The sequence below is a fragment of the Dreissena polymorpha genome, chromosome 15, assembly GCF_020536995.1.
Source record: "Dreissena polymorpha isolate Duluth1 chromosome 15, UMN_Dpol_1.0, whole genome shotgun sequence".
Classification (NCBI taxonomy): domain Eukaryota; kingdom Metazoa; phylum Mollusca; class Bivalvia; order Myida; family Dreissenidae; genus Dreissena; species Dreissena polymorpha.
Genome location: NC_068369.1, coordinates 30,743,470 through 30,815,558, shown reverse-complemented (window position 1 = coordinate 30,815,558; position 72,089 = coordinate 30,743,470). Strand labels below are relative to the sequence as shown.

Below are 72,089 nucleotides of genomic sequence, written 5' to 3'. Positions count from 1 at the left end.
AAAATGTGCACTTATAAACAATCGATGGAAAGAATTACAATGCCTTATAATTGTACCTGAGAATAACGTAAAGCAATATATTGACCGTTCGAAGGTTGATCATTGTTTTGCTTGATATTTAGCCATGTCTAAGCTGTGCATGTTATCCTTTGTCATACTTTAATAGTTTATCTTCTAAACAATTCAGGAACATATATTCGTATTGCTCGAGAATGTTTCTTACTCTTTTCGGTCAAAATACCGCAGTTTTGTAAACGGATTCTTTCAAATGTAGATACAGGATGCTGCACTGTTAGTACTTTTTGAATAATGGTTGAAATGTAATGTTAAACAATATTAATATTAGTTTAAAAAGACCACTTTGTCTACATTTGAATCACGTAAAAGCTTACATATGTTGTTTTATTAGTTAATACTAATTATCCTTAAAACAAAAGGGAACATTGTTATCACGATCGCGTTACCATTCAAATAAACAACAAAAGAATTTGGAAACCGTACTTTAATGGTGTGTGGTTTATTTACCGCTACCAAAATAACAAACGTATTTCATTCATTGTTTTATTATTATGTATACGAATAGTTAGACAACAAAAACATTTCCATGCGATAGTCTCCATTTTAGGCAAATGACAAAATTGTTTTTATTTTAGGCGCAGTTTATGACACTATTTTGCCATGCTCCTGCAAAATATGGGACATTGTGTATTGTGTTTATCTGACTATCAGTACGCATATGTGTATGCACTTGCTGTGCCGCAGGGAAAGGACCCTGTTCAGACTATGATTAATACAGTCCTGCAAAGAAACTCGACTCAGCTCAGCTATGTAGTTAGCTAAACGATTTTATATAATGACAAGAGAGTGTGCGTGGACTATATCGCCGCACTGTGGAATATCCTAAGCACGGATCGGGCGTTCCGTAAAGAGGGCGTGTAAAAGAGCCTTTAATAATGCTGTGCTTTTTAAAACATCAGGTATTGCTCGTCATTACACGTGGTGTTGAGTTTAACAAGTAATGAGCATAAAAATAAATAGGGTTAAAAAGTAATCCGTCTGGTAAGTACAATGGTTTGACCACTAATGATGGGATTATGCAAATATTTACCATGTGTAACATTGGTATTGTCTGGTTCATTACGTTTATATAATCTAAAAAAAACTCCTGACTTGTTAACATCTGCGGAGAGATTTTAATAGTTCCGAGCCAAGGCCATATTAAATCTCGGTCGCCATTTGAAACCACGCGCTGATGGTACGTAAAATACTTATATTATTTCATATGGTTTAAATTCGCTTTTCTCTTTGTCATTTTTCACTTCTATCCATTTATAAAATAACTATTTTAATAGAAATTTACACTGATTTGCATAAATTTTTAAAACAGTTAAAACCGGATGCTAGTGTAGATTTCAACCGATGCTCAGTTCAACTGCCGCCATAACACACGAAGTAATGCTGGTCGATTCAAATAGTATTGCTAGTATATTTTATTGAAAATAATTTTATTTTATTTAATATAATCAATAATATCAACTCTGTGACAATCTTGATTTAGATTCTACTGAAAGTAACATTGATATAGCCGACTTCTTAATCACGTGGGTTTCAACCATTTAGCGTCAGTATCATACATACTTACCAAAAGATGCAATGACATTTCTTAAAACACCACTCAATCATGACGTCTTAAATATTGTTGTTGGTTGGTATTACCACGTTGGTGTAGAAAGTTAGATTAAGTCTATTTGTGAAAGCTTCCCCTCAAGTTAATATTGATAACTTTTCAGATTTTTAAGAGCACCGGTGTTCAATTATGACAAATTTAAGGTAGATTTATTTCAATTGCTATTACCGAGCCATATGTTTTTGTTTTTTCGCATTCGATTAAGCAACTGCAATTTTCAACTACACGTGTATGCCAAAACGATACATTTTTGCATTGTCGTGTAAACTTCTGTGAAAAAATGCATTCATAAGTTGTAAGAAATAATTTCTTTTATTGTACGATGACAGGACTGATTTTATGTTTACCCGTTTATCCCTTAGGATGATTACATTGAGGATTATTGATGTTTTAAGTACACATACATTTAATGTGTTCATTTCTTAAACATTAATCAATTTTAGATATTCCTTATTGAAAAAGTAAGGTTTATGCAATACATTTATATTCTTAACCATTTTAAGGAGGGATTAGTCTACCCTACGCTCCTTAGAGGACATTGAACGCGAGCTAGAGATTAATGAAGGCCATGTTTGCTACATTGTTGTTTAAGAATGCACGGACATGCTGGAGGCCATGAACTTCTTGACGGAAGAACTGTGGACGATGTGGATGATGTGCAAGAAGTTACGCTCCAGCATCGTGATAAAGCTACATCTTGAAGTTGTTAGTTATTGTAAGACTCTTGGAATTCTTTTAGAATAATGTTGTAATATCTTCTCATTCGACTATCTCTAACTTAACTAAACGTTACCTTTAAACTGGGTGTGTTTAAGAGCGTTTGCATATTTTCCCTCGCAGGTGGACAATTAGCCAATGTGGGGGGTCATCTGTAAAACTCAATACGATGCGTCTTATATGTTGGGGGTCATCTGTAAAACTCAAGACGACGCGTCTTATATGTTGGGGGTCATCTGTAAAACTCAAGACGACGCGTCTTATATGTTGGGGGTCATCTGTAAAACTCAAGACGACGCGTCTTATATGTTTGGGGTCATCTGTAAAACTCAAGACGACTCGTCTACTTACGGGGATCCTTTTAAAAACCAGTTGGCTAGATTTTAAACTTGACATGGCGCGGAAAGATGTCATTTCAATCGCTGAAGCTGTGTTTGGCTATTCTAAGTAAGACACTTTAATACAGCATAACGTACTCGTCAGCCATATTGCAATACTTTATGCAGTCAATAACATTATTATTATTATTACGTGTTATTCTGGTGACTACATGAAACTGCCATGATATTTGAGGTTTTAAAAGCGTACATCAACACTAAATAGCACTGTAAATTTGAAAAGTTCGCAATAATGCATGTCTTTGAAATAGAAAGTAACATCTTATTTTGATATATGACAAATATTAAGATATTTAGGCAAATTAAATTGGTCATAAATAAAAACTTACTATTTTAGAAGCCATCGAGCGAGTCTTTCCGAAAACAACGAACAGTGAAACGGAGTTTTTCATCACATAATGGCTCCGAAATGCCAGTGACCGTGAGGGTGGGAGAACAAAGCGAATCTAGCCATCAATAATGACATTAGTCATGACTGAAATATTCTGATGATTAATTAACTATTTAGCTACAACTTATTAGGTTTACAACTCAAATCTTAACTAATACATTGTATGACTGATTATGTAAGCCTTGATTAGAACAGAACAGAACAGTCTATAGCGTCCGATCGTCACGGATAACAGTTCTGTTCTTGATTAGACTGCCTTTGTTTCATTTTTATATTCTGAAATATTAAGTCGTTAAATTTGCAATAAGCTGCGTTAACCTATTTTCAAAATAACATGGATATCTGTTTGTTTCTGTTGTCGTTGTTTTCTTTTTTATCGACGGCGGTGATTCATTTTTTCGTATTAATAAGTCCCTTAAGTCACTTATTCAAATTTTGGGACGTTTTTAAGTGTGACATAAATTGACTTAAATTATTTGAATCTAAAATCGTAACTCAAGAGATTAATTATAATAATATAAAGATATTTTAAAATGAGAAATAAGAAGAAAATTTGACCTTGTCATGGCTAAAACCAGTGTCATTTCCATGGATTAAAACGCTTAAGCTATGACCACTATGCCTTTCTGACTGTTATAAGAAGTCTGTTTTTCATATTTTATATAAGTGGTCTACGTAGTGTTACACAATTAGAAGGCTTTTAACAGAAACTAGCTATTCTACAAAACTGAAAAGAATTAACAGAAACTATCTATTCTAAAGTATTCAATCGTCTCGGGTGTATAACGCTTTATAATTGAATCTATTACAACGATCACTTTTCATAAACTAGACTGTGTTTTCATAATCAGACATTATTGTCATTTCGCTCTCTGATGTATAGTTTTCTTTAACATATTAAATATGTGACAAAAAGATGTCAAAATGTTATTTCGGCCATATGTAAACAAGTCCTTGCAGGGCTTCTATTTATTTATCGAAATGAGCATCGATGTGTCCAAAATATTATAGTGTTCGATATTTTATGGTGTTTTATACAGACAATTATGTAGCCAAATATAATTTTCGTAAACAAAATGTGTTAACTTGTAATAATTGGCTAATTTGATGTGTGGCAGAGAAAGTCGTTTCCGTCAAGACTGTCTATTGTTCCAGATAGGTAGTCGGCATTAGAGTTTTTATGAAAAGTGCACGTTAATATTAATTATGTATGTGAATTACAATTTATACCCATACATTCCTGTTTCATGAATGCTGTGTGTTATACTAAGACGCATTTGTCCAATTGATCCATTAATATGTTTTATACGTTAAAATAGTTATTTACAACTGATAAACCTTCAGGTTTTATAAGGAAAGCAAATCTGCCTCAATTAGTCTAAGAAGTAGCGTAAGATAGTGCACTCCTCTACACACATTATACCCTTTTTTAATTAAACTTATTTGGGTTTACTTTTCATTTTGTATTTTCGGAGAGTACGTTTTGGGACTATTTTTCGTTATTTAATTTTCGTATAAAAACTTGTTTTATTATTTTTTAGTGTCCGAAAACTTAGAGTTATTATGGTATCATAAATAATAATAAATCATGTTTTCAGCTGCTCATTATAATGAAATCATCAAATGTAACTGTGTGAGAATCTAGATGATATCGATGACAATGATGAGAAGGAAGACTACGAATACAACGATAAAGATGGTGGAGATGATGATGATTATTATGATGATGATGTTGATGATGATGATGATGATGATGATGATGATGATGATGATGATGATGATGATGATGATGATGATGATGATGATGATGATGATGATGATGATGATGATGATGATGATGATGATGATGATGATGATGATGATGATATTGATGATGATGAAAATATTGATGATGATGATGATGATGATGATGATGATGATGATGATGATGATGATGATGATGATGATGATGATGATGATGATGATGATGATGATGATGATGATGATGATGATGATGATGATGATGATGATGATGATGATGATGATGATGATGATGATGCTGATGATGATGATGATGATGATGATGATGATGATGATGATGATGATGATGATGATGATGATGATGATGATGATGATGATGATGATGATGATGATGCTGATGATGATGATGATGATGATGATGATGATGATGATGATGATGATGATGCTGATGCTGATGATGATGATGATGCTGCTGCTGATGATGATGATGATGATGGTGGTGTGATGATGATCTGATGATGATGATGATGATGATGTGATGATGATGATGATGATGCTGATGCTGCTGATGATGCTGATGATATGATGAATGATATGATGATGATGATGATGCTGATGATGATATGTGATGATAATGATGATGATGTTGATGATAATGATGATGATGATGATGATGGCTGATGATGATGATGATGATTGATGATGATGATGATGATGATTGATGATGATGACTGATGATGATTGTGTATTGATGATGATGAATGATGTGATGCATTGCTGATGATGATGATGATGATGATGATGATGATATGATGATGATGATGATGATGATGATCATCATCGATTATTATTATTGTTTTTATTATTATTTTAAGGAGAAGGAGGAGGACGATGAAGACGATTATCTAAGATATGCAATTGCGTGCTTACCTAGTCTTCCTTAAAGGGGGCTTTTCACATTTTAGTAAATTGACAAAACGAAAAAAAATGTTTCAGTTCGCAAATTTTCGTTGTAGTTATGATGTTTGTGAGGAAACAGTAATACTGAACATTTACAATTCTCTATAATATCAATTATATGCATCTTTTGACGATTTAAAAACCTGAGAATTATTAAGGATTGCAACGCGAAACGATTGAATAATTTGGAAAGTTGTTTTGTTGTTGTCGTTATATTATGTGACACTACGAGGATTGCTTATATAAAGCATAAAATACATTCTTTATTGTATAAGCACGGATGGCCGAGTTGTCTAAGTGTAAGACTTTTACTCAAGGGGTCAGTGGTTCGAGCCCAGTTGAGGGTTACTTTTTTTCTTCATTAATGTTATTGTTTGTGTATTACTGGAGCTTTTGGGATCCAATGTTCACATGTATCAATATAAAGTATTTAATTACAAACTTCAATATCTGCCAAAATCTGTGAAAAGTCACCTTCAAAATCGTGAGTGTATGTATTTTCAAGTTTATGAAGTACTTTTCGAGCGAGAGACTACATGTACAGGGCGTATGCCACAGCACTCTTACCTAATACACTTACCAGGCTCAAGAAAGTCGGGACGAATTTTGAATTATAGCTGCAATCTCCATCTATTTCGTTGTTACGGAAAGATTTTTTAATGTTGGTGTGGTCTCGCGTTGTGTGTGTGTGTGGGGGGGGGGGGGGGGGGCGGAGTACCCGGAGGAAACACCGCCTGTCCACTAAACTCACATGTTGAGTCTAAAACGTGAAACAATTTAGTGTTTTGATGTACGCCATAGATAAAGTATGTATGGTGAGCTGCGTTGAAATCAGATGAGGTGTGGTATTGTGTGATGATGAGTTTGTGTGATGGATGAAATGTCGTTGCGTGAGATTGTGTTTGGCAAGATGAGAAGAAGTGTGATTGATTAAGATGAGATGCTGTTGTGTAAGATGATGTAAGATTTTATGAGATCTGATGTGGTTGTGTGAGTTGAGATGTGATTGTGAGAGACGAGGTTTGGTGGTGGAGATGATATGTGGTGGGCAGAAATAAAGCGTTGTGTTGTGAGATTAACTGCGTGTGTTTGAGTGAGATGGTGTTTAGCGGGAAGAGATTTTGTGGGTGAGATACCGTTGTGGGATAAGGTGAGGTAGGATGTACTGAGGTGACGTGTGTTCAGAAGTAGTGTCTTGGTTTGAGATGAAGTGTGGATGGGTGATGTGTGATATGGGGGATGAGATGCGATGAAATATGATGTGCTTAACCCATTTATGCCTAGCGTCTACAAAAAAAGCCTTGGTAAACAGCGTAGACCCATCATGCGGCGTCTCATCGGGGTCTGCGCTGTTTGCTTTAAGGAATTTATGTAAGAAATATTCTAAATCTAGAAATAAGTATATATATATATATACTAGACATCCCTGATTTTGGAAATAAATTGATTCAATTTGGAAGGATGGGAGAGTCCACTAGGCATAAATGGGTTCATGAAATGCGTTGTGTCTGGGTTGGGGTGCAGTGAGTTGTCGTGAGATAAATTATGGTGGAGAAAGATTATTTTTGTGCAAGGATGAAGAGTGCATTTTTTTAATGTTGTAGATTAATCAGCGACTCTACACTTGGGGACTTTTCTAGCGCATCACTTTTCAAACTTTAAATTTTTCAGATATGAGTAAAGATATTAATTTAAAATTTTACATACGATCATTTGGCTACATTCTATGCAAGCTCACGATAAAATCATTCATCCGTGACGATTGGACGCTTTAGCACGTGGGGTAGGTGTGGTTCCATATTTATGCACGTGGAAATGTTGAAACGCGACTTAATTCTAGTTTTATTTCAATTTAATTATTTTAGGTGGGTTCTTACACAAGGAAAATATATAACTAATTTACAAAACAATCTACCTCGTATGAATATTCAGGAGCGCAATCGCGCACTTTGCATTGTACAGGCTACCTTCCCCACTTTCTAAAGCGTCCGATCGTCACGGATAAATGATTTTATCGTTAGCTCGCACATATTGTAGTCAAATGATCACACGTGCAATTTTAAATAAAAATATTTACTTATTACGGAGATATGTAAGTTTCAAAAGTGTTGCGTTACACAAATCACCAAGTGTAGTAAAAGGCGATATACATGTTATTTCAATTTAATTTCAATTTCATAATTCTAGGTAAGTTTTTACACAAGACAAACAAAACATTAATTAAAGAAAAAAAAATGGCTCGTATGAATACTGTATTCAGAAGCGCAACGGCTCAATCAGCATCTTGCAAGCCGGTCGGTTATTGAGACGTTTAAGTTTTTGCGTTTTACTTTTCACATTGTAATTATTTAACGTTGTACGAGTTTGCGAATTGACTTTTGAAGTGACGTTTTTAATTTGTTAAGTTTTATATTTTGTTGTTTTCCAATTTCAATTAAATTTTCAGGAATTATCAGATATGCGTTGAATTATTCTTGGTCCAAATTTCAACACAAGCCTTTCAAAAATAGGGGAGCTATATTGATATGATTAAGTGATGTGTTAGAAAAGTCTTCCTCGGTAAGCAGCTGGAGCGTGCGCGTCGCGCCCGAGGCGAGAGTCACCCGCAAAAGATTTTCTCACCTGTACATATTTCCTTATAGAAGGGAACTTCTGCGGGCGGCTCTGCTAATCCAGTTGAGTCCGACACCCTCGAGCCGGACGTTTTCTTCACTGCTAGGATTCGCTGTCTTCTGGAAGATACAGCGGTATAGTCAACCGCTGTGTAGCGCCGTTAAATGTCGCATCGCCGTTATATGTCGCAGGCTACGAGATTTGTCGCAACGTTGACGATAAATGTCGCAAAAAACGATAAATGTCGCAAATCCTACTGACGACATATGTCGCAACTTTAACGATAAATGTCGCAGAAATTTCAACTGCCGATATATGTCGCAACATTAACGATAAATGTCGCACACCTTTGTAAGTCAAGAAAAAATTAAAAGTTGAAGTAAAATGACTAAAACTTTAAGGTTAGATCTAGATTACTTGACGAGGTTCCACAAAAATTGTCAGTTTTAAGTTAGTATTGTCCGAAATGGTCAGTTGTGGTCAATATTGGCCCAATAAAGTCTTATAATTCTTTGCTCAAGTAGCCAGTTGTTGATTTCATTGTGCTAAATGGACTGCTGTTTTCAAGATTGGCCAAGGTTGTAAGATGTGATACAACATTAACATTATTACAGCAACACAAATTACGATAAAATTATATTGAATATTGTGTGTTAGTTACATGAATGTAGTACGTGTATTATTATCTTAGTAACTGTATTACTATTTTGCAGACGCACTGTCATATGCCGTAGTTTGTACTGGCATACTGATGAACTGACTGAAGACTGATATGTTCTTTTTATTTTTTTCAATATCGTTCTCTTCAATTAATGCTTAACATATAAGCAGCGGTATTCTATTTTGCCGATTCATTGACTCGCTGCAGAGTATCAATCTAGTGAAATATACCTCATCACCGTTTATCAGTGAACTTAGCCTTCTGATAGTTATTTCTTTTACTTTCGTGAATATAAAAGTATTTGGTGAGTAACAGTTCCAAAGATCGTCCTCCGTACACAGTAACTTTGTTTTATTAGATTACCGATCCTTTTGGAATTTGAACTCGTACTCGTCACGGGATTAAATCCTTTGGTAGAATTGCCATTCTTTCGTTTTGATCTTTATGTTTCCTTTTGACCACAGGAGCTTAAGGCACTGGCTTTTTTGTGCGAAAAGTTTTCTCCATATGGTAATCATTTGTGTCAAGTTATTTTAAAATCGCAAATAAATCATTAACAGTCCGGAAAAAATATCGGATGATAAGGTCATACATTAATATGCTGTACATGTACATACAGGAGCAGTGATAAATGCTGTTAAATGTTTTATTAACTTAGTATGATTTTATGAATATTTGCTAAAAGGCAATACAAAAAAATGTTGTTGTTTTTTCCACATATTAAACATGCAAGAAAAAAAAACTTACATTTTGATGACCTAAAGTATTGCTGACTTTAAAACTGATTAATTCAGACACGCATGCATCATTTATATAAGCTTACAAATAAACATGGTAAATTTGTTGTTATTTTGTTACATAATCAGCATTTAAAGATGTTATCGTAATTATATTGGCACAGCGTCTTAATGGTTAAAAAATACCTGAAATCCAAAGATATAAACAGAAAGATACATATTATTACACATTTCCACGTAACAAACCCACCTATCCCGAACCAATTAACATGCCATAAAGTGAAGTTCTTTGCGCAAACCAGATATAATTACTGACTAATGAGGTTACAGAAAATATAGTTTACATTTATTCAACCCAAGGCCGACCTTAACCGTATATATAGGTATCCAAAATCTAGATCACGTTCAAGGTGCCTGGTAAAAATGATACTATTTCATCATATTGATTAAAATAATGTCACTGGTAGATTAATATAACTTGCAAAATAATGAAATATGATATATGTTATGGTGTTTAATTTAATTACTTATTTTACCTGTGTATTTTTACCACGTTAAACTTTAAATCATGTGTATTCGTGTATTATCTTCTTCACGTAATGGTCTCACGCGAAACGTTTATTTTTCGAATATATCAAACCAAAGCTAATTTTATCGAAAGTAAGAACTGCAGATATTAGCCCCGCGGATCCAACCTCCGCGCGGAGATTTGACTGTTTCCGAGCATAGCTGTATATCAAATCTTGCCGTTATAACCGTTATATAGCCACGTGATGATATTCTAGCAACGTGGTACAATAAATGCGTCTTACAGTATCAACGACCAACCAGTTGTTATTTTTACTTTTCTTTTAAAAATTAAAGTATTTCTTTGTAATGAACCTAAACTTATACACTGTTTTCAAAATAAAAAATTAAATAATAATACTTTTCATAATAATACTTAAATACTTAAACAAAAAATCCTGCCAGATCTGGAAAGATTTTCTTGTGATGGCAGTGGCTATCGCAAGTAGCCGTTGGGAGTTTGCCTCGGATCAGTAAAGACTAGCTGGTAAGGAACTTGAGTTGTAACGATAATGTTGTGGTAGTGTGCAAGCAAATAAAGGGCCATAGTCCGTATACTCTCGGTTGCTTCTTTTGGCCTCTTAAAAAAGGGTCACTGCACGTTAAATAAAAACAATGAAAACGCTATATTGGATTAATGATCGTGTAGACGTGACGAATTCCGATGGTGTGTGCCTATATAAGCTTTATAGGTGTTTGTGTTCTATTCAAGTACGTGTTCATCCATAGACCGGGAAATTTCTTAGTTGGGACTAAGGATTATACAATTTGGTCGCTGTACGTTACCATATAAATAATTGCGCTGTAAGCAAATTGGCTTAATGGTCTGTCACGTTCACCAACTTTGCAGGGACTTGAGCTGGTCTTTAGCCCAGGATCTCTCCGACACATGGGCAATATTTACATTAAACACTAGATAAAAAAGTGTTGCCGGATGACTAATCACGTACAGTGACTTTGTTTCAATAACCAAACGAAAAAGTCACGTGGCTGTCATGTGTTCTACTAGCACGTATAAGTTGATGGTTGGAAAACTCTTGTGTGAAAATTTTGGCAACTGAAACATTGGCACTAAACGTTGAAATTAAAAAACGAAGTCTAACGTATATTAATGGCCACGTGCATGTGACGAATTCAGACGGCACGTCACTATCAGCGTGGTGGTTGTTTGTGTTCTCTACAAGAACTTGATAGTCAATTGTTCGAGAAAAGTCTTGATTCGAACTTTTGGCTACTGAAATATGGGCGCAGGACATTAAACAAAATAATAAAAGCGACAAAGTGAATGTGTGACCAAATACATTGGATGTGTGACCTGTATCTAAATATTTAATAGTGGTATTTTAGCCAAATATGGTGACTCGGTTGAATCAGTTGAACATTTTTTCAATTTAAAGGACATGCTTCAATAACGGTATATTACCTCAATCGGATACATTGATAACTTCACTTACATACAAGCGCCACGCTTCTATACCAAGTTTATTTGGTAACGATTTTATAATACGTGTATTATTACCCATGCGTTTTTTCACGCATAAATAATCGAACAAAAAATCATAGACTTTATATCTGTATATATATAGCACAATATTGGGATTAATTGTCTTTTTTTAGCAAAATATATTGTATACAAGCTTTTATAAAATTAAAAAAATATATGATCCTGGTAAGCTAGATAATGCGAATTGCTTTGAAGATTTAATAATTAAAATCTATATTTCCTCAAGATATAAAGATAATTATCCAAAATCACTTTAAATCGTGGTTAAATAACTAAACGCCAACGTTTGAGCAACCCTGAATATTAAAATGACGCTACATAAAATGTAAGAGTTAACTCTATGTATGCAAGGTAAATATGTAAATTCTCTCGCAACCCTGGGCATTAGACTTAATGGAATTTTATTTAAATACTTACTAAAAACTGACCGTTGTAAAGGAAGTCGGCCAAAAGAACCTCGTTGGGTAATCTAGATCAGACATTAAAGTTTTAGTCATATTTACTTCAACTTTTCATTTTTAACATGACTTACAAAGGTGTGCGACATTTATCGTTTATGTTGCGACATATATCGACAGTTGAAATTTTTGCGACAATTATTGTTAAAGTTGCGACATATATCGTCAGTTGGATTTACGACATTAATCGTTCCTTAATTGCGACATTTATCGTCAAGGTTGCGTCAAATCTCGTAGCCTGCGACATATAAGGCCGATGCGACATTTAACGGCGCTACACGCTGTTAATCGACGGGTGTACGCTGTCTACCAGAACTCGAGGGTCGGGGCCCCAAACCAATCTGTATGCAAGGGGATGAAGAGATAGTGTGGCTTTCACACTAGACTCGCCGGGAGTGGGACGGGAGCAGCGTAACAGCGAGCTTACCAGTGCAGGTGACATACGGGGCGGACCAGGGTCTGGGCGGCCCCAGAACATCGAGGGGTGGCCTTATGAGGGACCCTGGGGCGCCGGTACTCAGTACACTCAACGCACTGTGGAAACCGGTCCGGGGCTAGAGGCAGGAGTGGTCATAAAGGCGGCGCAGCGCGCGGAGAGATGAAAGAGCGTCTTTGATTGTCTCAGGTCGGTCCATAATGACTCCATGAAGGAGCGGGAAGGACCTGTAAATAAACTCTGAAAACGCACACTAGAAACGTCTCCAAGTGTAATATGATTTGTGTATTTGAACTGTTTTGATACACTCTGTCTGTTAACTTTGAGTTTGAAAGTGTTGTACTCAAATTTCGAGTCAAATTTTAACATTGAATATTTTATCTTTAAATGTCACGAACATTTAACGTGTATCATTATATGTGCGATCTAATTTCAGATAAGGTTTGTACTCAAAGCATTGCCCCACAGCAACGAAAATATTCACAGACCCAATAAGTCCGCATTTTAGACAAAATCACATTACATGTCACGTGATCATAACAAAATGGCGAATTCGTACAGTTCAGTGCATCCACAACGTCAATTCTTAAACGAAAAAAATCCGGATATTGACACGTATGGTTTAATCGGGGTAATTGATGACAATTTTTACGGTCAACCGGCTGCGGATATTTATTCAGACAAACAATTACGTACGGGTGAATTCGAAATTGGTGGGGTAAAATGTGATGACGAAGATGGTGGGCTTTCAGAATTTGACGCCGTGAGCGTTATAACGAAAAATAAACATGTTGCACCACGACTGGTATTTTTGGGATCGGATGAACATTTAAATTCGAGTAACTATGGTTATGCAGCTGATTCTGACTATAGTGACAGGAATAGAACCTTAAGTGACAACACTCGCGTACCTGATTTATTAAAATCTCAAAATGGTGGTGCACCTGTTAGTCGGACAGTAAGAACTCATTCGAGAAATTCACACACTTCTCACGTGTCGTCGGATTCGGATCTACTTGCAGAACTTGACGAACATTTTGCAGAAAACGAAATGAATCGGATTCAGTTATTGTCTTCCAATTTGGAAGTTGGTGAAGACGCGTCTTCCGACAATGGGTGGCATTGTCACGATGGCACCATAAAAAATCCGCTAGACAAGACAGCAAGGAATCAACTGATCGCTGTGTCAATATTGTGTATTTTGTTTATGATCGGTGAAACTATAGGTAAATGTTTGCTTGCTCATGAAGTCATTAAAATTTATAAATACTATTAATTTTCTTTACAAAGAATTTAAAGTAACTTGTATTAGCTGTGTATGAATCTGTTATAAGGGTTCAAGTGTCAGTGTTTTTTTCCCATCCTGTATTCAGCCCCATTCCCTATGGAAAAAAGTATATATTTTTCCTAAATGGGACCTTAACATTCCCAATTAAAGGCTTCAACAAAAAAGTAATTATTTTAGATCTGAACATTTAGTTCCTATCAGCTCTTTAAATAGAACCGTAGTAAATGTACTTTTTAATTTTGAAAACACTTATTCTCAATTTTGAAGCATTTGTGACCAAAACAACAGAAACAATTATTTCCCAATTAAGTCAAAACACCAGATTTATGATATCTCAATCCAAAGGGACCCATTTCCGAAATGGTGAAAAAAAACACTGAGTACAAATGTATACATGTATTATGGAATAAGCTTCTAGGTATAAACCACAATATTTGTATCCAAATGATTCAAGGCAGATAATTTGCAGTTGTCAAAAGGGAGATAATTGCACAATGCATTCATTAAAAACCAGGATTCTGCCTCATGCGAATTCCATGTTATTGGTAATGTAAACTTGTCTTGTCATTTGAACCTGCTTAATCTGCATAGATCAAATAAATTATTTAATGCAAGGTTTTTTTCCCACTTTTTGGGAAGATAGCCCAAGGCTTTGGAATTGGGAATTTTATCGGCATTTTCATGAAATTGGGAAAATAAATTCATTAGCCTTTTTTATTCCAAACAAAAAGTCCACTGATTAGGGAAATACTAAATTTGATATAACTTTTTATAATCATTCAAATTAAAAGAACAAAATCATATAATACTTTGTAAGATGTAATTGAATTAAAATTGAGATAAAATTTCATAGACACTTCTTTCTAAAAAAAAAATAATTGTTTTTTTTTTTTTTTGGAAATTGAGAATTTTTTGCCACATTTTGGAAAAAAAAGTATACTTTTGGGGATTGGGAACATAGCCGAATTTCGGCTATTAATTGGACCAAAAAACCCCTGAATGCAAACACAATAAATGCAAGTTTTCTTTTCTATTTCAAGGTGGTATTCTTTCCAACAGCCTGGCATTGTTCACCGATGTTCTTCATTTAGGCAGTGACCTGTTCAGCTTCCTGATAAGCCTGTTTGCCATGTACTGGGCAAGAAAACCTGCCACTAAAAACATGTCCTTTGGATATCATAGGGCTGGTAAGTTTAAACTTTATAAAATCTGTGCTGGTAAGCTTAAACTTTAAAAATTCTGTGGGGATTTTTGTGTTCTTGTTATTAATATCTTCTTCAGTGTTCATACCAATCTTAAAAAATAAAAGTTTGAATATGTTTGCTGATAGACCTTAATATGTTTTTTTGTTTTTTTTTATTCCAGTGATTGTGTACAGTTTTATTAATGGCCCATAGTATTAGAACTCTAGCATGTAAAAGTGTTGTTATCCCTATCAGCCATAATACATGATGTAGCAAATTAGCTAATTTATAAGCATTCACTTGATGTAAACTTTGCTTATTTTTAGGCCCTTTGGTACTGTAAATAATACCACTTGAAGTTTAAATAGGCATGTATAATCTGTCGAAACAAAAATGTTGTTTGCCAGTAAACAAATTGAATGCGTTTATTTTTCGCATTAATCTACTTTTCTTTTTGCATGATTTTCATAAAATAGTTCGTATTAATTGGATCAATTATAATTAAGTTGAAATTTGGTCAATAAAGAACAGGGCTTGATGCACATGATACATAGCATTACACTTTTGACATATTTTAAATGGAGTTACTCATGTCTCGATTTGACGTCAAACCCTGAATTCACTTTATGATGTCCCGTGCGTGGTGCATGTATTTGTTTACCTTCACAAAATGGTTAATGATCATCTTCATGAATTTTTTAATATCATTTATTGTTGATATTGGCCAGAAATATAGAACAGAACAGAACAGAAAGTTTATTCATATAACTTGAAGTCTTGAACATTTCCAGTTCTTCGTTATACATGTATATACAAAACTGACAATATAGTGTTTTTGTTAAATCTATACTGACTATTGGTAAATTTATAACGGTGAAATGAAAGATCATTTTAGTATCCTGGCAGCAATGCCAACAGTACCTGAATAGCTTTTAGAAGTATGCAGACCTGACTTAAATTGCTCACATTTTGGGAAATCCATTGCAGTCATACAATCTGAAAGTCCCACTTTATATTCAGTATTTGGGCATGTTAGGTACAATGTATATTAGTTGCTAGTTGTTGTTTTAAATATAAATTGCGAAATACAACAAATTTAATGTATTATATTATACTTCTATTTTACACCAATACAACGAATCACATCATAATGAATATTAAACAAAAAATGTGTGCTCACATATTGGATGCTGTTTTATAGCTGCCAGTTGTTCAGAGAAATAAGTGCTAAATTTTGATTAACATCGCCAGGTTTTGCAGACAGAGTTTTATTCCATTTTCACCGCGACATTGACGGTATAACACCTTATGGAATATACTAGCCTGTCTCCAACACTGTGGGATATACCTGTTGCGTGCACGGACTTCTTTTTAAATTATTCAACCACTGAATGATTTTTTGAAAGAAACCTCTAGAGTCGAAAAAACTTTGGCTTTAAAATTATAAATACAACCTACAACCTTTAGATCTAGTCGCGGGGCATAATTTTTCGCAATCCGTAAAATGAATCAGCTGATTGATTGCGTCATAAAATGACATACTTATTGCGTCATTTGTGTGATGTCATTTTTAGGTGTACACGAAACAAGTATGCGATGTCTGGGAATAAAATATTGAAGACTCGCATTTTTTCGTGTTTATGTATTGATTCGTGGATGTAATTGATGAAAAAGTGCATATTCTATGGACTACTTACCTCGGATGGAACCGGTGAGACGAAGGATTTAGATCTAAATGTAGATCTAGCTTATTCGTGTTATTGATTTTCAGAATAAGCGTGCATATTTTAATGTGAATTTGTGTGTGTAGAGCATACTGATGGGTGTGTATTTTGGTTCAGTAGTCTATTCTAATTGTTTTGCTTTCGGAAGTAAGTAAACTTAAGGGTATTTTCTTTGATGAATAAACTTTGTCTTTGTGATTTTATCAAAGAAAGTCTATTCAGTAAGAATAACCTGTTTGCAACAAGTGTTTCAAAGCTTAATATATTTTTTACGGATAAGCTTGTGTTTGGATTGCAAACTAAAGGATGTGAAGGCTAGATCAAGACGCCATCAAAATCTGCAGCGTGCATGAACAAATAAGGCGAGAAGTTTTTTGATAATTTATGTTTAGAACGACTCTGTGTGTAAATCTACATGTACATGTATGTTGGCATCAACATCATTTTGTCAGGAGCAATCGCCGCCATATTTGATTTTGATCATTTTCTTTAGAAAATAAAATGAATAAAATCCTCCTTTCGCGATCGTAATGTATTAAAATGTGCATGCTGCGTAAAATTGAATCGAGGCATATGGTGATGTTTTTTCTCGTTGTACAGTTGTTGTGTGAATTTTTTAAAGACTATTTTGCGTACCAGAACAAATACATTGTATATCACTACGCATGGTTGCATTCGTTAGATTTTAAGCACTTTTAAGAATGAATTAAAATTATTGTTAAGGTTATTAGATCTATTTATATTAAATGTCACGTTGAAAAAAAAAAGGGATAAATAGAATACTAGGTTAGCGTTGAATACAGAGAGTTTATGTCGCTCGGCGTTAACACCGAAAGCGCTCGCCAAGGCTCGCGCTCCCGGCGTTCTAAGCCTCGCAACATAAACTTTCCTGTATTCAACGCTAACCTAGTATTCTCTATGTGCAAGTTAAGCATGTACTATAAGTAAAAAGTATAATTTATTTTTAATGTGTTTTAAACTGGAACAGTTGTGACAAGTCATGTATGTAATTGTCAGTTAAACTGCTCTTGCACAATAAAAAAAATGTAATTACTAGTATCTCATTTCACTGTACAGCTTAGATATGAAATCCTAATAATTAAAAGAGTTTTCTTATTAAAAACTTCAACATAAATACACTAGTACATGTAGTACGATGATGTACATATAAATTAATACATAAATACAGTACACTCCACGCGTTGTCCCAAAAAAAACGCGCTCCCTCCGCGGGTTTTTTTTGCTAGCGAGTGTTCACGCGGCGTTGGAAGAGCGAGGTGAACTCGACAAAACGCTCGGCGTTACGCCGCGTTCGCTAATTCCCGCGGCGTGTATTACTTTAGGCTAGTCGGTAAATGTAGACACTTTCCGTTCTTATCAGTGATCGCCGCGCAACGCCGCGTTAGCAGTGTGCTACTTGGCATGCCAAAAAATAAAAAAATTGTTATAATAAATTGTTTAAATACTGTAGTACAAGTATAAAAAAGATAATTGTATAGAAAATTAATACGTATACAAATTATGTTTTTTAATTCACAGGTACGTCTACAATATGAATTAGTCTAATATAATACATTTGACAAATTAATATTTAAATCATAACACATATGACACAAGAATTATGTTCCGTAAAATTTCCAAATGAGAATAATAATTAGTAATCCGAAACACACTACGATTTTTAATTGTTAACACGACGTTTACAAATGCTTCCAATATACAGTCATCATGTATATATTTCCCGACAAAAGCGCGCGAAAATTATGCTGCAATGTACAAGGTCAAGGTACAATGTATACTCCTGCAAAGCGTGCGTGTATTGATTTTTTTTATACAAACTTTGTAGCGCAGAGAACATTAAATTTTGTTGATTTCGGTTAAAAGTTTCTTTGGTATTTATTAACGAAATTATATCGCGAATAAGTTGATATTTCCTCTAAAATAATTTCAAATCGAACACGCCCTATGTGTATCGTTACGGTATTTTAGTAGAGTAATTATTTTAACACTAATTGTACTGTAAACTGAATAAAGAAGACATCTGGGCGGAACTGGATTTTAAGTGTTTGACGTTATGAAAACACGCAAAGCTTGTCTACTGACCAATTGTGTAGACTGCTGTCTGCGGTGTTTTGACAAAACGGATTAACATGTGTGAATGTCACTCTGCCGATTTGGTCCATAATTACTGGTAAACATTGTTTAGAATGTCGACGCAACAAGAATACAACTGTGAATATTAAATGCAATTATCAAGTCAATAGTTACCACCTTTTAGCAATCAGTGGAATAACCTACAAACAAAGAGAAAATCAATGCATTAGCGAGCAGAGAATTGACTTTGTTCCGACAATTAAAACCATTCTTTATGCATTCGTTGAACGTGTTCACTAGAGTAAGTTATGCCTTTAGACAGGAAGCGGCTTTTCTTTGATTACGTCAAACTGTCAATTCACACAGATTTGCGAGATTTTTAGGGTCCTTGGTCATTTGTATACATGTTCAGTATAGAAAATCACCTGCTAACATGAAAACTTTGGATTAAATTATCAAAATAAAAACAATGTTGCAAACTGTGTTTATATTAATTGGTAAGTATTAGTTAAAAGACGACGTTTTGTGTGTCGTAAATCAACGAGTTTTCTATACAACAACAACTACTTCTACAACCACGTCGGGATCGATCTATCTTGGTTTTTTTTTTAATTGTAAATATTATACTACATGTACATGTATGTACTTGTAATAAATGTAATTTTATTTGAAAATCAGGAAGTCAAACAAAATTAATTTGATCGTTATCTCGTAAAACGCGGAGTTTCCCCCGCGTTGCCAACGCCGAGGGCCGCCGCGTCGGCTTATCAGTTTTGCCGATCGTTAACCGCCGCGTCCAAAATCATGCAAACGCCGCGTATAGCGGGATTTTCTTAATCTCCCTCCAGGTCGAAACCCGCGGAGTATGGAGGGAAATTGGGGAAAACGCGTGGAGTGTACTGTACATGTATAAAGTAAAATGTACAAGTACCATACGTTTTGATAGCTGGATACACACATGTTCCAACCCTATCCATTAAATTACCCCAAAATCCAGGATAATCTTAATTTTGATTTTCAAAAAAAATATGGCCAATATTCATGATAAATGTCTGCCATTGTACATGCTGAGTCCTGCCTTCAGGAGAGGCAGAGTTTTCTATTCAATCAATTTTCATGCTTTTATAATTATAAATGTTTTTTTTTATTATTCCAAATGTTAAAGTTTTGGAACTAAATATTTGTAATGTTTTTGGAAATTTTACTAAAATCTGTTAATGAGTCCCTTAATTACTAGTCCAAAACTTATTGTTTTGGTAATTAATAAATATAATGACATTTTTACTAAAATCAGGCAACATAGCGCAACTCCCTGTTAATGAAGATCTTCTTTAGAAATTTTGAATATGGGCATAAAAAACAATGATTATATACAAACTTTAGTTTATATAACTTAATTGTGTTCATTAAATGTTGTTCTTATGTGGTACATGTATTCTGCTATCATTTTAATAATTGTCCCCTACTGGTTTCACTGGAGGGGACTTTATAATGGTTTGCGCTTTTTGCGTCTGTGCATGAGTCTGTCTGTGAGTCTGTCTGTCTGTCACACTTTTCAGGATCCTGCGATAACTTTAAAAGTTCTTAATATTTTTTCATGAAACTTGCAACATGGATAAATGGCAATATGGACATTATTATGCACGTCATTTCATTTTGTTCCTACGTCAAAAATTGTGGTGACTATGGCAACCAAAAAATAATAATCTGAAAATGGTGGAATTTCTGACAATGGTGGAGCCGGTAGCCTGGGGACCATATTGCTTGACAATAGCCTTGTTTAGATGTGATTTTTATGCTCCCCGAAATAAAATTTCGGTGGAGCATATAGTTGCCAGTTTGTCCTTCCTTCCTTCCTTCCTTCCTTACTTCTTTCCGTCACACTTTTGTTACCGTTTTTCATAGCGCCTTCAATACTTTACCGATCTCTTTCATATTTGGCATGTAGGTACCTTGCATGGACCTCTACCTTTTGATGAGGTTTGAGGTCACTGGGTTCAAGGTCAAGGTCACCGAGGCTAATAATAGATTTTCCGTCACGCTTTTGTTACAGTTTCTCATAGGGCCTTCACTACTTTACCGATCTCTTTCATATTTGGCATGTAGGTACCTTGCATGGACCTCTACCTTTTGATGAGGTTTGAGGTCACTGGGTTCAAGGTCAAGGTCACCATGGCTAATAATATATTTTTTTAGGTGGTTTTTAACACATAGATTGACAAAGCGCATCATCAGGGAGCATCCATCGTTTCCAACGATACTTGTCTCCTCTAAAAAACATATTTGCATGTATTTACTTTTGCTCAACAGCTATGATAACTATAATGCACTGCCATTTGCCAAATGTGCCACAGGCCTTTTCCTTACTTATCTGCGGGTCAGTTAAAAAGGACTCATTCCCAAACCAAAGTTGTAACATAATCCAAATTTCCAAAACAATAATTATTTTTTTTAGAAAAAAAAGTGTTTAATGATTGTTTCATTTCAATTTTATTTTAATTACATCTAACAAAGTATATAACTATAACTTATATGATTTGGTTCTCCTAATCCTATTATAATAGTGAATGATAATAAAGAGTTATATGAAATTAGTTTTTCCCAAATCCCTGGACTTTTTTTCCCCCTAAAACTTACAAGAAAAGGCCTGGCCAATGACTACAAGAAAGCTAATAACAGCTTAATAAGTTTATTTAAATTAATATTATTTTAAATTATATAAATGGATTTCCATTTGGCTACAACCTATTCTATATTAAACCCCATAACATATCCAAAATTATAGAAAATCTGACATTAAAAGCTTATAATATTTGGCTATATGTATCAAAAATGTTGAGCCAAGGATAGCCCTGGTTATGATAACATCAATTTGTGTGGGTGCATTGGTACATGTATATTACAATATATGCGAATAAAAACACCCATGCCTCAGGCTGTATTATTTTGTTTCTTTATATACATGTATTAGTACAGACAATAACTGAAATTCCTAATCCATAGTTGTTTTGCAGGACTGTTTTTGCTTTAACTGGCCTTACATTTACTATTAATCAAACCATATCAACTGCTTCAGGCAATTTAACAAACTGTTATTGTGTGAAATCATTGAAGGAAGGTTATTTGCAATTTAAATACCAGTAGACACACTGTATACTCTGAATATCAAATGTAAGAGGCGGCTTAATGCATATTGATTTGAGCGTTTGACTGCTTTACAAAGGTGATCAGCTCAGTCGACTGTTTGACTGTTTACAAGAAATGTTTATGGTTTACGTAAATAATAAAATATTTTAGAACGGAAATGTGCACCACTCGTGAAAATATATTTTCTATGATCACTCCTGAAATAACAAACGCTCTTACACTGATGTGAACAAATATCCTCTATATCGTTAGTTATTATGACAAAGTTCTGTTAAGAGAATGAATTGTTTTGGGCATTCAGCAATCATTGGTGATTTTGTTTGTTAAATTTGGGGCCAATTAAATGCCCAATATAACAAAAGTAAAAAGAGTATAAATTGTGACATTATGATTTAGCTCAGTTCCCTATCCAACCTTATAAAGTACATCATTATATTTGTTAGAAAAAACACACTCCAACTTTGCAATTTATTTAGTCAAAACAACACAATTTTTCCCATTCTAAAAATGGACCTGGCAATTCCCAATAAGGATAAAAAAGCCCTCATTCCCAGAATGGTAAAAAACAGTGGCAATTCAAAAAAAAATAAAGAAAAAGGAAGTGAAATTAAAAATGTACAAGATATTTTATGCATTCATATGTAATTTGTAATTATTTTGCATCATAATTTTAGTAGTCCACTTTTGCGTTCAGTTTAATGAATGGGTTTTATTTTGATTTATACCTCAGGCTTTTCCTCTGGTCGTTAAGAACAGGGCTTGTTCCTGTGCCTAAGTTTTCCAATCATGGGATCCATACCAGTGTGCTTGGGTTTCCAAACACTATCATTAACAATGATTATGCGCTTGTTCCATGTCTGAATTTATGTAGAAATTCCAACAAGAACACCGGAAATAAAAAAGGATTTGGATTGCCAACTTTGAGTCTTTGCAAGACTTTTTTTCTTGATTTTGGGAAAGGGTCTGGCCTTCCATTTTGGGGGGAAAGTGATCGACAAATCTGAGAAAAGGGGAAAAATGACCCAAACTTAGCTTGAAATTTGGGGACAATTGTATCATGTTAATGAAATTCTCTTTGGGGAAGGGGCCTTATACTCTTGGGGGAATAGGCCTTTATTAAGGCCCTTGCTAAAGAAGGAAAAAAGCCCTGCTCTGTCTATATGTGTCTTAACAAAAGCCATGTATATGACTACACATGATTAAAATGTCATTTTCCTAATTTTCTTAGCTTTTTCTGTTTTTTTCTGTCCTAGAGTTTTCAGAGATCTTGATAATGCATGATACAATGTGCACGTCTATCTGATCAAATAAAAGAATACAGCAAACACATTTATGCTAAAAAGGGGAGACACCATCTTAAATTGTTGATTTCTTACTTGGCCTCAATAAATTACTCAGCATGTATACTTTTTTTGTGAGTTTTAAGACCTTTCCCTGGTCTTTTTTGCTTTGTCTTTTTCGAAGTCGATTATGTCGAGAACATTTGCATTCCTAATAATTGTTGTAATGATATTGCAGGCAAAAATGCATAAGTGGGAATGTGATAACATTTTACTGCACAGAAGATCACAGACATTTTACTGTCTCGGGGAAAATAAGAAATGTGTAGGCAGTATTGTGAGCAATGCTCGAGACAAGCATTTTTTCTTTAAATGATAAAAAATTCCAGAAAAACAATTTGATTTTCAAGAAACATGGTTAAAAAATCTATTCAATTTCTTTTGGATGCAATCTACGGAAGTGTAGCGACTTAAGTCATTTCCTGCTTTTACCTCTAATTATGTACATGCACATAAGCTTATCTTGAATGCAATACTTTTGTTCCAATTTAAATTATCAATTTATGTCTTAGTCTTTGAGCTGTTAGGCTAAATAAAAAATCTTGTGTTTCTTATGAGACACGGTTTAGTTCCACTGCCAACCATACATAAATTGTACTTTTCAAAACAAATCAACAGTTTTTGTTTGTTTTTGTTTTTAATTTAAAATAACTTCTGAATTAATATTAAAGGTGTTTTGGTTTTTTCATCTGTCTACACACTATTTGTAATGACATTTTCTACCTGAAGACAATGTTCAGCCAAGTGTATATCAAACATACACCTTGCAGTTATTAACATACGAGCCTTGTCCCCCAAAGTGTTGTTCCTGATTAGCCTGTGCAGACTGCATAGGCTTATCTGGGACGACACATTTTTAACTTTCATAAAAGGGGCATTTTCACGTTTTTGTAAATTGACAAAATTAAAAAAATAATGAATCAGATTCGCAAATTATGAATCAGATTCGCAAATTTTCGTTGTAGTTATAATATTTGTGAGGAAACAGTAATACTGAACATTTACCATGTTCTAAAATATACTTTATATGCATGTTTTTACAATATAAAAACTTGAAAATTATAACACATTGCAACCCGAAAGATTTACTATTTTTGTAGAGTTCTGTTGTTGTCGTTATATTTTGAGGTACTTTGAGGATTACTTATTTAAAATATAAAATACATCACTCATTATATGAGCACCGATGGCAGAGTGATCTCAGTGATAGACTTTTACTCCAGGGGTCAGTGGTTTGAGCCCAATTAAAGGTTGCTTTTCTTTCTTTTATTATGCCCCCCTTCGAAGAAGAGGGGGTATATTGCTTTGCACATGTCGGTCCGTCCACCAGGTGGTTTCCGGATGATAACTCAAGAACGCTTGGGCCTAGGATCATGAAACTTCATAGGGACATTGATCATGACTCGCAAATGACCCCTATTGATTTTGAGGTCACTAGGTCAAACGTCAAGGTCACGGTGACCCTAAATAGTAAAATGGTTTCCGGATGATAACTCAAGAACGCTAAGGCCTAGGATCATGAAACTTGATAGGTAGATTGATCATGACTAGCAGATGACCCCTATTGATTTTCAGGTCACTAGGTCAAAGGTCAAGGTCACAGTGACCCGAAATAGTAAAATGGTTTCCGGATGATAACTCAAGAACGCTAAGGCCAAGGATCATGAAACTTGATAGGTAGATTGATCATGACTCGTAGATGACCCCTATAGGTTTTCAGGTCACTAGGTCAAAGGTCAAGGTCACAGTGTCCCGCAATAGTAAAATGGTTTCCTGATGATAACTCAAGAACGCTTATGCCTAGGATCATGAAACTTCGTAGGTAGATTGATAATGGCTGGCAGATGACAGTAATTGATTTTCAGGTCACTAGGTCAAAGGTCAAGGTCACGGTGACCTGAAATAGTAAAATGGTTTCCGGATGATAACTCAAGAACGCTTATGCCTAGGATCATGAAACTTTAAAGGTACATTGATCATGACTCGCAGATGACCCCTATTGATTTTCAGGTCACTAGGTCAAAGGTCAAGGTCACGGTGACCTGAAATAGTTAAATGGTTTCCGGATGATTACTCACGAACGCTTATGTCTAGGATCATGTAACTTGATAGGTAGATTGATTATGACTCGCAGTTGTCCCCTATTGATTTTCAGGTCACTATATCAAAGGTCAATGTCACGGTGACCAGAAATAGTAAAATGGTTTCCGGATGATAACTCAAGAACGCTAATGGCTACGATCATGAAACTTCATAGGTACATTGATCATGACTCGCAGATGACCCCTATCGATTTTGAGGTCACTAGGTCAAAGGTCAAGGTCATGGTGACCCGAAATAGTAAAATGGTGTCCGGATGATAACTGAAGAATGCTTATTTCTAGGATCATGAAACTTGATAGGTAGATTGATCATGACTCGCAGATGACCCCTATTGATTTTCAGGTCACTAGGTCAAAGGTCACGGTGACCAGAAATAGTAAAATGGTTTCCAGATGATAACTCAAGAACGCTTATGGCTAGGATCATGAAACTTCATTGGTACATTTATCATGACTGGCAGATGACCCCTATTGATTTTCAGGTCACTAGGTCAAAGGTCAAGGTCACAGTGACAAAAAACAAATTTACACAATGGCTGTCACTACAACGGAGAGCCCATATGGGGGGCATGCATGTTTAACAAACAGCCCTTGTTTTATTCTTTTTTTTACTGGAGCTTTTTAGATCCAATGTTTAACAATATAAAGCATTTAAAGACAAATTTCAATGCATACCAAAATCTGTGAAAAAGCCACTTGATGGCGGGTTTTATCAGTGCAAGACACATATGTTAACCTTTTACCACTTAGATATGTATATTGACACATTTGTAGTCCATTATAAAGTTATATTTAATTTAAGACCTTCCTTACTTAACTAGATTTAAGTTTTAAAGGCTTCATTATGCCAACATGTACATGTAGATACTGATGAGCAGCAAACAGTTTTCGAGTTGGTTTGTTTTTACTGTCTGTATGGTGAGCTATTATGGTCAGCCTATAATGCTTGGCAAAGTATGTCATTCATGTATGTAGTCAAGTTTTAGCTCGTTATCACCATATAGGCTTCATTTGTAGTCAATTCTTTATGGAACTTGGTGAGGATATCAATGCGGAGTTGGAAACTGGGTCATGTGCATTCAAAAACTAGGTCTTTTGGTCAGATCGTACAAAAACCTTGTCATAACTTAGAGACCCCATTTATACCTCAACCGCAAATGTGCATCTGTACAATTTATATTAAAGAGAAAGGCAAAGTTTGCATCTATGTCCAAAGTGCCAAAAAATTTAGTCACCAGATGAAATGTTAGACATGCATGACTCATTATCTTGATCAGAATATTTATCATGACAAAATCAGTGTTGGAATCTTGGCCAAGTTGGGTCAAAAACTAGGTCATCAGATCAAGTTTTCTATAAATGGTGTACCAACAACTCATGTGACCACTTTAAGGCTGTCGTGTCCCTCTTGGTGATACACTCTAATGACAGAAGTGCACTGTTAGATACACTCTAATGACAGAAGTGAACTGTTAGATACACTCTAATGACAGAAGTGCAGTGTTAGATACACTTTAATGACAGAAGTGCACTGTTAGATACACTCTAATGACAGAAGTGCACTTTTAGATACACTCTAATGACAGAAGTGCACTGTTAGATACACTCTAATGACAGAAGTGCACTGTTAGATACACTCTTAATGACAAAAGTGCACTTTTAGATACACTCTAATGACAGAAGTGCACTGTTAGATACACTCTAATGACAGAAGTGCACAGTGTTAGAATCTGTTATGATCAGCTGTATACATGTGACTGCCATATACGTGTATTCTGTAAAGAATGCCCCTACCATACAAAATTATAACCACACCGCTAAACAAATCCATGCATAATTTCTTCTTGCTTTAATAAGATGACTCTTTTAACTAAAACATTTGCAATATTAGCTTCACAGCTAGTTGCCATTAATATGACCATTAATAAACTATAAGAAGCCGCGCCCCCCCCCCCCTCCCTGAGGGTGTTCATAAGGAAATAATATAAGGTGTCTGGTGTATTATATACATGTAATAAGAGTGTAGAGTGATTTAACTTTGTAAACATGCAATCAGTAAGCTTGTGCATCTGGGTTTAAAATAGTGTGTGCATGGCGGGTTTTGAGAAAAGTGGAATGTAGATGGCTTCTATGTCCTTTGGCTAAATGTCCAATCATTGGAAAGTAAATTACACTTTACAATATTATCAAGGCGGGTGTTAACATTTCTTTTCTTCGTATTGAAAGATGTTATATTCGAGGATTTTTGCGTGCTGTTTCCATTGAAATATCAGTAGCTAACAGAACGGCCAATGTTCTCTCTTTTTCATACTTTATTGCTGTATTTTATGATGGGTTCCAGGTGTATAACTGTTTATAACAATTGACCTACTATATTGATTTAAGTATGGCACAGCCGTTTTTAATTATTTAACAGTTTGTAATATAACATTTGATATGTACAGCTAATACAGAAGTCATTATATTTCAAATGATATACCTGTGTGTAGTAATCAATTGTTATTCAGAATACACAAGAAATGCACACAAAGTCACGTGATCCTGCATACTGGATAATGCAATTTATGTTGACATGTTATGTATACATAATTATGTTCTCATATTTTTTGCCATTACATGTATATGAAACCCTTCCATATTTATTTCTGCGTACATGTATATACCCTTTTCTGTGAATATGTAGATATCAAATAATTCAAGATAATCAGGAAATCAATTTAAAATATTATTCTGACTGATCTTGATGAAAAATGAGTAAAAGAAATTTAGAAGCACAAATGTACATTATTTGTATGTCCCCCTTTGAAGAAGAGGGTCTGGATATATTCTTTTGGTGGATGTCTGTTGGTTGGTCTGCATGTCTGTCTGTTGGTAGACCAGAATTGACCGATTGGCTTGATACATGTACTTCACATGTGCATTGGCCTCTGACAGTAGATGACTCCTATTGAAATTGGGTTCACTAGGTCAAAGGTGGAGGTCGCTGTCACAATAATTGTATAAATAGTTTCCAATCACTAACTGGTCAACAAATTGAACATGTCAGTTAATCATTTTACAGTATGTATGCGCATGGTAACTGTTATAGTAAACCAATCAACAAATTAATTTAAAATTAGAATTAATAAATTTAACATGTACTATTTTTTTAAATGGGGAAAATGTAAAAAAAAATTTGGTGAAGGATAAAATATTCAACATGCGCAACAAACGATTTAACAATAGGAACTAATTTCTAATTTTTTTATAAATTATAATATATGTAAAGTTTACTGCATAATATATCATTTTTAGCTTGGCTGTTTTTGGAGAAAACCCGAGGTATTGTCATAGCCAGCTTGTCGTGTCGCGTCTTTCCACTGTCCTCCGTGCTAAAACCTTAACATTGGCTCTAAAATCAAACGGCTTCCACCTACAACTTTGAAACTTCATAATAATGTAGATGCACCTTGATGAGTTCTACACGCAACACCCAATTTTGGTTCACTAGGTCAAAGGTCAAGGCCACTGTGACCTCTAAAAAAAAATCTGACAAGCTTTCTTTTATTTAAAACTGCATCCGCAGCCGAGCGTTGGCACCCGTTATGCGTTGCTCTTGTTTTAAAGTTATAATATATGTACAATGTACTGCATATAATAAACGATAAAACAGTGACAGTCTACAGTTTTTATACATATTATAGACAATACATGTAAACTGAGGTATGCCAATAAAAATGACATAAAAACCTAAGCTTATGTAACAAAAGGTGTATAACTTATGCCTTTATCATAGGGATGTAAGTACATTGTTTTCTGTTTCCAGAGGTCCTTGGTGCTCTAGTTAGCGTTTTTTTCATCTGGTCAGTCACGGGTGTCCTGGTATACGTGGCAGTGGAGCGTATTCAGCACAAACACTATATGGACGTGAAAGCTAATGAGATGTTGATAACTGCTGTCCTGGGCGTCATCTTCAATGTCGTGTAAGTACATGTATGCAATGGTTGTTTAAGTGTATTGTAAGTGTAGTGGTTGTTTAAGTGACATGTAAGTTCAGTGGTTTTTTAGCTCACCTGATTGCTCAGGTGAGCTTTTGTGACCGGTCTTTGTCCGTCGTCCATCCGTCCACATTTGTTCGTAAACACTCTAGAGGCCACACTTATTGTCTGATCTTCATGAAACTTGGTCAGAAGATTTATCCCAATGATATCTCAATCGAGTTTGAAACTGGGTCATGCTGGGTCAAAAACTAGGTCACTAGGTCAAAAAAAGAAAAACCTTGCAAACACTGTAGAAGTCACATTTCACGCCCAATCTTCATGTAACTTTGTCAAAATGTTTGCCTTAATGATATGTTGGTTGAGTTCAAAAATGGTTCCAGTCCGTTGAAAAACATGGCCACCAGTGGGCGGGGCAGTTTTCCTTATTTGAGAAACCTTGTTAACATTCAAGAAGTCACAATTTTTGCCCAATCATCATGAAAGTTGGTCAAAACATTGGTTTTATTGATATCTCGGATTAGTTCGAAAATGGTCCAGATTGGTGCAAAAACATGGCTGCCAGTGGGCGGTGCATTTTTCTCTATATGTATATAGTGAAAACATGGGAACACTGTAGAAGTCACATTTTTGGCCCTATTTTCATTAAATTTGGTCAAAATGTTTGCCTTAATGATATGTTGGTTGAGTTCAAAAGTGGTTCCTGTCCGTTGAAAAACATGGCCGCCAGTGGGCGGGGCAGTTTTCCTTATTTGGCTATAGAGAAACCTTGTAAACACTCTAGGAGTCACAATTTTTGCCCAATCATCATGAAAGTTGGTCAAACATTGGTTTTATTGATATCTCGGAGATTGAAAATGGTCCAGATCGGTGAAAAAACATGGGCGCCAGTGGGCAGGGCATTTTTCTCTATATGTATACAGTGAAAACATGTGAATACTCTAGAAGTCACATTTTTTGCCCAATTTTCATGAAAGTTGGTCAGAACATTTGTTTCCTTGATACAAGAGTTGAGTTCAAAAATGGTTCCGGTCAGTTGAATAACATGGCTGCTGGGGGGGGGGGCAGTTTTCTTATAAAAGCTTTAAAAAAAAGCTTATGAACACTAGAAGTCACATTATTTGCCAAATCATCATGAAACTTGGTGAAAAGATTGGTTTTATATATATCTCAGATGAGTTTGCAAATGGTCCCGATCGGTCAAAAAACATGGCCAGGGGGGGTGGGACAGTTTTCCTTATGCCATAAATGCCATAATTATTGCCCTTAGATTGTCCAAATTTTCATTATTATATATTATACAAAATCCTTGTAAACACTCTAGTGGTCACAATTTTGTTTCAGATTTAATGAATCGTGGTCATATTTATTTTTGAAAGCAAAGTTTGATGTTTGGTTAGGGGGGTCAACTCAAAATAAAGGTAACCAGGTCAAATCTTACAGAAATAATAACACTTCATGCGCCAGAGTTTTGGTTCAATAATGATGAAACTTGACCAGGATGTTTGTCTGGACAATATCTAGGTAAATTTGACATTTGGTAAAGATTGAATGAACTGACTCCTCTTAGGTGAGCGATCTAGGGCCACCTTGGCCCTCTTGTTATGTGGTTTCATTTGGGGACCCACATATGAACACTTTATTATTTTTCAGATTTATGGTTATCAATAAATAAATATGTATTTTGAGCATTTTCTTATTCAGGATGGATTGTTAGTACTTTGTTTGTTTAAACATAACTCATAATCTTTTTTTAATAAAGATTTTTTTATTAAATTCATTTTTGCCACACTGTTAACAATTTAGTCCTTTTATTGCAGGATGGGCGTGGTTTTACACTCGGAGATTTGCTGCAAAAGCAGGGGTGGTCACTCCGGTTTCGGTCATGGTCATTCACACGGCGGATCTCACAGCCACCACTCTCATGGTCACGCACATTCTGAGTAAGGCAATAATATAGCTGTGTGTCATGATGTAATATATCTGGGCGAAGTTGCTCAAAACTTGAACTGAGAGGAAGGTGCCAAAGTCATCAAGCTTTTATTGTAAATGAGAGAAAGAGCGACACAATTTGAAATAGTAAATAAGAGCAACAAAATTTGAATTGTAAATGAAAGCAACACAATTTAAATTCTAAATAAGAGTAAAGAAATCAAGTGTTAATTTTTTTTGCAGAAATTCATTATTTCAGAAAAAATTGGGATCACACATTATATAAGCCCTTAAATTATGAGCAAAAATTATGGCCCCATTCCCAATCTGCAAATGTTTTGTTTTTTTCCAAAAGACAGCCTCAAATTTGTAATAAATTTTAAAAATATATTTGTTTCATTCAGTTCATATCCATATTAAATGAACCATATACAATATAATTTTAAAGACACTTGTATTCTCACTTTTAAAGTGTTTTTAAGCCAACAAAATAACAACAAAATTTTCCAATTTTATTAAAAACAGCTCAATGTTTCCCAATCCAAATGCCCAAGCCCCATGATTAAATTTAAAAATGACAACATCGGCTTGTGTCGTTTAAATAAAGAAAAAAGAATCCGATTTTACTTCAAGGTTTCTATTTTTAGAAACTCTAGTACAGGCTTTCTCTAATTGGTATTTCTATTTTTAGAAACTCGAGTACGGGTTATCTCCCATTGGCAGAAGAAAGTGACCCATGTCTTGGTTCCCAGGATGAGGAAATCGCCATAGAAACAGAACCAGAACCAAAGAAGTCTCATCCCAAGAATATTAACGTTAGAGCAGCGTTTATTCACGTGATAGGGGACATAATCCAGAGTCTGGGAGTGTTGCTGGCGGCCATTATAATAAAACTGAAGGTATGAGAGTTGCGTAAATCAAATCAGGCTGTCTACAAGTCTGCAATGCATGTATGGTACTTATTAGTCCCCTAAAGGTGAAACCGGAGAGGGACTTATGGTTTGCTCTCTGTGTGTCTTGTCAGTCTTGCACGCTTTTCTGGATCCTGCGATAACTTAAAAATTTCTTAATATTTTTTAATGAAACTTGAAACATGGACAGATGGCAATATGGAGATTATGCACGTCATTTCATTTTGTTCCTCAGTCAAGAATTCTATTTGCCATGGTAACAAATAGACTAGAAATATTGTTGAAAATGGTGGATCCTGCGATAACTTTAGAAGTTCTTTCTAACAAAATGCTTCTTTAATTTCAGCCTGAAGACCAATACAAGTTGGCTGACCCAATATGTACGTTCTTGTTTTCAATACTGGTGCTACTTACAACCGTAAATGTTCTTCGAGATACAGTCAGGATCATCATGGAAGGTACATATTGCCATTTATAAGTGAAAGATCTAGGCTGAACTATCAAGCTTTACCATGTATTACACTGAGTGGTTTATCCTGGACGGTACCAGACTTCAACCCAGTTAGCCATCTGGACTGAGTGGTTTATCCTGGACGGTACCAGGCTTCAACCCAGTTAGCCATCTGGACTGAGTGGTTTATCCGGGATGGTACCAGGCTTCCACCCAGTTGGCCATTTGGACTGAGTGGTTAATCCTGGACGGTACCAGGCTTCCACACAGTTAGCCATCTGGAATGAGTGGTTTATCTGGGCAAATCAGCATTTTTTGTCTGCTACCATGTATTTCCACAGCATTTAGCCCCTTTTTCATTTTAATCAATTTCTATTGTTGTTCTTAATTGGGGCCTTTTGTTGACCTTAGCTTTGATACCAATTATGTACAAATTGAAAAGTTAAGCTGCCTGTGCAATAAGCACCTCTTCTCCTTGTATCTATTAATTGTATTGCCCTTACATTTTTTCTGCAGATTTAATTTATCCCACCAACTTTTCTTTTCATGTATATCATATTAATGGATCATATTCACATTAAATAACAGACTCCTGGTAGTTGTGTATAAATGTAGTTTGTATGATAATGACATCTAAAATGCTTTTTAGAAACAAATTGAAACATGTCATTGGCTAAAAAGTTTTTTGTTTCGATAACTAGTGTATTTAATCATTTTGTGTTCATAAACTGTATAATATTTTACCAAAACAAATAAAAATAATATGTTATCAATTGCTTGAATTAAAAAGCTTACAGAAATCATGGAAAATATCTATTGTTTATTTCATTGTTGAAAATACAGTATTTTCTAGGTTTATGGGCGGCCATCTTGGATTTAGACCTAACAATATATATTTGGCAGTTAAAATATTTTGTGGGAGCAAAACTAATCTGTTACCTTTGACAATTTAAACCATTATATTCATATTTAAATAAAAACTTCCAATCATGGTTTGCTAGCCCCCATTCCTGAAATACACTTATGGGTTAACTGGGGCCTGTATTTGACAATGTATTAATTTATTTCAATTAGTGGACAACTTATGAGAAAAGATGAAGGGCATGTACATGTAAGCTTACCAGTCTAGATTCAATAGATATATTTACTATATTTTTTAAAGAGCTTGAAAAAGCATCTATTAGCCTTAATTATCAGCTTTTGACAGCCTAGCCATGATATGCTATTGCAAATGAAAACTTACTTGTTAACAGATTACTAAGGGAAGTATATCTACACATGCAGACTGATTTTGGTTTTTTAACACATTTTTAAAAAACTTTTTTCAAGTTTAAAAGAAATCAGTGAAAAGGTGGCAGAAGTGGCTTTTAATTCGGATGAAACTTTGGAATGCACATTTTTATGTTATTGTCAATGTTGCATTATTTTGATCATTATTAGAAAAAACACAACTTATGTAGCAATTTCACCAGCAACATCTCATAACAGAATTAGTGATAATCATAATTTCCCACCATTTGTTTCTTTACAGGTGTGCCTCGGGACACAAACTATTTCGATATCAAGACCAACCTGTACAAGATAAAAGATGTGAAAGCAGTCCATGGACTGACAGTGTGGTGCCTCACCTTAGAGAAAAATGCTCTTGCCGTGCATCTGTCTGTTGGTAAGTAGCTTATATTACACTAATTCTGATTCCCATAGGGTCTCATTATAAAACTGACATCTTTCAAGGCATTTTTTTTGCCTTTCGGACGTATAAATTTTTCCGAACCTGGTATCATTTTAAAGATGGATCTGTCCTCTTCAAATAACTTCAATAAAAAAAATACTGCTACGCAAATTCTAAGAAAGTAAATCGTTGTTGATTGGATCCACTGTAGGAAAGAGATTTTCGGAAGCCTTATTTCGACAAACACCCACCCCCCCGCCCCCCAACCAAGTTCATCTTTCAAGTGAGCTAAGTACTCCAGACAAATACTGGATATAAGAAAGAACAACAAAAGACATGTCACACATTGTTAAATGGCTTTTATTCAAGAAAAAAAAAGGAACTATTTTGAAATAGGCACTACTTTCGAATGGACCACGGAGGGAAACACAATGATTTAGTGTAATGTAACCAAAGTTCTGTAAAATCATTATTAGTGAGACATTATTTTTCATCGATTTCTTGTGTTTACGCATGGGTAATTTAATTATAACTTATAAAGATAGTCTTATTTTTTAATAAATACAGCTTTTCTAGCAACCTCTGTTGTAGACCGTCACACACTGAATCACCTCCTTGGAGACAAATGTGCAACACAATCAAAGCAAACAATTTAGCTGTAAGGCAGATTTGATAATGCTGGCGTAACAAAAAAAAATTCATTTAATTCGTTTTTAGGCGCGAAAATTTCAACAAACATATTTTACTGTGATAAGTGCCTGGTTATGTTTCTTTCAAAATGTCAGTTTCATGATCAGTCTAGTATATCTTTTCTTCATTATCAAAGCATTTTGTGATTAAATTTTTTTTTTTATTGCAGAAATCGCTTTGGCGGCTTTGAATATTTCAGATGTTATTTCATTACCCAATACCAATTAGCACATACACATGTATATAATTTAAATGTGTTGACATGTCATTTTCTACCATGTATTACGGGCAACCATTATAATGCGCACCTGATTTTTTAATTCCAAATAATGGCTTTTATAATTTACATTGAGGATACATGTAGCTGAATGATTTTTTTTTTGCAAATTAGCCGTCAGTGCTGTATCAATGTTAGAAGCGCACCAACTTGGAATTTGGCAGTTAAAAACATTGCCTAATACAAAGAAAAGTATGGTATTTTATATGGCTTTGGTGTAGTTCAATCAAAGCCGTGCGCTGTATTCACTAAGCAGAGTTTAAACGAACAAAACTACCGTAATTACTCTATGTTTTTGGACACTCTAAGTTTTCGGACACCCCTTTTATTAGCAAAAGTAATTATTTTTCGTGACTCTTAATTTTCGGATACATGAGTTTTCTTCCATAATTAATGTCTCTAAGTTTTCGGACAGTATGTATTACAGCATTATTTTACAAAATTTACTATTACCGGTAGTCGCTGATACAATTGACCCTATTTTCGGACACTTCAATTTTCGACTCTAAGTTTTCGTACACCTGTATTTTGTGAATATTTTTCGTATCTAAGTTTTCGGACAGGAAAAACAATAATTATTTTTAAGTGTCCGAAAACATTGAGTAATTATGGTAACCTATAATATTTCCAGACCCAGCCAGTGACCACCAGCGTGTTCTCTCCGAGGCCACAGATATGCTGCACAAACGCTACAGCTTCCTCCACACAACCATCCAAGTGGAGGACCACAACCCCAAACTGGTGGCAAAATGCAAGGACTGCACTGAGCTGAAAAAGTAGTTCCAGAAAAAGTAGTTATGAGAAAAAGTTGTTCCCAGAATAAGAATTTACAGAGAAAAATGTATCAAAAAGATTGTTCAATGTAGTTTGGTCATTGCCCAAGGCTGAAAAAGTAGGTCCAAAAAAATTAGTTCTGAAAATTAGTTGCTCCAGGAATAAGAATTTTCAGAGAAAATAGTTTCAAAAAGATTGTTCCAGTTAGTTTATGGGAGTGTTAAAATGGAATATTCTTGAGAAGATGAATTTAAATAAACATCCTATTGGAGGACAACAAACCCAAACTGGTGGCAAAATACTTAGATTGCCCTGGGCTGAAAAAGAAGTTTCAGAAAAAAGCAGGTCCGTAAAAATAGAAGTTCCTTGAGGTGTTCAAGTTGGTATAAAAGAGGTGACGTCATGCCCACCTGCAAAGTTTAGACTCCACCCACTGGTCGGCAAATGGTATGGTGGTGGTATTCATGTAAGCACGTATAGAAAAGCTGACATTATGTTTGTTTATTTTCCCTATAATTATAAAAATTATATTTTATTTTACTATATGTATGAGACGAAAAGCTTTTATAAACAATTATATTGTTGTTATTACTTGTTTTTATTGATAATTAACAAGGTATTGAATACATGCAGTGTATTTTGTGTTTACCACATAAATCTCTCTAATTGACACACCCCAGCAATCAATTTTTTTAGATGAAATAAACACATCAGAAAACAAACGTGGTTCACAGTAAATTTAAGTGAATGAATGAAAACAAACAGTTATGAAAGCAAACAACAAATAGATAAATTCAATTGGCATGTGCAAAACATAAAATAACTTAGTGGAACTTCTATTAGTCTATATAGAAATAAACTTGTAAGTTGTTACACATTAAAAAAAAATCTTTATTTATATAATTGTTTTAATTAGATTTGTTGGGTCCAAATTTACACTCTTTGTTTGAGCATATATATTTCCGGTGATAAATAAAAATAATCCCACACTTCCAAACTAACATTAATTACAAACTTCATTGTCCCCAAATTTGAAGGTCTAATTTGTTATTTTTATTGTTGAACATTCCCCTACTGTGTTTTTCATATAAAATTTGAAGCTCTTTGTATATTATTTCAAATCACTATGTGATTTGTTATTGTTTTATTTTGTCTTACTTAATTGCTTCATTATATGATTTAAATATTTCTTCACAGACCATTTTAAGTACGATGAGCATGCGTTCACAGTGGTACATATTTCAGTATCAGACTTCGATGTTGGAGTGGAGGGGTTGGTTAAATTTTGGGTTAATAAAAAAAATATTTATTTTTTCCAAATGACTGCCGAAAATTTTAAATGAAGGTTTCCAACAACAAATATGTTATGGATTCATCTCAAAAGTTACCTGGGCAACAGATAAGGATCGTTTTATCGTTTTTACGATTTGTATTTTACAGAAAAGGAATTTAAATAAAAAATTGATCGTACAATAAATGATTACGAAATCAGAAAACGAATTGCATTCGATTCTTTGTCGTTTTATTTTACCAATTCCCTCCGTACTGTGTTTGATTTGAATTAGTATATTGTAACCTTTAGTGCGGTCGTAATATTAGTGACAAGTTTATATGAACACCGGTTCAGAACGGTGTAAACATAATAAAAAAAATTCTTCTATCGAAAAAAGTACACGAAAATGTTGACATCTTGTTCTAAACGCGGACGTGCTAAGCAAATGTCATTAGCGGCGTGCGCGCCTAATATGTTTCAATTTGTAACACGAAACAAACCGTCGGGTAAAGACGTTGTAAAGAGTGTTTTAAAGCTAAAAAGGTGTCCTCTGAGAATGAAACACAGGAATGTTAAAAAACAGAACTCATTATCATATATGGTTTGTCAATAGAAAATTAAATGAATTAATTCATATAAACAAGCAAACATTGAAAATATGAATACATAATGTAAATTTAGTAAATTTATTGCTATAAGAATTGCGACAAATTGTCACAGCCAAAAATTAAAGAGCTCATCTCATCCAGAAGTAAAGGTAAGTTTTTAATCAACTGTAAAAAACTTTTTGACACATTGCTTTGCGGGAAAAACTAATTGTTTCAAAAAGCTAGCAGTGAAAACTAATTGACATGAAATCTTATCTGTTGCCCTGAGCTACTCAAAACAGTCCACCAGGGGTTAGGTGAGCAACAAAGGGTCTCAAGCCCTCTTGTCATATGTACTTTTTTTACATTTTTCATTTTCTATAAGTTTTATGACATTTTATAGGCATACTACTTTCAAAATAAGATTTAGTAGATTTATTAAGAGGTGCTTACTTACATGTAAATAACTATTTTATCATTTATGGATGAGACAATTTTGCAATTTGCTGTACTGCATAATAATGTTTATTTTAACCATTAATTTGTCATCATTAATGATGTAAACATCATATTTGCATTTGCTGTACAGAATTTTAATGTTTATTATGCCCCCGGATCGAAAGATCGGGGGTATATTGTTTTTGGCCTGTCTGTCATTCATTCATTGTGGGTGTCCCAAAACTTTCACCTTGGTTAAAGTTTTGCAATAACTTTTGCAATATTGAAGATAGCAACTTGATATTTGGCATGCATGTGTATCTCATGGAGCTGCACATTTTGAGTGGGGAAAGGTCATCCTTCAAGGTCAAAGGTCAAATATATGGCTTCAAAGCGGCGCAATAGGGGGCATTGTGTTTCTGACAAACACATCTCTTGTTTTTTAAATGCTCTTTATCATTATTAATTATATGCAAGTTATTTTTTCATTCGCATTATGTTTCTTTTTTAAATAACTGTGTGATTTTTAATAATGATTTAGTCATTATTGCATTTGCTGTGCAAAATTATCATATTTATTTTAATTGCCTACAAAGCTTTTCATTTTGTACAAGGAAGCTAATAGGCTTAAAGTTATCATTGAGACAAGAAAGAAGTTTTAAAAAGTACAGGAGACACAATGTTTCCCAACACCTTTAGTTCTTTTTGAAGACATGTTTTCTGCAGCTTACATAGTTTTCAATAGTTTTATTTCAATTCAATAAAGAGTTGTGGTCTGAAAAAACTGGGCATGATGCATGTGGGTCAAGTGTTGTCTCAGATAAGCCTGGCAAGCTAATCAGGGACGACACTTTCCGCTTTTATGACATTTTTCGTTTAAATGAAATCTCTTCTTAGCAAAAATCCAATTTAGGCGTTAAGTGTCGTCCCTGATTAGCCTGTGTGGACTGCACAGGCTAATCTGGGACGACACTTTACGCACATGCATTATGCCCAATTTTCTCAGAATGCGACTCATATATTAATTTAAAAGCAAATAAGTCATTATTTGGGCTGAAAAATTCAAAGTAGAAACAAATGGCCATACTATAAACAATCTTGCCTTGTTATTTGTTATGTACTTTGTATTTATTCAAGATTTTGTATGAATCTATTACTTACGGGCCTCGCTCTGCGAAAACGGGGCTTAAAGGGATCTTTTCAAGGTTTGGTAAATTGACAAAATTGAAAAAAGTTGTTTCAGATTCGCAAATTTTTGTTTTAGTTATGATATTTGTGAGTAAACAGTATTACTGAACATTTACCATAGTCCAATATAGCCGTTATATGTATCTTTTGACGATTTGAAAACCTAAAAATTATAAAGCGTTGCAACGCGAAACGATTGAATAATTTGGAGACTTCTGTTGTTGTCGTTTAAATTTACGAAACTACGAAGATTGCTAATATAAGGTATAAAATACTTAAACTGTGTATACCTGGCGGAATAGCCGAGAGGGCTAATGCGTTTTTACTTCAGACTAACTCCAGGACTCCGGGGGTCACTGGTTCGAGCCCTGGTACCGGCTACTTTTATTTCCTTTTTTTAATTTTATTCTTGATTTTTTACTGGAACTTTTAAGATCCAATGTTTACATTAATCAATATAAAGCATTTAATGACAAACTTCAAAATATGCCAAAATCTGTGAAAAGGCGCCTTTAATGCATGTTTATAAGTGTCATCCAAAATTAGCCTGTGCAGTCTGCACATACTAATCAGGTACGACACTTTCCGCTTGAATGGAATATTTTGTTTGAAGGAAGTCTCCTATAAACTTATATCCAGTATAAGTTTTGTCCCTGATTAGCCTATATGGACTGCACAGGCTATTCTGGGAGGGTACTGTATGTACATGCATTAAGCCAGGTTTTCTCTATGCCAGGCTCGTATAGTTTGTGGCTTTGTTTGGGGCTGCTACATAGCTCTAGTCAGTGATATATTTAGTTAGGAATTGATAACATACCCGGTAATCATGTTATGCTTACAATTAATAAGCAGAATTTATTTTTTTATAATAAAAGAAATAATTATTTAGATCTTGGTCCTTTCCTAAGTACCCAGATTGTATTTGTTGTATCATAGTATATGTATACTTTACTTACTTATTTTTCCTTTTGTTTTAACTGACAAGAGAAAAATCTGTAAAATTAACAAATTATTGTGAAAATAATTTGTTTCAAAGATACACATAATTTGAAGTAGCAATTATGTTATATTAATGTGAATATACTGTTGCCAAAAACACAAGCACAACAAAACAATGTTGTTTTTTTCTTATATAAATATATATGTGTTTATTGAAGTTTAATTTTTATTTTTTGAGTCTATAAAGAATATATAATGTGTGATGGTAGACGATTCAGATTACTTGATAATTTTGTTTATATTTCCCACTCTATAAGGGAGTGAACTTAGGTTATAATCTTTTGTTTGAGGCACACCAAGTTTTCTCCCCTAGTCCCAATTTGTGTATATGTTACATAAAAACGCAATGTTATTTATACAGAATAATTGGGATACGTATATTTTATTTTCGTTGTGTTGTGTTAAATAATACAGCAATGTTTTTTTTATAGTTTATTTAATTAAATGATTAATTATCTTGTGATTTTCTATTATATCTTATGCATGTTCCATGTTTTTGTAAGGAGTATTTGTCCTCTTAAAATCTAAACACATACTTACATTTGATTTATATTTTGCTTGCTTGAAGTATGATACTGTTCTTATCTTTAAACAAAGGAAACTTAATAATGGACTGAACTTTAAATGCATTAAATTTAAACAATTGAAACTAAAATAATGGGCGAACTTTTGTTTGCATCAAATTTAAACAATTGAAAAGTAAAGTAATTGATTATACTTTTCATATTTTTTTTAAATAATAGATTTCACCTCAAAATCAACCTTGGACAGCTCAAATCCGGATTTCCGGAATAATCCGGAAAATTGACACCCCTCTAATCTAAGATACTGAAGTCATTTGTTAATTTATAAGAATATCTGTACATAGTGTTCAGCAATTGTGGTACAGATGGTTGCTTTATAGTTGGTTTAAATAGAAAAATGGAATCTCTTTCTGAAAGAGCATTTAATTATTGGTTGTTATTGTTTATGCCACTTTTTTCTTCATAAAATGAATTGTTGTTTTTTGCTTACATGTTATACGCATTAATTTGTAAAATATTTATCTCAGATTTATTGGTGTTCAAAATAAAAGCAGATATATTTTTTAAAGATGAAACTATTTTAGATATATGTATGGCTTTTACTGAGTTGTTGAAAATGAACATTTTTTGGGAGCGAATTGAGAACGGGATCAGATTAATTGGGCCTTGTTCTGAGAAAACTGGTCGTAATGCATGTGCATAAAGTGTCATCCCAGATTAGCCTGTGCAGTCCGTACAGGCTAATCAGGGATGACACTTTCGGCCTAAACTTAATTTTCGGTAAGGAGGGACTTCTTTGAAACTAAAAATACCATAAAAGCGGAAAGTGTCGTCCATGATTAGCCTGTGCACACTGCACAGGCTAATCTGGGACGACACTTTACAAACATGCATTAAGCCCAGTTTTCTCAGAACACGACTCAATTAATTATATAACGTTGGAGGCTTCTTCTGGGAACTATGCGTTAAAGGCATGTGCGTTAAGTGTCACAAATTACTGATGTCCACTTATATGGGTTTTTTCTTTTAAAGGTATTCTCTTTGTGAAAATCCAGTTTAGGCGTAAAGTTTCGTCCCTGATTAGCCTGCGCGGGCCGAAAAGGCTTATAATCTGGCACGACACTTAACGCACATGCGTTTAGCCTAGTTTTCCCAAAACGCGACTCAATGCAATCTTTATGCCTGGAATGCGACATGAATTATTAAGGAGCCTTTGTGCAGATATACGGTAATATACTAATAAAACGTCCTTATAGATCTTGTTACTAAATGATATCTTATCACCAACGTCTCTAATTCATTATCGCTCAATAAAAAATGTTCTCATTTAGTGATACATTCTTGGCAATTCTTCGGACTTTTGCAAGCTAGGGAAGTGCAATCGCAGTAATTGTACACTCAGTGCGAAGTTGTGTTCATAAAGACGTCTGAATTAGTTTAAATCGATTAACAGTTTTAGGAATAGGTTTGCAAATGGTTTTAATTGTCCATACACGTATAAAATCAATCGTGATACATCGGCTATCTCGGATTCCTCCGTAAGATAGGCCTCGTGGCTAACGGCCGCCATCTTGCCTTGTATTACTACTTTACTACCCAAAAGGTTATCAGTCTATTGTTATGAGGCTTTAAACGATGCGCGTTGAACTAGCGCCAAACTTTTTACCGAAACTTTGATATTAAGAGCCCTATTAACGTTCATTTGTGTTGCATTTTGACCTATTATCCAAATGATTTACTTTTCTATTATGATTTAATCACCATATTTTCCATTTTTTAAGATTCAATTACGATATTTACAAAACCAACCAAACCGAAAGTGAAACTGTATGCATTACGTTACGCTATGTAAACATTAAATATATGTTCAGTTTGAGGAAGCGAATCGATCATAGACGATATAATATGTATGCAATACAGACTATCATTGCCGATTGTAGTACTGGCTAAAAAATACCTTTGATGACAGGTCATGTATAGAACGTTAATCAAAATAGGGACCATAAATCACTACAAATGTCTGGGTTGATCATTAATATAATTAATGCACGTTTCTGATATAATTACCTGCATCTGGTTGTAAATACCATGAAATTGATAAATTAAAACGTTTTTTTCATAAATTAACATTTCATGTGTTATTATTATCATTTAGGTAATTTAGAATCATATCATTATCATCATTTACTATTCTTAAAATTGAAAAAAGCTTATATTATCATTATTACTTTAAATTAGAATTTTTAAATTTTACTCATTATTTTAATAAATTTCCACATTTGCTTGATTAAAAATAAAATGTATGAATAAGGGTTTCAGTTTTTAGTTTTAACCTATTTTTAGTTTCATTAAATTTAAAGTACTAACTACGTACATGTATTTGAAATGCTCTTGAGTTCGTTTCCTGGGCCTAGAACCAGTACTTTGGTGTCTCTTGGAGATTTCTTAAGAATGCTCCCAATCAAACCAGTGACCTCCAAATCATTAGGTGGACACCACATCCGTTACACATCAGCGACCTTTAATTATTTTAGTATTGCAGCATTACATAATATAATGTTGCTACATAATTTTGGAAAATGATTTATGTGCAGTACTAAATAAATCTAAATGCATACAATTTTAATTGTGTATATTGTGTGATTATTAGTTACAAATTCACTTTTAACAGGTATACTGGTATACAGGGAAAAGTCTCGATTTTTTACTATATACTATATATACTAACGTTAGTATATATAGTATATAGTAACAAGAGCTGTCACAATATGATGACTTATGCCCCATATAAACGCTTGATAGAAGTTATGAGCTTTTTTCCAAACCTAAACGCAGATTTCGAAACCTAAACACGGACCCTAAGTTCAAGGTCAAGGTTACAGGGGTCAAAATTTGTGTGCGTATGGAAAGGCCTTGTCCATAGACACATGCATACCAAATATGAAGGTTATATCTCATGGGACATAGAAGTATTGAGCATTTTTCAAAACCTAAACGCAGATTTCAAAACCTAAACGCGGACCCTAACTTTAAGGTCAAGGTCACAGGGGTAAAAAATTGTGTGCGTATGGAAAGACCTTGTCCATATACACATGCATACCAAATATGAAGGTTATATCTCAAGGGACATAGAAGTTATAACATTTTTTGAAATCTAAACGCAGATTTCGAAACCTAAACGCGGACCCTAAGTTCAAGGTCAAGGTCACAGGGGTAAAATTTGTGTGCGTATGGAAAGGCCTTGTCCATATACACATGCATACCAAATATGAAGGTTATATCTCAAGGGACATAAAGTTATGAGCATGTTTCGAAACCTAAACGCAAAGTGTGACGGAAAGACGGACAGACAGACAGACTGACAGTCCAATCACTATATGCCCCCTTTAATTCGAAGGGGGGCATAAAAAAGCGAGACTTTTCCCTGTGTACTGGATTATGAAAGACTGATAAGCATAAAATTGACAACTCATCTCCCCAATGATACATGTACTTTGGTGTGGCTCATTCTCAGAACAAACCCACAGTCAGTGAGAAAACTACAGTGTAAAAAGACCACTAAAGTGTTACAAGTATTGCTGACCAAGCAAATGTTATCATTTAAAACAAAGAAAACTTCCAGTTCAATATAGATGTTATACCAATTATGGCATTGACCAACACAGAACATAATTCTAAGGTTGAATTTCCCAAAATTGACTGTTACAATTGGATACTGTTTTAATCTTCACTCTACTTTGTCTGAAAATAAAAGTCTTAAATGATGTAATAGAAACATACATATTTAATTTTCAGTTTACAAGTATATATATATATATACATATATTATAATATCTTTTATCAATGGTCAATAAATTTTAGTTTAACTAATATACATGTATATATAAATGTTTATGCTTTGATTTGTTTCTATTGAAGCCAAATTAATATCCCATTTCATAAATTAATATCACAGCAGTATTCCTTGTTTGTCTGCAAGTACTGCAGAAATTAGGGATAATTAGTTAACTGACTCAGCCTTAATCTTAATATATTATAATTGTTAAAACAGATTTGGATGTTTATAATACAATTGAAGATGCATCAAGATTAAAAAATGATACATGAATAAATTAATGAAGAAACAATAACAATCATAAACTGTGCATTTTTTTTTCATTGTGTGAAAGGATATGAAGTAACTATGTGTTTTTGAAATATGATTTATGTGAATTTTAATAAATATATAAATATTTTGTGATTTTTTCAGATAAAACAGTTAATTACATATTAAGAATATATTATATTAATATTCATTCGATTTTTTAGTACAAAAAGCACTTATCTGGCATTTGTATTTATAGTAATTGCATATTTTATCATTCTGACAGCATTTATAAACTGTGTTCATGCAAGCATGGACACGGTTTCATTGTTTGAGTTTTTAAAAAATCAAATTAAAAATTTAGTTTTGATGTAAAATCAGTTTTCATATACAAGTGTCTATTTCACTTATAATTAAAACAGCATATTATACATTATTGAAAATATTATTTCAAGCTTGATGTCATATTCCAACTTTGCATAGTGTAGTTAATCGAACATTGTATTGAACTGTATGGGAAGCTATATTTTTTAAGAAATGTATGTTGTATTTACTAGTATACACAATGCATTATTTCAACCACAAGTAGACCATATAAGGCCTACTGCTACTAAATAGGCACTGGTATGAATTTGACACTGTATTTGATGCACATACAAAACTTCAATTATTAATACACAGTATTTTTCCAAGGTTTTGTACGACGTTTGTTGCAAAAGAGTGTCTTAATGCATTTGAAAATATACTTAAAAAAACCTTAAAATGATTTTAACATACCTTTTTCCTGGTAAAGTGTATTTTCAATGATAAAAAATACACTTGAAGAGTAATAATGCTGGAAAAATGCAGAAAAAAACAACATTTTTTCTGTTAGAAGTGTATCTTGTCTGCATTTTTCAGTGTATTAAATGCACATTAAATGCAGATAAATACAATGCCAATACTGTTACATGTAATGGACATTATATACACTTTTTTCATGTAATTAAATGCTTTAGTGAATTGAAATCATCTTTTAATAACGTTTTAACAATTTATAATACCTTTTTATATAAATTTTCTTTTGAAATGTGACACTTAAATGATTTTTGCACCACTAGTTAGAGATATAATTTGTGCTCATATGCTTTATCATTACACTATATAATATAATTTGTTGTATGAAAATTACCCGTACAATTCATGTGAAAGCTCAAGAGATAAATAGCAGCGTGCTACACCCTGCTCCTTTTTACATGACTTGATGGTATTTAGTCCCCAATTTTACATGGCCAAGGGCAAATGCGCAGATTTGACAAAACAGGCTTAACTGGGATCCCATAGGCAGACTTTCATCTTACTTGTATTTAAAGGGGCCTTTTCACGTTTTGGTACATTGACCAAATTTAAAAACAGTTGTTTCAGATTCGCAAATTTTCGATTTAGTTATGATATTTATGAGGAAACAGTAGTACTTAACATTTACCATGCTCTAATATAGCTATTACATGCATCTTTTGACAATTTAAAAGCTTGAAAATAATAAAGCGTTGCAACGCGAAACAATTGAATAATTTGGAGAGTTCTGTTTTGAGTTATATTTTGTGAAACTACGAGGATTACTTATATATAGTAATAAAATACATCGTGCATTGTATGCGGAAGGTTGGGCGAGGGGTCTAAGTACGAGACATTTTACGCCAGAACACCTGGGGTCAGTGGTTCAAGCCCTGTTGAGGGTTACTTTTTTTTCTTTTTTGAATTTTATTCTTAATTTTTTACTGGAGCTTTTTAGAGAAAATGTTTACATTTATCAATAGAAAGCATTTAATGACAAACTACAAAACATGCCAAAATCTGTGAAAAGGCCCCTTAAATTTAATTCATGATCGGAATTGCTATTTGGCAAATCTTCAGTGGTCACAGTATTCAACTGAATTTTTTTCACTTTGTAGTGATTATATTTTCATTATTTACCAGACAACATCTCTCTTCAAAAGTTTAACATGATTGCTTTGTTAATTTAGAAACAAGATCAATAACATAAATAACATAAAATGAAAAAATGTGTAATAGTAAAAATGGCAGCAAGAAAGCACTAGATTATGTGTCTTTAATCTGAGATGATATGGTGATGTATTGGAATTTCTCATAAATAATGTGTCCCATAGTTGTAACTTGTATAATTGTATAGTCGCATGCATGAGTGGTGTCAATGTCACAATACCAATTAAAGCCTATAATTTACTAAAAGAATGTGAAGTTTGATGTGTGTTTTTTTTAAAGATTTGTTATATATAACATATATATTGTGGAAAAGTTAACATGCAATAAAGTTACTGTAATTAAGTGACAGTAAGTTTTACTGATTTGATTGGATGCATATGCAGATATATCATGGTTTGTGCAGAGGACAGTAGCAAAAAAACAATAAAGTGCTTTATCCATAGGATGACATATGCCAGCGATAAAAGCTTTGATAGAAGTTATGAGCATTTTTCGAAACCTAAACGCATTTTTCAAAACCTAAACGCAGACCCTATGTTCAAGGTCAAGGTCAAAGAGGTCAACATTTGTGTGCATATGGAAAGGCCTTGTCCATATACACATGCATACCAAATATGAATATTTCATCTGAAGCGACATAGAAGTTATGAGCATTTTTCGAAACCTAAACGCTAAGTGTGAAGGACAGACAGACAGAAGGACAGTGTGATCATTATATGCCCTCCTTCGGGGGCATAAACATGTGTTTCACATTGTTTTGGTAAATTAGAAATGTAGTTATTAAAAAAAACAGAATTATCAATTATTATTGTTATTGATTATAAAGTGTTGCTGGCATATTGGATGTGTTCATCTAGCTATTAGAAGGTTCCTGTTTTATTCCCACTGGCACTAAGTGACGGTTCTCAAAATCTTGAAACAAAATGAATAAGTACAGATAGGATCGAAAAAACCTTGTTGATAGGGGGGCTAAACACCTGAAATCAAAGCGAACCAGGTTAAAGGCAGAGGTCAAATAAATCAGAGGCAGCATGAGCCTGCTATATTCTGAACAAGTATTACTCAGGAAACTGGCTTTAGTGTCTTACTAAGCTTTAGAAATTAAGTTTCAGTGCAATCTATCTAAAATAAATTGGTTAAAATAAATGATAATTTGTAAAAAAATAAACATTCTGCACAAATTCAATTATTTACTTTACCTGTGTGCAGGAATTATTTCAGTGTTGATGGTTTGTGAACTATGTCAAAAGCACCATAGCTATGAAACACGTGTATTTTTAATATTGCAATGTTCCACAGAAATGATGCTGATGATAATTCTACACGATGATGAATTATTAGATATATTTCTAAATTTCATTTCCACCAACAATTCCACTACCAGTTCAAATGCGTTCGTAGATCCATATAAAAAGTATCTCTAAATTCTTTGCGCGTCTTATAAATGAGACTAGTTAAAGTTTAAACATAACACTATTCCATTCAACAACCGTGACACATGTACTCAATTTTTCAAATTTTCGCAATTAAAATTGACTTCTACTGTTTATATTGTTGTTGTTGTACTTTTGAAAGTAGTTCGTAAGATGGCGATAATTAACCCAGAGATTCATTTATGAAATAAATCGTCTGCTGATCCAGAGTGGTATAAAATATTCTAACGGTTGCATAACACGCCCGTGCAGATTTCACAGTGCTTCTGTTTTTCAAGAGTTTGGTGATATCGTTCCCGCACTCTGTGTGTCGATCAGCAGGCGCTTGATTTCATAAATCACGCAGGATTCCGGAGATTGTCGATGTATCTTAACGGAGGACTCCGATGATAGCCGATGTATCACGATTTAAATAAATCCTTACGGATGATTTCGATGTATAACGATTGATCGATCATTATCTCTTCCTTATCATCATGTGTCGGTGGTTTAAACTCCGAACGCAGGTGTTTCTGTTGATAATTTAGACATTATTACGCAAACAGCAACCTTAATGGCACAACAAGTATTGCGTTGAACCAGATTTCTTCTGCAGATATTTTTAGACTGGCATTTTTATACTGAGAAAAGAAAGAAAAAACACGAACTACTCAAACTGATTTGTAAACATGCATTTGTTGGTTTACCTCCACATGCTTTTCCGCTTCGATGTTTTATAGTAGCAAAACTTCACACCAGCGGGATACACCAATATTCTTCAGATATGAATTACACATTGATAACAATAGCTGCTTTCGATTTCTCGTAGCATATGCTAAATAAAGTAAGCGTTAATTTTGAATGCCACACAATTTGCTCGTGTTTATGTTTCTCAATACGGATTCAATCACTCAAAACGATGAGCCAAATACATGTCAATTGGAAAAATAAATTTCTGCTGTCCAGTATATTTTAAACATACGTGGATATACGGCCTCCAGCACGAATGCCTCCTTGGAGATTCCTTCCCAAAATTATCAATTATGGCCTGCACTTTTTTAACAATAATAATATTTGTCCAAATTGTTATCAGTTTGTAAATTAGGCAGCTATTTCGCATCACATCTGACGCTCCGGCTCACTTGTGATACGTCATGAAACAAGCTCAGCCTCTCGTGTTATACGCCATAACACAAGCTCAGCCTCTCATGTTATACGTCATTACTCCAGCTCAGTCTCTTGTGTTATACGTAATAACACAAGCTCAGCCTCTCGTGTTATACGTCACAACTCAAGCTCAGCCTCTCGTGTTAAACGTCATAACACAAGCTCAGCCTCTCGTGTTATACGAGATAACACAAGCTCCGCAGAAACGCACAAACGCACGAACAAACGGACGGACGGATGGACGAATTAATGCATGGATTGACGAATTAAACAATAGATAAATGAATACAATGATAAAAAGATGAAAAGATAAATAGACAAATAAATAAATTAATAAATAAATGAATGAATGAAACCATGTTCTGTTAAAATTCATGTTTGTTATTATTTGTGGTATTGCATACTTGAATATAATTTAACAACCAGCAAATCCCTAATGTTTTCAAAATTATGAATCTATTGTACATTTCACAGGTATGACACATAAACCACGTGGATTCAGATTCACTTAAAATGATCCGAATTCCTTGATTTAAATAACCATTATTTCAATTCTTTATTGAGTTCAAGACCTAAAAGTTTTTTTTTTTCTTTCATTATTTTTTTTATATATAATCGAGAACGATCTTGATACCGCAGTCAAATCCGTTTTATTTTTTTATCTATAAATAAACTATGTATATAGACCTTTTAGCCAGGTTATCTATTTAAGTCGCTAACCCCGCAACAAAGGATAAGATGGTATTACCGAATCCTGTCCGAACAGCGTAACTCCGGTAACCTAAGTTTCTGAACAAAATAACCGCAGTCGTATTGGTTGGTGTGAATAACGAAGGTAATACACGTTCCTTGTTTTAGATGTAATCGCTAGTTTAGTTGTATTCATAACAATATCCGTTCACACTACTACACTATATACACATGTATCCTCATATGTGGTGGGGAACACCTTCAAACTACAAGTAGATTACGTCTTTGTTAATACAATTATTATTCCATAACGTTCATTGAAAACCCAAGAGTATTGATAAATTGGAACAGTACATTTTCGCATATGTTTGGCAGTTTTATGCGTACGTGAAAACATAATTATTGAAAATATGTGGAGTCCTATTAACAACTCATAGATTAACCTGAAGATTAATTGGGAAAACAGCCTAAGTAATTGGTATGTATCCTTGTAATATCTACAGTGTAGCGTAACAGCCGTCAGTAGTTATTTCGCGTTTTCGTTTTATTTTTTTAAGTTGATCACATATACTTTTCATAACATATTACCCCGTAATTACTCTATGTTTTCGGACACTTAAAAATAATAAAGAAAATTCGTGTCCGAAAACTTAGATCAGAAAAATATTAACAAAATTTTGAGACATAAATAACAGACGAAAACTCGTGTGTCCGAAAATAAAGAGTCACGAAAAATAATTATTTTTGCTAAAAAAAGGGGGTGTCCGAAAACTTAGTGTCCGAAAACATAAAGTAATTACGGTATTACCTCTTTCAAAAGGCCAAGCATACACATGACACAACTGCAAATGCAATAACCAACGACTCAACAATTACCATTGCAGAGTTCAAATTTTGCAAAACATAATTATCATGATGCTTTTATTGTATAAGCAGACTGTGAAATACGTATGCACGGAATCATCGAAAGTACAAAAATGAAATTAATAAACACTTCTTTATCAAGTTGAAAGCTTACCCGGCATTCTGAAATCTGTATCCTTTTAAACATCAGCGTACGACTGTTTTTAAACTGTGAATATAGTTAGGTATGCAATACGTTACTAATATTAGGCATTAACTAGTACAATATAATGTATTCGTTGTTTTGTTTTCAGTTGAAAGCGTAAGCATACAGTAATCATGTTATAACTATATTGATATATTTATGAGTAATTGATCATTTTTTATAAACTTTTTAGTTAAGAGGTCTAAATTAATCGTAATTTTGTTTTATTATTCAAACGCACAATATGAAAAAGGCGCATGTCTTGGTTTGCTGATATCAAGGTGTTTTAAAGAACATTCAATTATTCAAACTGTTATGTTTTTTTTGCGTCCACAGACAATACAAGAAAAATAAAAGTATCGGAAAAATACTTCCTTTTCATGACCATCGCTCTGGGAAAACTGGGTAATGTGCATTAGGTGTCGTCACAGATTTGCCTGTGCAGTACACACAGGCTAATCAGAGACGACACTTTCCGCTTGTATGGTAAGTTTCTTTGAAACAAAGTATCTAATAAGCGAAAATGCATTTTATAGGGAAAGTATTGACCTTGATTAGCCCGTGTGGACTGAACAGAAAAAAATCTGTGGCGACACTTTACGCATATGCATTAAACCCCATTTTCCCAAAGCGAGACTCAAATAAATTTCATGCAAGTACGCACAGACGTCAAGCATACGACAACGCCGCACCGTAGAATTTTCACACCAACAGGTAAATTTTAACTCCATGAACTTCCTCAGCTTTGTATGCAGTGCCCAGAAGTTTAGAAAATACGTGTGGATGTGCGGGTGTGTTTACGCGAGCTGCGCTCCTTTGTTTGTCAGGATATTTCTGGGATTACGAGATGGACTGATTCGTAAAAATTGTAGAGGTAAGCGTTTTCGTTTGTGTTTCTTTTGAACATATAGGGCTTAGTTTCCAATGAATTTTGGCCTTCGTCGCATTTACGACCAAACTGCGATATTACTGCAAGTTGATCTATTTAAAACAATGGTTCACTAAAGATCTGTATGTTTGTGTCATGGTGAAAAGTCTACTAAATGGGCAGTCAAATAATTGTTTCGTTATTAAGCGCTTAATTCTTCGCTGGATTTTTCAAATATACGAAATGTACTAATAATTGCAAATGGCCCGTACATACTTCATTCTTACATGTTTTATGAATGGAATATCGTACACCACTTTAATTCAAACGAAATTTGGGCGAAATACTGTCATCTTACTTTTTAAAATATCATACGTGCATACTGCGTTTGAAACCCTTGCGTTTGTTTCATTGTTTATAGTTTTGAATGACCCGTTGACCTTTCTATCAGCATTCAAAAAAATCATGTTTTGATCTATAAATAAGAACTCGTGATTTCCGTTCGAGAGAATTTATAAATGTATAAATATATTGTAAACATTCCCTCCTCCCAAACATTCCGAACATATTCCTTATAATGTGATCACTTAAGTCGTTCGTGTAATATTATATAGTGCTTAACAAACAGGTGTAGATGGTATATGAAACACAAGATAAATTATGCTTTCCAAGTAGTTGCAATCATCCAACTCCGAGCTATTGACTCTCCGGCTCGCAGGGACGTACTAATAAAATCTCAATATATTCAAGAAGAGCTAGCTTTCCAAGGATATGTGTTTCTGTATTCCAACGCGCAATAAAGATGCATCAAATACTGTAAAATTATTATTATTTAATTGGGACATTTTTTTCGTTGAGTTCGTGGGTTTATCCATCCACGAATTTCACACAAACATGACCCAATCGTGATACATCGGCTATATCCGGACTCCTCCGCAAGCTAGGCATGATTGATTTATGGAATAAATCGTCTGGTGATCCAGAGTGAAACATGACAAACGCAAATTCCTCTTTTTCAAAATAAGAAATCAACGACTTTACTTGTCCACGAAAAACACATTAAAAAAACACGAAATCTCGCCGACGAATATAAATGAGTCTCGTTCTGAGGAAACTGGGCTTAATGCATGTGCTTAAAGTGTCATCCCAGATTAGCCTGTGCAGTCCGCACAGGCTAAACAGGAACGACACTTTCCGCTTAAACTTGATCTTTGGTAGGGAGACGTCCTTGAAATTGAAAATAACATAAATGCGGAAAGTGTCGTCCCTGATAAGCCTGTGCGGATTGCACAGGCTAATCTGGTACGACACTTTACGCACATGCTTTAAGTCCAGTTTTCTCAGAACGCGGCTCAAATGATTTCACAGTACAGAGTCGAATGTTTCAGTTAATAATCACCGACATAAAAGAAATATTTTAAAAGAAAACATGTTTTGCTCTGTGTTCACCTAAGTTTCGCGTACATACCAAAACCTGTTATTGTCAATGTTGGATTCGCTACGCATGTGCTTGCCAAATTAAAATGTAATATTATTGTATGCACAACCATGTCAGAGATGTACAATAAACAATACATACTAGTATATGTTTTCCAGAGAAGCATAACTAAATAATAAACTCTGAGACAAATGGAAATATATCAACTATTCTCAATTACCTACCGGTACTCACGTTTTTCGTGGGTAATAAAACATCAAGTCGGCATACAGAAATTCCGGGCAAAACAGATATCTTTAACTCTCCTTAGATTCTCTTTTTAACCCATTTATGCATAGCGTCTAGAAAAAGGCCTTGGCTAATAGCGTAGACCCAGATGAGATCATGCGGCGTCTCATCAGGGTCTGCGCGGTTTGCGTAAAGGAATTTCTGTAAAAAAAATATTCTAAATATTGAAATAATATACTAGACATCACAAATTTTGGAAATAAATCGATCCAATTTAGAAGGATGGGAGAGTCCACTAGGCATATATGGGTTAAACGCAATGATGCACTTATCAAACATGAGACCATTTTCAATTACGTGCACCACAAGTTCGGAAATAAACAATAACAAACATCGTGCTGTTTTCTTAATGCAAGACGGTGACCCATGTTTTATAAAGAAAAATCCGGTGGACAATTGTTCTAATAATTGGACAATTGGTCTATTGTCTTCAATAATTACCTTGTAGTGAAGATACGATTTATATAATGGCGATGCAACTCGAGTTTTACATTAGCTTACGCTTATTAACCATGACATAAACAAGTGTGTGTATACAATAATCCATGATGTTTCTGGCAAACGATGCAATGGTTGTTGTTCTTTCAATACTGTACGCCTTTATCTTCCAATCTGTTTCCGGTATATGACGTCAGATATCGTTGATCTATGGTGTTGTTGACAACGTCTGGAATACGCGATTTTTTGAAAATAGTGTTGTGTACCGGGTATTTGTTTGCGAAATACAAACATATAATTTGTTGTTGAGAATAGTAACATGTTGTGCACAAAGTTAATGTGATATTAACAGTATTATATACAGTAACGTGTTGTTTAATACGAATTGATACAGTAGCATAGAGGATGATAACATTTATGATGCCTTGTGTAAGTACAATGTGTTGTTTTAAATAAATTATACATTGCGATATCGGGCAGTTTTAGGGAATATAAAAAAGAAATATCTTCTCGTTGAAAGACAATCAGCGTTGAAAATAATGTTTATTTATTTATGTTTTTTTTCCTCAAATATACAACCTCACAAAGATCGGATCCCCACTTTTCGCTCTTTAGCTATGTAGAAGAATCTTGAACACATATTTTTAGCACACCTGATTATTCGGAAACCATGAATGTTCCGACACCAGAATGTTCGGATACCAGATTGTTCCTTTTTTTCGGAAACCATGACCCATAGTTTGTTGGATATTTACTACATCATTATTTAATAATTCGCTTAACCTTCAATAATTGGTTCATGTACCACCATACATTTTTGTCATTGAAAACAACCTGTTAACTACAGTACGTTACATTTATTTATGAAATGTCAGGCAAATTTAACACACATTTTAATTGAGAAATAATAGCAAGGGTATCCGAACATTATTTTATACGAATCACAGATTGATCTAGATGTATTTATCTTAAACAAGTATATTATACGTATCATTAGTATTGAAATAAGTTACATAATATGAGTATAATTAAATTTCGACGTATTAACAATATAAACACAGTTAAACCGTATTGTAGCACGTAATCCTGTATTAATGGCAAGGCAGAAATTGCTAGTCAGAGCGACACAGCACAATAGAACGAAATACAACACATTGCTACACAACAAACACAAAAACGTGAATAAAAGTAACAAACTACACTTCTGTCACCGAACATCACTCAAAGAGACGTGTTTTACTTTTTTTAAATATTTTTTTTTATAAAAGTGCAATTTAATATAAACATGTCTTAATAAATCTTACAGCTCAAGTACAAATCAACTGTGCATGAGGACATATATTAATAATATGCGTTTTTATCAACACTGGCGCGAGATATTTATAGAAAGAAGCTGTATTATGGGAGTGTTTGTACTCGCACGCTAGAATCTATTGACCGGTTCTCAGATTAGTTCAATAATATTTGTACGAATCCCGGACATTGGTTCCTACGGACAAAGATGTATACTATTTTTGCCTCAGACTGGCATTGATTCTCACGTTAATTTGGCAAATGGTCAATGGTTCCTTCATAATTTTGACACTCGGACATTGATTCCTATATTTCGCAGAGATGTATCGCACAATCTTGATCAAATTGATCAAGCATTTTTTGCAAGTGTTCACATACATTTATCTGCCTTTTTATCGTAACATATTGCTCTGAAGCGTATGCTGAGAAGATTTTTCATTGCCTATTTAATGTTAACCGACCATCGGTGACTTATCTAGAGGAACTGATAAGCGCTCAGGCTTTCATCCAAGAATTAGGTTCGCTATCTCATTTATATCAACCTGACATGGAGTGATGACTTTATGTATACACTACAACGTGCCGCAATTTTGGCGGTCTGTCCCGGAAATATCCCACAGCGATTAAATACTGACAGACGCAAAACCTGAGTGGATATAGTTGATAGAAGCACTGTTGCATCTTGTATTATGAAACAGTTAACAACTTGTTTCTTTAAAGTAAAATAAATACTCGAAATAAGCGAATATTTCGCAAAATATCTCGTAAAATAACTTTAACCTATACCAAATCAGCCTTCCTTATAGCAATAGCCAAATTTTCAACGCTAGATGTGCTATGGTAACATAAATTTAACCAAATACAATATGCTGTGTTTTTTATGGCACAATATATTCAAGTTCAATTTCCCGCAACTATATCTATTCATACGACACACGAACACTAACATGGTAAATAAACATGTGATGAATTTATTGTCCAACACACAACAAAAAAGTATTTTGTATCTTGTGAAATCTATGTAACCATACCACATCTAGCGTTGAAATGTTGGCTATCGCTATAAGGAGGATTGATTTGTTATTTGTTAACTTCATTTTTATTTTTGAAATATTGTATGAAATATTCGTTGATTTGAAGTGTTAATGGCATTTAAACGTAAGAGCCAGCGATTTATTGAACAAATCATTATTGAAGTGTGTAGTTTTATGTAAAAGTTTGTTTTGACGCATATTGTAAAATGATTTATATTCGTGTGTTGTAGACACGTTTAATCTCCGTATTTCTGATTTTCGACAAAAGGAATGTGCGTCGGTTATTTCCCGCTGGTTTTGTGTTAAATTCGTAGGTCGGTCAATCCGAAAAGTAATTTCACATGAATAACAATTACTAGTATTTAACAGTATATATATAACTGCATGGCGTATATGTGCGCTGTTATGTATTGAGCTCGCAAATTTCAGAACTCCTTATACTAATAGTCGCTCACTTGAATACCATAAACAAACAAAGCGTATATTATTTATATAATTATATTTGTTTAACTAAGTAAATAAATCGGTTCTAGCTGTGAGTGTTTTATAATGTAACCTTTCTCATATTAACCTGCATAACAAGAATGAATCGACTTTCCCATCCATAATTCGTGATTCCGGCCGATACAGTAACTCACAAATATCAAACTATGTCAGGAATTCCGAGAAAAACTTACCGTAATACACCTGAGATACGCCTGGTATTTGATTGATAATCCTAATACAAATAGCCCATTAACCGGTTAAGAATAACAACACGGGTTCAAGATAAGCACTATGGGCGAACGATTATGAATTGAAATCTATACTTGACAGAATCGACTGTGTAAGTATAGTCTAGCTAAAATGTCAACTTTATTTTAGGAGTGAGCTCAAAATAACAAGACGAAAATCACAGGGACTATAACCTTGGCATTTTAGAATGTATGAAGTAAAAAAAAAAAAATGTCTTAAACTGAGGCTGCCGACTTTGATGGTTAGAGCCGCTAAACGGACTCGAACCTTTCCATGTTCGCCAACATTTGTATAGCCTTGACCCTGATTTGTGACCTCATGTACAAATCACTATCTTCAAGTGTTTGGCACGTACATTTTATAAAAGCACATGTTTCGTAAGATATCTTGTGGAACTGATAAGCAGATAGGACTGTGTGCGTGGTGTAGGGTTTTCTTAGAAACGCATTAAAGAGAGTATGCACGATTTTGTTAAATATTTAATATTTGATTAAATATTAAATATTTATACATTTATATAAAATGTGTAAAAAACCTTATTATACATATATTTCAATATACATTAAATTACAAGTTAAGAAGAACATGTGTCGAAAATGCGAAATAAGCCATATATTTAATTCTGAAATCGAAAATGTATGTACAGTCGAATTCGCCAGCATGTATATCATGCATGTACGATGTGAATCTAAATTTAGTTTTACGGATCATTTTAATTTTCCTGCAACGATATCTGTTTATACAACACACGAACACTAACTCCGATCCTAATAAAAAGACGAATGCTTCGGTTATTGTATTAAAAAATGTACGAAATATCTTCGTCACAATCGGCTAGGGGCGCTAATTTGTATTTGCTGCATTTTATGAAATTCGAATTCAATGTTTAATTTTTCTTGCCTATTTTGTGTTATTGTTACATATTTTTATCAATATATTACAATTTAACCCATATAAAAATCGCATAATCTCTCTTAAAGAATATTAACCTTGTTCTGGGAATACTGAGCTTAATGTCTAGGATTCATGGTGTCGTCCTAGAATAGCCTGTGCAGTCCGCACAGGCTTATCATGGACAACACTTCCGCATGGACAGGATTTTCGTTTAGCGAACTCTTTCTTTAAACGAAAAATTCCATCAAAGCGGAAAGTGTCGTCACGGTTTATCTGGGACGACACTTTACGTGAAAACATTACGCTCAGTTTTTTTAAGGTCGAGACTCTTTTGAATGCTGAAGTCAAGCACTTTGAGGCATAATACTATTTTTATTTTTATTTTAACTAATTCAAATCATAAATCCAATATAGTTATCCTGTTAAATACTTCTCCACCTTAGTGTACACGATATTTTCCTTTTTATTAATATGTATTTATTAATTAACTCAATAATTATGCATTTCATTACTTACGATTGCATCTTTCACAATGCTTCTTTGATAAATAGTTGACCAACGTACGTACGCATGGACAATTACATACGTGGAGATAATTCGTACTAGTCGTGTTCTGAGAAAACGGGGCATAATGCATGTGCGTAAAGTGTCGTTCCATATTAGCCTGTGCAGTCCGCACAGGCTAATCAGGGACGACACTTTCCGCCTTAACTGGATTTTCGTGTAAAAGAAAAATACCATAAACGCGGAAAGTGTCGTCCCTGATTAGCCTGTGCGGACTGCACAGGCTAATCTCGGATGACACTTTACGCACATGCATTATGCCCCGTTTTCTCAGAACACGACAAGTATATGCTTCTGTCAACTATAAATACTTGAACTCTCTTTTCGGAATATAATTATTATAATGATTAAGCGAAACTTATCTTTGCAGAAGATAAGTTTTAAGATTGATCCAGATTTTATCGGTGTCCAATGTTGTCTGAGAACGCACATTTTATTCACGTTTTTCATGTTGAGAAATTTAAAAAGCAAAGCAATTGCGTTTTGTAGAAAATACCTTTCATTCATTAATGCATTTCATGATTACTTTATTGCGATGTTCTAAGCGATACTATCAGCTTACCGCTACTAGACCAATCTCTCGCATGTGTGTTTAGTTAAGACAGATGTTAAAGTAACATAGATCTGACATAAGCATTCATATCATAGTTGAACCAATTTACTCGTTAAACGTTGTGTCTAAGAAAAGATGAATATATATGAATATATTAGCAGTCACGTATACATAAAGTCGACATAAACTGGATCATAAAAGTAAAGGTCAAAAGGTCAGAGTGTTTTAGTATCTGGGCCCGTATTAACTAACCCATTTATGCCAAGTGGACTCTCCCATCCTTCTAAATTGGATCAATTTATTTCCAAAATAAGGGATGTCTAGTATATTTATTTCTATATTTAGAATATGTCTTACAGGAATTCCTTTAAGTAAACAGCACAGCCCCTGACGAGACGCTGTTTGCCATGGCCTTTTTTTTCTAGACGCTAGGCATACATGGGCTAACCAATTCTCAAACACATGAGTACAGAATGTACTTAGAACCAAGCAAACTACGTCCCGCGTTTGAATATACCGCTATACAGGCGACCACTGGTCCTTAGGTCCTTAACAGAAAATTAAACACGAAGAATGATGTAGATAGAGGCATTTAATGCCAAGTTGAAGAATGTATTTTTAGACTTACCGGTAAATCAACGAATCGTTTGGTGAATAGGTACCCTGGGCTTCAGATAGTTTTCTTATGTCTATAAGTCTTCAATAAATCGCTTATATAAGACCTTCTAAATGCCCCGAAAACAAACTAGCGTACATTTATATGAAAATTAATTGTAGACCAAATGCATTTTGCCATCTCACCGAGATGCATTTGGCAAGGTTTTGAAAAAAAGTCAAACTCATACAACATTCAATACATAAAAATACTATATATATATATTTTATGTTAGACTGAATAGCTTTATACGTCTACGTTTATTTAGCTTTTGATTTTTTTTTCTGAAATATATTTTGACTCAAAACTAAGCATGTTGTAAATAACAATAGTGTGGATGCTGGTGTACGTCAAATAATATTACGCTTCAAATATAAAATTGCTATATGTTTTTTTTCCATAATATGCCATAGAGCGAACAATAGCGCGTATTAAGATGTAGGCTTTGTCGTGTTATGTTGTAAAAACGATTTATTACTTTGTTTGCTGCATATTTGAGGATATCACATTTTAAGCAAGTAAATTACATGATTAACCACGAGAATTGTATTTAAGTAAATTAAGATTCATATTATTGTTCTTTAAATTTAAAGCATAACAAAATAATGTTCATGGTGTAGTAGTTACAGTATTATATTTGCTTTACTTATATACATGTTTTTGAAAAATATCAAAACAGGGCGTAATACAAGCGCGTAAAGTGTCGTCTCAGATAGCCTGTGTAGTCCGCACAGGCTGATCAGTCACGACATTTCCCGATTTATATATTTTGTGTAAATGAACTATATTCCGCGATAATCCAGTTTTGACAGAAAGTGTCGTCCCTGATCAGCCTAAGCGTACTTCACAGGCTAATCTGGGACGACACTTTACGCGCATGCATTAAGCACCGTTTTCCCGTAACGCAACTCATATATAGAAATGTATGCTCAGTAACCCTATATATTATCCGCATTGGCTCCTTTAATTGGGAGGTATGTTCCCCTAGTGATGTGTTATGCATTACCTGCACTTAAAATGAGAAGTTTACAAGGTGAGATTATGTTTGTCGGGAGAAAATGAGGTATGAGTCACCTAATGCGGTGAGCATAACCTTCTTCCAGGCAGAAAATAATGCATGTGCGTTAAGTGTCATCCCAGATTAGCCTGTGCAGTCCGCACAGGCTAATCAGGGACGACTTTTTCCGCCTAAACTTGATTTTCTGGAAGGAGGGACTTCCTTGAAACTAAAAGAACCATAAAAGCGGAAAGTGTCGTCCCTGATTAGCCTGTGCGGACTGCACAGGTTAATCTGGGATGACACTTTACGCACATGCATTAAGTCCCGTTTTCTCAGAACGCGACTCAATTGATCAGATGTTCGTCGGATTTGCCGCAAATAAAATTAGTCAAATGAAATAATCCTAATTTTAGTTATTTACGGCACCCCCAATTCCATATTGCCCTGCATCCTATTTTGATAGCAGAGTTTTTTTCCATTCATTTTGTATACGCAAACAATGTTTACGACATAAAATGATTATCGTTTAACAGTACAAAAATGACAGCCATTAATAAGGAGAATACGTTTTACAAAAATTTTCAACAAATATGTTCTCAATAACTTGTATTATTCTGCGCATTGCGTTTACCTCCGATTGTATCGATAATGGAATCAAAATATTTTTGAATCATAGTGCTCTTGTAAAGTAAATACACGTATAAACCGGAAGAATCTTTTCTGAAACTGCAAAGGTTTGATTTTTTATGTAACATTTTTTAGTTTGTTCGAATCATGTGCGTGGGGTCAAAAGTTACCACGCCGAGTGGTCATACGATTTATATAAAAATAGTAAATACCAATAAAATTTGTATTCTCGTAAACCGCAAATGTTATGTTTTCAATATTTGGTGACGTCGTAAGATGGTTTGTTCAAATCATGGTCATTGGGTCGGAATTAGCCCCACTCGAGAGGTAACTTACTTAAGTTTTTTAAGCACAAAATATTTAATTTGTTCTAATAATGTCTCATATGACGTTCCAGTTGATTCATACACTTGGAGACTTTTCTAACACAACGCGTATTCAAATCAATATACCCGGTAGCTCCATTATTTTCGAACTGATTTTGTTGAAATTTGGATTCGGACTAATTCAACACATATCTAATAATTCATGTAAATTTAATTGAAATTGAACAACATTAAAAAATCAAACATAACAAATTAAAATAATCATTGAAAAGGTAAAATTCTCAAAATCGTACATCGTAAAATAATAATGTGAAGCGTAAAACGCATAAACTTGCACGTCTTAATGACCGACCGGTTTGTAACATCGCGCTCATACAAGCCATATTGTTTTTCTTATTAATGTTATGTTTTCCTGGTGTAAAAACCTATATAGAATGATGAAATTGAAATTTAATTGGAATTATTTAGCGCGCTGTACTACACTTGATGTCTTTTCGAACGCAGCATTTTCAAACTTAAATATCTCAGTTATGAGTAAATATTTTGATTTAAAATTGTACATGTGATCATTTGACTACAGTATGTACAAGCAAACGATGATATCATTCATCCGTGACCATCGGATGCTACAGCAGTTGGGGAAGGTAGCCTGCAACATGCCGATTGCGCTGTTGTGCTCCTGAAGTTTTATACGAGACATATTGATTATACAATTAATTTTATGTTTTGCTGGTGAATCAACCCACCCAAAATGCAGACATTGAAATAAAATTAGAATCATACCGCGTTTCACCATTTTCATGTGCAAAAAGATGAAACCACACCTACCCGACGTGCAAAAGCGCCTGATTGTCACAAATGAAAGATTGTATCGTAATCTTGCACACTATATAGTCAAATGATCACACGTAAAATTTTAAATAAAAATCTTAACTCATTACTGAGAGATATTCAAGTTTGAAAAGTGTTGCGTTAGAAAAGTCTCCAAGTGTATAGCGTAAAAAACTAGATAAAAACTACAGCTATTACATAAAAATCACACAATATACACATATGATATTATTTCTACATGTCTCATTCGAGCGACCATGGGCATTTTTGGCTCTCTTGTGTCTTTTATTATAGGAACTGTAAATGAACTTTTTATAATATACATATTTTGTATGGTATTATATACTTATATGTCATTACAGAATTCTCAACATAGTGTGATCTTATTTAGTCACATACAGTTGTAACGTGTATACTAGTATATATTTCCGTCATGTACATGAATATCCTCATTCACGCTTTGAAGGTAATGATCTGCCCTTATAGCTTTTTACTTGCACGTTATTTTCATTTCGTGTATTGGGTTTCCTTTTTATGTTCTGACAGCGATAATAAAAAAGTCATTCATTTGAAGAAAACGAGAAAATACCGTGAAAAGTGATGCGTTAAATTGTATAGAATGATATCATATTATATCTCATGTTACTAAACACAAATTTGTAATTGATTTTACATCAAATGATCTTAGAAAACCATTTGTTATTTGTTTATACTATTGAATTTAATGATTCATCTGAAATATAAACCACTTTAAATTACACCACACACGTCTTTTTTTCGTTTCCCGCAAACTTGTATCTTACAATCTTGATTGATAAACTGTCACTTGCCAATATCTCCATAGCGACCGACGAGTCCACTGATAAGATGTGTATCACGTGACTACGCAGCGTCCTGGCGGCCATTTATTTTTTTGAAAGTTGCGAAATCGTTGATTTTTATGATTGCAGTGGTCGTTGTAAGCTATCAAAATGGAGTTTTGGGAATGTAAAAGGGTGGTCGTTGGTCTTTGTTCACAGGTGGGCTTTATTCGCAGGTTTAATATATAGTGAAATCGTTCGGGAGGAAATCAGTGTGGTCGTTATTGACTGTTGGTCGCTATTAACAGGCGGTCGCTCGGGCAGGTTGGACTGTATATCTAACTGATTAGCACCTAGGCTTTGATCCAAGATTTAAGTTCACTATCTCATGTTATATCAGACTGACATGCCGCATTGATGCTTACATTTACACCATAGCGGAACATTTCCCCCCAGAAATATTACAACAGGGTTTGACTTTTTGGACAGAGGCAAAACTTTATTGCATTTAGTTCAAACAGACAGAGTTTTGTAAATGTACCAATAGCGTAAATTGTTACTTAGTTTAAAGTTAGAACCAGACGTATAATGACAATGATATGTGTTTCTTTGTGTGTAAGAACCTGTTGTTGTTTTTTTAGCTCACCCGATTGCTCAGGTGAGCTTTTGTTACCGGTCTTTGTCCGTCTTCCGTCCGTCCGTCCGTCGTCCACATTTGGTTTGTAAACACTCTAGAGGCAACATTTCATGTCCGATCTTCATGACACTTGGTCAGAAGATTTGTCACAATGATATCTCGATCAAGTTCGAAACTGGGTCATGCTGGGTCAAAAACTAGGTCACTAGGTCAAAAAAAAAAGAAAAACCTTGTAAACAATGTAGAAGTCACTTTTCATGCCCAATCTTCATTTAACTTTGTCAAAATTTTTGCCTTAATGATATGTTGGTCAAGTGCAAAAGTGGTTCCGGTCTGTTGAAAAACATGGCCGCCAGTGGGCGGGGCAGTTTTCCAAATTTGGCTATAGAGAAACCTTGTAAACACTCTAGAAGTCACAATTTTTGACAAATCATCATGAAAGTTGGTCAAAATATTGGTTTTATTGATATATCGGAAGAGTTCGAAAATGGTCCAGATCGGTGAAAAAACATGGCCGCCAGTGGGCGGAGCACTTTTCTCTATATGTATATAGTGAAAACATGTGAACACTCTAGAAGTCACATTTTTCACCCAATTTTCATGAAATTTGGTCAGAACATTTGTTTCCTTGATATGAGAGTTGAGTTTGAAAATGGTTCCGGTCAGTTGAATAACATGGCTGCCAAGGGGGGGGGGGGACAGTTTTCCTTATTTGGCTATAGAGAAACCTTTGTAAACACTCTAGAAGTCACTATTTTTGCCCAATCATCATGAAAGTTGGTCAAAACATTGGTTTTATTGATATCTCGCACGAGTTCGAAAATGGTCCAGATCGGTGAAAAAACATGGCCGCCAGTGAGCGGGGCATTTTTCTTAATATGTATAATATAGTGAAAACATGTGAACACTCTAGTAGTCATATTTTTGGCCCAATTTTCATGAAATTTGGTCAGAACATTTGTTTCCTTGATATGAGAGTTGAGTTTGAAAATGGTGCCGGTCAGTTGAATAAGATGGCTGCCGGGGGGGGGGGGGCAGTTTTCCTTATTTGGCTATAGAGTAACCTTGTAAACACTCTAGAAGTCACAATTTATGCCCAATCTTCATGAAAGTTAGTCAAAACATTGGTTTTATTAGTATCTCGGAGGAGTTTGAAAATGGTCCAGATCGGTGAAAAAACATGGCCGCCAGTGGGCGGAGCATTTTTGTCTATATGTATATAGTGAAAACATGTGAACACTCTAGAAGTCACATTTTTGGCCCAATTTTCATGAAATTTCGTCAGAACATTTGTTTCCTTGATATGAGAGTTGAGTTTCAAAATGGTTCCGGTCAGTTGAATAAAATGGCTGCCAAGGGGGGGGGGCAGTTTTCCTTATTTGGCTATATAGAAACCTTGTAAACACTCTAGAAGTCACAATTTTTGCCCAATCATCATGAAAGTTGGTCAAAATATTGGTTTTATTGAAATCTCGGAGTCGTCCAGATCGGTGAAAAAACATGGCCGCCAGTGGGCGGGGCTTTTTTCTCAATATTTATATAGTGAAAAAATGTGAACACTCTAGAAGTCACATTTTTCATCCAATTTTCATGAAATTTGGTCAGAACATTTGTTTCCTTGATATGAGAGTTGAGTTCGAAAATGGTTCCGGTCAGTTGAATAAGATGGCTGCCGGGGGGGGGGGGAGGGGCAGTTTTCTTATATTTAGATAGTAAAAAAAGCTTGTGAACACTCTAGAAATCACATTTTTTGCCCAATCATCATGAAACTTGGTACAGAGATTGGTTTATATATATCACATAATTAATGCCATAATTATTGCCCTTCAATTGTCAAAATTTTCAAGATAATTATACAAAATCCTTGTAAACACTCTAGAGGTCACAATTTTGTTTTAGATTTTATGAATCTTGGTAATAATATTTATTTTTGTAAGCAAAGTTTGATGTTTGGTAAGGAGGGGTCAACTCAAAATATAGGTCACCAGGTCAAATCTTACAAAAACAAAAACACTCCATATGCCTGAGTTTTGGTTTAATAATGATGAAACTTGACCAGGATGTTTGTCTGGACAATATCTAGGTCAAGTTTGACGTTTGGTAAAGATTGGATGAACCGACTTCTCTCAGGTGAGCGACCTAGGGCCATCTTGGCCCTCTTGTTTAAATATACATAAAAATAACAACACAATCTTATTGTAGTGCACTCGCATTTACCAACGATACAAGAAAGAATCCATGTTCCCATACATACGTCTTCCTTCTGGGTAATACAGTTATGCAGAAATATGAAAATATGTTTGAAATTCCAAGAAAATGTAAACGCACTTGAAACTTGCATTGTATTTGGTTGATAATTGCCATGTAAATTATCCATTTACCGACCAACAATAACATTCTAAGTAGGATTCCTCTTGAAAAGATAAAAAAACTTGGACCCATACCAGTCTTGTGTTATTTCCAAAGTTTTAACATAAAAGATAGACTGATGCAATTGTTTCTGTCAAACTTATAATACATCAAACTTGTATTATGATCTAATCCTGCATGGTTTCTTGTAGACAGTGCTTGAAATTGTTAGCTTTCTAGAGACAGTAACTGTTTCAAAACAAATGTCGTGGCGTAGAAAATATGGTATCCGCTTAGCGACCGGGAGGTCATGGATTCGATCACCACTATGGGAATGTTGTTTTTAATCTTCCCTAAAAGTACTTGTTCTACCCTATGTTGGTTTTTTTTTCTGAGAATGATAATTGGGAATCTTATTTCAAATCACGAATAATTTTGCTTGGAATGGTTAAAATAAACGCGTGTATAACTTAATATTTTTGATCAAACATATGGAAAACACGAAACAGACGAATTCATAATATATTTAACGAATACTCACAAATTTGATTTACAATCAAACATCGAATACATATTTATTCAAACTATTTAACACCTGATGTACATATACATCGAACACATGATTAAGATTTGTTCATAATTATATTGAATATACACTCACACTGTTTATACAAAACCCAGAAGGCTTTTTACAAACATTCTTATCTTAATGTGTTTTTCTGCGTCTATTTTTAAGTAGCCTAAACTTTTAAAGGTATCGTGCGAAACTGATAATCTGAGACATTTTGATAATAACGAAGTTGTTTTTACATATATCGACATGGCAGATATAGATGCAATATGGGCCGGGAGCTACTGTTTTGTGCATTATTCGTTATATACCGCCGCCCCAATAAGAATGCTTGTGCACCATTTCATTTCATTATTCAATATTGAAGAAATGTACACACGTAAAGGAAACTGTGTAACATTGGTTTTAAATATCAATATTCAATAATGTTTTTGAACATAAATGTGTTCCCCAAAGTTTTATGGAGAAGGAAAATTAATTTTTGCAATGAAACTTTAAGTAAATTCGACTTTAAACATATATAAATAAGTTAAATATATTGTATTATATTGTATTTTACGTTATTTTTTTTATTAATTTTCATTTCCATGTTCTATGCTTACGCATATCGTTATGGTAGATGTAATGGAAACGTCACAGCTGTCAGTATCGTTCTAATCGTAATTGAACGCAATGAGCACTTCAACACTTGTTGCTAACGGAATGTTAACTTTATAGATAAATACATAAAATAAGGAATTAAAGTTATCAAAGAGCTTAGAATCAGTGGTTCGTTTTATGTTAGTTGCAATTACGTTCTTTGAGTGTTTTATGGATTCGACACAAATCTGTTAAGCTTGTATGATAGACATAACGGAAATATTTTTATTATTCCACATTTTATTACTGTTATTCAAAGCCAATAAAGTCTAGTAATTGTCGTTGATAAGCCTTATAGATTTATTTTAGTGTGCACAGGAACATCTCGGAAAAAATATTTAAAAACTGAGGATGCATGTACCTTAATGCTTTTGAGCTCTTGTGTAACTCTATTCTCCTTGATCTGGTAAAACTGGGCTTAATGCATATTAGTAAAAAGTCGTCACGAAATAGCCTGTGCAGTCCGTATAGGCGAATTTTGGACGACACCTTCCGAATTATTGGAGTGAGTAAAATGAAATTGTTCATGTAAAGAAAGTTTCTTCTTAACGATAACACCGTCTAGGTGGAAAGTGTCAAACCTGGTTTGACTGTGCGGGCTGCACAGACTAATCTGGGACGAAACTTTACGCACATGTATTAAGACCCGTTTTCCCATAACGCCACTCATATTATCCACGGTGTCTTCTTTGAATTGCACGGACGGATATTCCACGGTAATATGTGATGCATGTTTTCCACGTTCAAGTAGCGGTTTACCAGGTGGGAATATTATTATATGGGTGAGAATTCGGCATGAGTCACTGAATGCGGTGGGCATAATAACTACTCATCCAGCTGGCAAATTACTCTGCTACGATACACAAAAGTTAAATTTAAATAACTTTTAAAAACTTGATATAAAAAGGGCAATGAATCAAAATTAACTAAAGCGTTTCCCAAGGTGTGTATTATGTACATAATTGATACTTGTGTTCCAAAACACATATGTTACGTGTACCAGAAAGCAAGTGTTCTGTCCGTTAGGCGTTGCAACGTTAGTTGCATTCATAACATTATTGAATTGCTACGTTTAACACACAGAATGCCTTGTTTTCTTGTAGCCCTCACAGCCAAATATTTATTATACTATTTTGTTATGTATCGTAATCTCTGGGTGCCAGCAAAATAAATCTGCCATACAAAGTGTCCCAAAATATCTGTTTTAGTTGCTAACAACGCTGTTCGAGAGAGATTTAGTGCCTTGGAATACTGGTGGCACATTGATATGAGCTTCGCTATAGGAAAACGGGGCTTAATGCATTTGAGTAAAGTATAACACAGTACACCCTACTGAAATACGTTTGCCTGTTTAACAGAAGTGTACATTGTCTACATGTTGAACAAGACCAATATTCAGAAATTAATGGGAAATTGATAAAGACTGATTTTCTTAATAGTTTAGACTTTGTACTGACGCATTTCTTTATCAACTGAATTCATGAAAGTTGATAGTTACAGATGTCTTGTATACATACTTCGTGATCTTGTATGAGAGAGAGTCGAGTTTGGTTTAACGTCGCGACTGGGCAGGGGGAATCGGCTCATACTCGTAGATATTTTACAATGCATGTTTTTATACGATCACTTGAACAATAAATAAAGACTGTTTATACAATGAACTGGGTTTTGTTCTGTCGACAAAAGTATCGTCAAAGAGCCTGTGCAGTCCGCACAAGCAAATCAGTTACGACACTTTCCGCTTGCATAGATTTTTTCGTTAAAAAGAAGTCTGTTATTAACACAAATCTAGTCTAAGCAGAAAGTGTCGTCCCTGATAAGCATGTGTGGACTTTAATATGGGACGGCACTGGGCGCATGTCCAGTTTTCCCATATCTGTGTTCACTGTATTTTACTTGGGTCGGGTTTACATCAGCCGCTAAGGAGGCGAATAACACCTGAACAATATCAAACTTGCAATATTTACTTAGTTGTGAACATTCCTGTTACTTAGCTAACATCAAGTTAAGGCTGACAGTGTCGTCCCTGGTCAGCCCTTACGAGACCTATATGTATTATAGAATTATTGGTCAAACCATAATTTCTAAATTTTAACATGAATATTGGTTAACATCATATGTTATTCATAAACCAGTCACTAATAATATCAGGAGTTTTATTTATTTTACAGTTGAAAATTGAGATTAACAGTTGATTTGTTTTTGCATTCATATGGAACGGGTATTGTGCGATTGGTTTTCGTTGAACTGTTAACAATTTTGGTATCAAAGTTGTTTTGTAAATGTTTCTGCTGTTTGTTGATTTTTTTTGTATTTGCTGATAAATTAACATCAATGATTGTCTCTTTTAATAACTGAAAAACATACATACAGGTCAAGATAGCTCGTCAATTAAAAGCAAAACGAGCTCATTGACTTTTGCAGATTATGCTGACTTAGTCTGTTAATGTCAACTGTCTAATTGCATTTGCTTTTATAAATATAAAGTTATAACTTCTAAAATACAAATTTATAATCTTCACAAATTTATCATTGATTTCACACATTTCAGAGACAACCTGGTATATGTGAACAATAAACACGAATTCGAGTAAAAAATCATATTACCGTTCTCAAGAAATGACCTACCTTTAATTGATCAATATCATTATGTTTACGATGCCATTCGCACCAAAGGGATTAATTATTTTCTTCTTTGTTTGAAAGTTTATGAATGGGATTTTTATTATAACAATTATAACAATTGCAAAATTGTATCTAAAATTTAACAAATTATTATCGAGATATAATGTATTAAACATATGTGAAACTCACCTGCTTTGCGTTATATAATCATTTATCTTATTATCCATTGTCTTCTTGTTACGAAAGAGCCCATGTCTGGCTCATTGTGTATTCGTTATGTATCTGAACACCTAGCATGTTAAATCTTACCGAAAAAAAATCTAAATTGAGCTTCGTTCTTGGCTAAGTGCATGTGCGTAAAATGTCGTCCCAGATTATCCTGTGCGGTCCGCTCAGGCAATCAGGGGAGACACATTCCGCCTACATTTGATTTTTGTCATCAAGAGACCGCCTTAAAACGAATCAATATAATATAAAAGCGGACAGTTTCGTCCATGATAAGCCTGTGAGGACTGCATAGACATATCTGGGACGACACATAACGCAATGCTTTAAGCCTTGCTTTCGCAGAGCGAGTCTCAAGTAATGCATGCATTTTATCAATTAAGTAGATATCAGTGCTCCAGCTAGGCCTAAATTTGAGGGCGTCCCGCCCTGCCCTCCCGAACCTCCGCCCGCCCTTCCTAGGGCCCCCCCCCTGCCCTTAATTTTTTTTTAATTTTTTTTTTACATTTTTTACATATAATTCATAAATCTCTTATTACATTTCAAGTAGTTAATTAATTTCTCATTGTACACATTATATTTAAATGGTTCAATAATACTGGGAATAATATATTCTTACAATTATTAATAACATATAAATTAACATGCAAGAGGAAGCGTTCCACAAACGCCCCCTCGCTCGAAAGTGCCCTTTTGACAAAATACTGCGCGTCGAAAGTGCCCTTTTGGCAAAAAAGCCCCCCCCCCCCCTGCCCTTTTCAAATCCTAGCTGGAGCCCTGAGATACGCACGTCGATGACAATAATTATTGCACACTTATTATATGTTTCGCAGCATATCATATCTAATTGTTAAATGTCACAAAACTCATG

General features: G+C 34.3%; 1 protein-coding gene across 1 annotated transcript; it reads left to right on the top strand.

Moving 5' to 3' along the window:
* Nucleotides 1–13,329: 13,329 nt before the first annotated feature.
* Nucleotides 13,330–42,024, top strand: LOC127860636 (zinc transporter 2-like). The gene is made up of 8 exons (XM_052398860.1): nucleotides 13,330–14,095; nucleotides 15,198–15,344; nucleotides 29,554–29,710; nucleotides 31,546–31,668; nucleotides 32,349–32,556; nucleotides 32,915–33,026; nucleotides 34,551–34,685; nucleotides 36,290–42,024. The coding sequence occupies exons 1-8, from the start codon at nucleotides 13,393–13,395 to the stop codon at nucleotides 36,436–36,438; spliced, it is 1,734 nt and encodes a 577-aa protein (XP_052254820.1). The 5' UTR covers nucleotides 13,330–13,392; the 3' UTR covers nucleotides 36,439–42,024.
* The last annotated feature ends 30,065 nt before the right edge of the window (nucleotides 42,025–72,089 follow it).

Bases quoted from the DNA above. Each gene is read 5' to 3' on its own strand.
- LOC127860636 (XM_052398860.1), top strand. From the start codon at position 13,393: ATGTCACGTGATCATAACAAAATGGCGAATTCGTACAGTTCAGTGCAT. The intron at 14,096-15,197 runs GTAAATGTTTGC...TTCTATTTCAAG, and splicing joins TATGATCGGTGAAACTATAG to GTGGTATTCTTTCCAACAGC. The intron at 29,711-31,545 runs GTAAGTACATGT...CTTTTATTGCAG, and splicing joins GGCGTCATCTTCAATGTCGT to GATGGGCGTGGTTTTACACT.